This window comes from Halichoeres trimaculatus, unplaced genomic scaffold (genome assembly GCF_033239565.1).
Source record: "Halichoeres trimaculatus isolate MK-OKI-2021-1 unplaced genomic scaffold, fHalTri1.1 fHalTri1_scaffold_6, whole genome shotgun sequence".
Taxonomy (NCBI): domain Eukaryota; kingdom Metazoa; phylum Chordata; class Actinopteri; order Labriformes; family Labridae; genus Halichoeres; species Halichoeres trimaculatus.
The window spans coordinates 29,148,286-29,220,374 of record NW_027437184.1 but is presented as its reverse complement, the minus strand read 5'-3'; positions in this window follow the sequence as shown (position 1 = coordinate 29,220,374).

The following is a 72,089-nucleotide window of genomic DNA, read 5'->3' as shown; positions in this document are numbered from 1 at the left end:
GTTACGGCCCCTTTAATGAGAGGCTAAATACAGGCCTTATAACCCTGGTGAAATAGCCCTCACAAAAATGCAATTTTTACAAAAATCGGATCCCAAACCCGGTTCTGAGAAAACCCACTGGGGACGACCCTAGGGACCTGACGGACGCACCCTAGAAGTTTTGGAGCCCTCTGACTACGTTTCTTGGAGTTACAGCCACTTTAATGAGAGGCTAAATACAGGCCATATAACCCTGGTGAAATAGCCCTCACGAAAATGCAATTTTTACAAAAATCGGATCCCAAACCCGGTTCTGAGAAAACCCACTGGGGACGACCCTAGGGACCTGACGGACGCACCCTAGAAGTTTTGGAGCCCTCTGACTACGTTTCTTGGAGTTACAGCCACTTTAATGAGAGACTAAATACAGGCCTTATAACCCTGGTGAAATAGCCCTCACAAAAATGCAATTTTTACAGAAATCGGATCCCAAACACGGTTCTGAGAAAACCCACTGGGAAAACCCCAGGGACCTGACTGACGCACCCTAGAAGTTTTGGAGCCCTCCGACTACGTTTCTTGGAGTTACAGCCACTTTAATGAGAGGCTAAATACAGGCCTTATAACCCTGGTGAAATAGCCCTCACAAAAATGCAATTTTTACAAAAATCGGATCCCAAACCCGGTTCTGAGAAAACCCACTGGGGACGACCCTAGGGACCTGACGGACGCACCCTAGAAGTTTTGAAGCCCTCCGACTACGTTTCTTGGAGTTACAGCCGCTTTAATGAGAGGCTAAATACAGGCCATATAACCCTGGTGAAATAGCCCTCACGAAAATCCAATTTTTACAAAAATCGGATCCCAAACCCGGTTCTGAGAAAACCTACTGGGGATGACCCTAGGGACCTGACGGACGCACCCTAGAAGTTTTGGAGCCCTCCGACTACGTTTCTTGGAGTTACAGCCGCTTTAATGAGAGGCTAAATACAGGCCTTATAACCCTGGTGAAATAGCCCTCACAAAAATGCAATTTTTACAAAAATCGGATCCCAAACCCGGTTCTGAGAAAACCCACTGGGGACGACCCTAGGGACCTGACGGACGCACCCTAGAAGTTTTGGAGCCCTCCGACTAAGTTTCTTGGAGTTACAGCTGCTTTAATGAGAGGCTAAATACAGGCCTTATAACCCTGGTGAAATAGCCCTCACAAAAATGCAATTTTTACAAAAATCGGATCCCAAACCCGGTTCTGAGAAAACCCACTGGGGACGACCCTAGGGACCTGACGGACGCACCCTAGAAGTTTTGGGGCCCTCCGACTACGTTTCTTGGAGTTACAGCCACTTTAATGAGAGGCTAAATACAGGCCTTATAACCCAGGTGAAATAGCCCTCACGAAAATGCAATTTTTACAAAAATCGGATCCCAAACCCGGTTCTGAGAAAACCCACTGGGGACGACCCTAGGGACCTGACGGACGCACCCTAGAAGTTTTGGGGCCCTCCGACTACGTTTCTTGGAGTTACAGCCACTTTAATGAGAGGCTAAATACAGGCCTTATAACCCAGGTGAAATAGCCCTCACGAAAATGCAATTTTTACAAAAATCGGATCCCAAACCCGGTTGTGAGAAAACCCACTGGGGACAACCCCAGGGACCTGACGGACGCACCCTAGAAGTTTTGGAGCCCTCCGACTACGTTTCTTGGAGTTACAGCCACTTTAATGAGAGGCTAAATACAGGCCTTATAACCCTGGTGAAATAGCCCTCACAAAAATGCAATTTTTACAAAAATCGGATCCCAAACCCGGTTCTGAGAAAACCCACTGGGGACGACCCGAGGGACCTGACGGACGCACCCTAGAAGTTTTGGAGCCCTCTGACTACGTTTCTTGGAGTTACAGCCACTTTAATGAGAGGCTTAATACAGGCCATATAACCCTGGTGAAATAGCCCTCACGAAAATGCAATTTTTACAAAAATCGGATCCCTAACCCGGTTCTGAGAAAACCTACTGGGGACGACCCTAGGGACCTGACGGATGCACCCTAGAAGTTTTGGAGCCCTCCGACTACGTTTCTTGGAGTTACAGCCACTTTAATGAGAGGCTAAATACAGGCCTTATAACCCTGGTGAAATAGCCCTCACGAAAATGCAATTTTTACAAAAATCGGATCCCAAACCCGGTTCTGAGAAAACCCACTGGGGACGACCCTAGGGACCTGACGGACGCACCCTAGAAGTTTTGGAGCCCTCCGACTACGTTTCTTGGAGTTACAGCCGCTTTAATGAGAGGCTAAATACAGGCCTTATAACCCTGGTGAAATAGCCCTCACGAAAATGCAATTTTTACAAAAATCGGATCCCAAACCCGGTTGTGAGAAAACCCACTGGGGACAACCCCAGGGACCTGACGGACGCACCCTAGAAGTTTTGGAGCCCTCCGACTACGTTTCTTGGAGTTACAGCCGCTTTAATGAGAGGCTAAATACAGGCCTTATAACCCTGGTGAAATAGCCCTCACAAAAATGCAATTTTTACAAAAATCGGATCCCAAACCCGGTTCTGAGAAAACCCACTGGGGACGACCCTAGGGACCTGACGGACGCACCCTAGAAGTTTTGGAGCCCTCCGACTACGTTTCTTGGAGTTACAGCCACTTTAATGAGAGACTAAATACAGGCCATATAACCCTGGTGAAATAGCCCTCACGAAAATGCAATTTTTACAAAAATCGGATCCCAAACACGGTTCTGAGAAAACCCACTGGGGACAACCCCAGGGACCCGACGGACGCACCCTAGAAGTTTTGGAGCCCTCCGACTACGTTTCTTGGAGTTACAGCCACTTTAATGAGAGGCTAAATACAGGCCTTATAACCCTGGTGAAATAGCCCTCACGAAAATGCAATTTTTACAAAAATCGGATCCCAAACCCGGTTCTGAGAAAACCCACTGGGGACGACCCTAGGGACCTGACGGACGCACCCTAGAAGTTTTGGAGCCCTCCGACTACGTTTCTTGGAGTTACAGCCACTTTAATGAGAGGCTAAATACAGGCCTTATAACCCTGGTGAAATAGCCCTCACAAAAATGCAATTTTTACAAAAATCGGATCCCAAACCCGGTTCTGAGAAAACCCACTGGGGACAACCCTAGGGACCTGACGGACGCACCCTAGAAGTTTTGGAGCCCTCTGACTACGTTTCTTGGAGTTACAGCCACTTTAATGAGAGGCTAAATACAGGCCATATAACCCTGGTGAAATAGCCCTCACGAAAATGCAATTTTTACAAAAATCGGATCCCAAACCCGGTTCTGAGAAAACCCACTGGGGACGGCCCTAGGGACCTGACGGACGCACCCTAGAAGTTTTGGAGCCCTCCGACTACGTTTCTTGGAGTTACAGCCACTTTAATGAGAGGCTAAATACAGGCCTTATAACCCTGGTGAAATAGCCCTCACGAAAATGCAATTTTTACAAAAATCGGATCCCAAACCCGGTTCTGAGAAAACCCACTGGGGACGACCCTAGGGACCTGACGGACGCACCCTAGAAGTTTTGGAGCCCTCCGACTACGTTTCTTGGAGTTACAGCCGCTTTAATGAGAGGCTAAATACAGGCCTTATAACCCTGGTGAAATAGCCCTCACGAAAATGCAATTTTTACAAAAATCGGATCCCAAACCCGGTTGTGAGAAAACCCACTGGGGACAACCCCAGGGACCTGACGGACGCACCCTAGAAGTTTTGGAGCCCTCTGACTACGTTTCTTGGAGTTACAGCCGCTTTAATGAGAGGCTAAATACAGGCCTTATAACCCTGGTGAAATAGCCCTCACGAAAATGCAATTTTTACAAAAATCGGATCCCAAACCCGGTTGTGAGAAAACCCACTGGGGACAACCCCAGGGACCTGACGGACGCACCCTAGAAGTTTTGGAGCCCTCCGACTACGTTTCTTGGAGTTACGGCCGCTTTAATGAGAGGCTAAATACAGGCCTTATAACCCTGGTGAAATAGCCCTCACAAAAATGCAATTTTTACAAAAATCGGATCCCAAACCCGGTTCTGAGAAAACCCACTGGGGACGACCCTAGGGACCTGACGGACGCACCCTAGAAGTTTTGGAGCCCTCTGACTACGTTTCTTGGAGTTACAGCCACTTTAATGAGAGGCTAAATACAGGCCATAAAACCCTGGTGAAATAGCCCTCACGAAAATGCAATTTTTACAAAAATCGGATCCCAAACCCAATTCTGAGAAAACCTACTGGGGACGACCCTAGGGACCTGACGGACGCACCCTAGAAGTTTTGGAGCCCTCCGACTACGTTTCTTGGAGTTACAGCCGCTTTAATGAGAGGCTAAATACAGGCCTTATAACCCTGGTGAAATAGCCCTCACAAAAATGCAATTTTTACAAAAATCGGATCCCAAACCCGGTTCTGAGAAAACCCACTGGGGACGACCCGAGGGACCTGACGGACGCACCCTAGAAGTTTTGGAGCCCTCCGACTACGTTTCTTGGAGTTACAGCTGCTTTAATGAGAGGCTAAATACAGGCCTTATAACCCTGGTGAAATAGCCCTCACAAAAATGCAATTTTTACAAAAATCGGATCCCAAACCCGGTTCTGAGAAAACCCACTGGGGACGACCCTAGGGACCTGACGGACGCACCCTAGAAGTTTTGGAGCCCTCCGACTACGTTTCTTGGAGTTACAGCCGCTTTAATGAGAGGCTAAATACAGGCCTTATAACCCTGGTGAAATAGCCCTCACAAAAATGCAATTTTTACAAAAATCGGATCCCAAACCCGGTTCTGAGAAAACCCACTGGGGACGACCCTAGGGACCTGACGGACGCACCCTAGAAGTTTTGGAGCCCTCTGACTACGTTTCTTGGAGTTACAGCCACTTTAATGAGAGGCTAAATACAGGCCATATAACCCTGGTGAAATAGCCCTCACGAAAATGCAATTTTTACAAAAATCGGATCCCAAACCCGGTTCTGAGAAAACCCACTGGGGACGACCCTAGGGACCTGACGGACGCACCCTAGAAGTTTTGGAGCCCTCCGACTACGTTTCTTGGAGTTACAGCCGCTTTAATGAGAGGCTAAATACAGGCCTTATAACCCTGGTGAAATAGCCCTCACGAAAATACAATTTTTACAAAAATCGGATCCCAAACCCGGTTCTGAGAAAACCCACTGGGGACGACCCTAGGGACCTGACGGACGCACCCTAGAAGTTTTGGAGCCCTCCGACTACGTTTCTTGGAGTTACAGCCACTTTAATGAGAGGCTAAATACAGGCCTTATAACCCTTGTGAAATAGCCCTCACGAAAATGCAATTTTTACAAAAATCGGATCCCAAACCCGGTTCTGAGAAAACCCACTGGGGACGACCCCAGGGACCTGACAGACGCACCCTAGAAGTTTTGGAGCCCTCCGACTACGTTTCTTGGAGTTACGGCCGCTTTAATGAGAGGCTAAATACAGGCCTTATAACCCTGGTGAAATAGCCCTCACGAAAATGCAATTTTTACAAAAATCGGACCCCAAACCCGGTTCTGAGAAAACCCACTGGGGACGACCCTAGGGACCTGACGGACGCACCCTAGAAGTTTTGGAGCCCTCCGACTACGTTTCTTGGAGTTACAGCCACTTTAATGAGAGGCTAAATACAGGCCTTATAACCCTGGTGAAATAGCCCTCACAAAAATGCAATTTTTACAAAAATCGGATCCCAAACCCGGTTGTGAGAAAACCCACTGGGGACAACCCCAGGGACCTGACGGACGCACCCTAGAAGTTTTGGAGCCCTCCGACTACGTTTCTTGGAGTTACGGCCCCTTTAATGAGAGGCTAAATACAGGCCTTATAACCCTGGTGAAATAGCCCTCACAAAAATGCAATTTTTACAAAAATTGGATCCCAAACCCGGTTCTGAGAAAACCCACTGGGGACGACCCTAGGGACCTGACGGACGCACCCTAGAAGTTTTGGTGCCCTCTGACTACGTTTCTTGGAGTTACAGCCACTTTAATGAGAGGCTAAATACAGGCCTTATAACCCTGGTGAAATAGCCCTCACAAAAATGCAATTTTTACAAAAATCGGATCCCAAACCCGGTTCTGAGAAAACCCACTGGGGACGACCCTAGGGACCTGACGGACGCACCCTAGAAGTTTTGGAGCCCTCCGACTACGTTTCTTGGAGTTACAGCCACTTTAATGAGAGGCTAAATACAGGCCATATAACCCTGGTGAAATAGCCCTCACGAAAATGCAATTTTTACAAAAATCGGATCCCAAACCCGGTTCTGAGAAAACCCACTGGGGACAACCCCAGGGACCTGACGGACGCACCCTAGAAGTTTTGGAGCCCTCCGACTACGTTTCTTGGAGTTACAGCCACTTTAATGAGAGGCTAAATACAGGCCTTATAACCCTGGTGAAATAGCCCTCACAAAAATGCAATTTTTACAAAAATCGGATCCCAAACCCGGTTCTGAGAAAACCCACTGGGGACAACCCCAGGGACCTGACGGACGCACCCTAGAAGTTTTGGAGCCCTCCGACTACGTTTCTTGGAGTTACAGCCGCTTTAATGAGAGGCTAAATACAGGCCTTATAACCCTGGTGAAATAGCCCTCACGAAAATGCAATTTTTACAAAAATCGGATCCCAAACCCGGTTCTGAGAAAACCCACTGGGGACGACCCTAGGGACCTGACGGACGCACCCTAGAAGTTTTGGAGCCCTCCGACTATGTTTCTTGGAGTTACAGCCACTTTAATGAGAGGCTAAATACAGGCCTTATAACCCTGGTGAAATAGCCCTCACGAAAATGCAATTTTTACAAAAATCGGATCCCAAACCCGGTTCTGAGAAAACCCACTGGGGACGACCCTAGGGACCTGGCGGACGCACCCTAGAAGTTTTGGAGCCCTCCGACTACGTTTCTTGGAGTTACAGCCACTTTAATGAGAGGCTAAATACAGGCCTTATAACCCTGGTGAAATAGCCCTCACGAAAATGCAATTTTTACAAAAATCGGACCCCAAACCCGGTTCTGAGAAAACCCACTGGGGACGACCCTAGGGACCTGACGGACGCACCCTAGAAGTTTTGGAGCCCTCCGACTACGTTTCTTTGAGTTACAGCCACTTTAATGAGAGGCTAAATACAGGCCTTATAACCCTGGTGAAATAGCCCTCACGAAAATGCAATTTTTACAAAAATCGGATCCCAAACCCGGTTGTGAGAAAACCCACTGGGGACAACCCCAGGGACCTGACGGACGCACCCTAGAAGTTTTGGAGCCCTCCGACTACGTTTCTTGGAGTTACGGCCCCTTTAATGAGAGGCTAAATACAGGCCTTATAACCCTGGTGAAATAGCCCTCACAAAAATGCAATTTTTACAAAAATCGGATCCCAAACCCGGTTCTGAGAAAACCCACTGGGGACGACCCTAGGGACCTGACGGACGCACCCTAGAAGTTTTGGAGCCCTCTGACTACGTTTCTTGGAGTTACAGCCACTTTAATGAGAGGCTAAATACAGGCCATATAACCCTGGTGAAATAGCCCTCACGAAAATGCAATTTTTACAAAAATCGGATCCCAAACCCGGTTCTGAGAAAACCCACTGGGGACAACCCCAGGGACCTGACGGACGCACCCTAGAAGTTTTGGAGCCCTCCGACTACGTTTCTTGGAGTTACAGCCGCTTTAATGAGAGGCTAAATACAGGCCTTATAACCCTGGTGAAATAGCCCTCACGAAAATGCAATTTTTACAAAAATCGGATCCCAAACCCGGTTCTGAGCAAACCCACTGGGGACGACCCTAGGGACCTGACGGACGCACCCTAGAAGTTTTGGAGCCCTCCGACTACGTTTCTTGGAGTTACAGCCACTTTAATGAGAGGCTAAATACAGGCCATATAACCCTGGTGAAATAGCCCTCACGAAAATGCAATTTTTACAAAAATCGGATCCCAAACCCGGTTCTGAGAAAACCTACTGGGGACGACCCTAGGGACCTGACGGACGCACCCTAGAAGTTTTGGAGCCCTCCGACTACGTTTCTTGGAGTTACAGCCGCTTTAATGAGAGGCTAAATACAGGCCTTATAACCCTGGTGAAATAGCCCTCACAAAAATGCAATTTTTACAAAAATCGGATCCCAAACCCGGTTCTGAGAAAACCCACTGGGGACGACCCTAGGGACCTGACGGACGCACCCTAGAAGTTTTGGAGCCCTCTGACTACGTTTCTTGGAGTTACAGCCACTTTAATGAGAGGCTAAATACAGGCCATAAAACCCTGGTGAAATAGCCCTCACGAAAATGCAATTTTTACAAAAATCGGATCCCAAACCCAATTCTGAGAAAACCTACTGGGGACGACCCTAGGGACCTGACGGACGCACCCTAGAAGTTTTGGAGCCCTCCGACTACGTTTCTTGGAGTTACAGCCGCTTTAATGAGAGGCTAAATACAGGCCTTATAACCCTGGTGAAATAGCCCTCACAAAAATGCAATTTTTACAAAAATCGGATCCCAAACCCGGTTCTGAGAAAACCCACTGGGGACGGCCCGAGGGACCTGACGGACGCACCCTAGAAGTTTTGGAGCCCTCCGACTACGTTTCTTGGAGTTACAGCTGCTTTAATGAGAGGCTAAATACAGGCCTTATAACCCTGGTGAAATAGCCCTCACAAAAATGCAATTTTTACAAAAATCGGATCCCAAACCCGGTTCTGAGAAAACCCACTGGGGACGACCCTAGGGACCTGACGGACGCACCCTAGAAGTTTTGGAGCCCTCCGACTACGTTTCTTGGAGTTACAGCCGCTTTAATGAGAGGCTAAATACAGGCCTTATAACCCTGGTGAAATAGCCCTCACAAAAATGCAATTTTTACAAAAATCGGATCCCAAACCCGGTTCTGAGAAAACCCACTGGGGACGACCCTAGGGACCTGACGGACGCACCCTAGAAGTTTTGGAGCCCTCTGACTACGTTTCTTGGAGTTACAGCCACTTTAATGAGAGGCTAAATACAGGCCATATAACCCTGGTGAAATAGCCCTCACGAAAATGCAATTTTTACAAAAATCGGATCCCAAACCCGGTTCTGAGAAAACCCACTGGGGACGACCCTAGGGACCTGACGGACGCACCCTAGAAGTTTTGGAGCCCTCCGACTACGTTTCTTGGAGTTACAGCCGCTTTAATGAGAGGCTAAATACAGGCCTTATAACCCTGGTGAAATAGCCCTCACGAAAATGCAATTTTTACAAAAATCGGATCCCAAACCCGGTTCTGAGAAAACCCACTGGGGACGACCCTAGGGACCTGACGGACGCACCCTAGAAGTTTTGGAGCCCTCCGACTACGTTTCTTGGAGTTACAGCCACTTTAATGAGAGGCTAAATACAGGCCTTATAACCCTTGTGAAATAGCCCTCACGAAAATGCAATTTTTACAAAAATCGGATCCCAAACCCGGTTCTGAGAAAACCCACTGGGGACGACCCCAGGGACCTGACAGACGCACCCTAGAAGTTTTGGAGCCCTCCGACTACGTTTCTTGGAGTTACGGCCGCTTTAATGAGAGGCTAAATACAGGCCTTATAACCCTGGTGAAATAGCCCTCACGAAAATGCAATTTTTACAAAAATCGGACCCCAAACCCGGTTCTGAGAAAACCCACTGGGGACGACCCTAGGGACCTGACGGACGCACCCTAGAAGTTTTGGAGCCCTCCGACTACGTTTCTTGGAGTTACAGCCACTTTAATGAGAGGCTAAATACAGGCCTTATAACCCTGGTGAAATAGCCCTCACATAAATGCAATTTTTACAAAAATCGGATCCCAAACCCGGTTGTGAGAAAACCCACTGGGGACAACCCCAGGGACCTGACGGACGCACCCTAGAAGTTTTGGAGCCCTCCGACTACGTTTCTTGGAGTTACGGCCCCTTTAATGAGAGGCTAAATACAGGCCTTATAACCCTGGTGAAATAGCCCTCACAAAAATGCAATTTTTACAAAAATTGGATCCCAAACCCGGTTCTGAGAAAACCCACTGGGGACGACCCTAGGGACCTGACGGACGCACCCTAGAAGTTTTGGTGCCCTCTGACTACGTTTCTTGGAGTTACAGCCACTTTAATGAGAGGCTAAATACAGGCCATATAACCCTGGTGAAATAGCCCTCACGAAAATGCAATTTTTACAAAAATCGGATCCCAAACCCGGTTCTGAGAAAACCCACTGGGGACGACCCTAGGGACCTGACGGACGCACCCTAGAAGTTTTGGAGCCCTCCGACTACGTTTCTTGGAGTTACAGCCACTTTAATGAGAGGCTAAATACAGGCCATATAACCCTGGTGAAATAGCCCTCACGAAAATGCAATTTTTACAAAAATCGGATCCCAAACCCGGTTCTGAGAAAACCCACTGGGGACAACCCCAGGGACCTGACGGACGCACCCTAGAAGTTTTGGAGCCCTCCGACTACGTTTCTTGGAGTTACAGCCACTTTAATGAGAGGCTAAATACAGGCCTTATAACCCTGGTGAAATAGCCCTCACAAAAATGCAATTTTTACAAAAATCGGATCCCAAACCCGGTTCTGAGAAAACCCACTGGGGACAACCCCAGGGACCTGACGGACGCACCCTAGAAGTTTTGGAGCCCTCCGACTACGTTTCTTGGAGTTACAGCCGCTTTAATGAGAGGCTAAATACAGGCCTTATAACCCTGGTGAAATAGCCCTCACGAAAATGCAATTTTTACAAAAATCGGATCCCAAACCCGGTTCTGAGAAAACCCACTGGGGACGACCCTAGGGACCTGACGGACGCACCCTAGAAGTTTTGGAGCCCTCCGACTATGTTTCTTGGAGTTACAGCCACTTTAATGAGAGGCTAAATACAGGCCTTATAACCCTGGTGAAATAGCCCTCACGAAAATGCAATTTTTACAAAAATCGGATCCCAAACCCGGTTCTGAGAAAACCCACTGGGGACGACCCTAGGGACCTGACGGACGCACCCTAGAAGTTTTGGAGCCCTCCGACTACGTTTCTTGGAGTTACAGCTGCTTTAATGAGAGGCTAAATACAGGCCTTATAACCCTGGTGAAATAGCCCTCACGAAAATGCAATTTTTACAAAAATCGGACCCCAAACCCGGTTCTGAGAAAACCCACTGGGGACGACCCTAGGGACCTGACGGACGCACCCTAGAAGTTTTGGAGCCCTCCGACTACGTTTCTTTGAGTTACAGCCACTTTAATGAGAGGCTAAATACAGGCCTTATAACCCTGGTGAAATAGCCCTCACGAAAATGCAATTTTTACAAAAATCGGATCCCAAACCCGGTTGTGAGAAAACCCACTGGGGACAACCCCAGGGACCTGACGGACGCACCCTAGAAGTTTTGGAGCCCTCCGACTACGTTTCTTGGAGTTACGGCCCCTTTAATGAGAGGCTAAATACAGGCCTTATAACCCTGGTGAAATAGCCCTCACAAAAATGCAATTTTTACAAAAATCGGATCCCAAACCCGGTTCTGAGAAAACCCACTGGGGACGACCCTAGGGACCTGACGGACGCACCCTAGAAGTTTTGGAGCCCTCTGACTACGTTTCTTGGAGTTACAGCCACTTTAATGAGAGGCTAAATACAGGCCATATAACCCTGGTGAAATAGCCCTCACGAAAATGCAATTTTTACAAAAATCGGATCCCAAACCCGGTTCTGAGAAAACCCACTGGGGACAACCCCAGGGACCTGACGGACGCACCCTAGAAGTTTTGGAGCCCTCCGACTACGTTTCTTGGAGTTACAGCCGCTTTAATGAGAGGCTAAATACAGGCCTTATAACCCTGGTGAAATAGCCCTCACGAAAATGCAATTTTTACAAAAATCGGATCCCAAACCCGGTTCTGAGCAAACCCACTGGGGACGACCCTAGGGACCTGACGGACGCACCCTAGAAGTTTTGGAGCCCTCCGACTACGTTTCTTGGAGTTACAGCCACTTTAATGAGAGGCTAAATACAGGCCTTATAACCCTGGTGAAATAGCCCTCACGAAAATGCAATTTTTACAAAAATCGGATCCCAAACCCGGTTCTGAGAAAACCCACTGGGGACGACCCTAGGGACCTGACGGACGCACCCTAGAAGTTTTGGAGCCCTCCGACTACGTTTCTTGGAGTTACAGCCACTTTAATGAGAGGCTAAATACAGGCCTTATAACCCAGGTGAAATAGCCCTCACGAAAATGCAATTTTTACAAAAATCGGATCCCAAACCCGGTTGTGAGAAAACCCACTGGGGACAACCCCAGGGACCTGACGGACGCACCCTAGAAGTTTTGGAGCCCTCCGACTATGTTTCTTGGAGTTACAGCCACTTTAATGAGAGGCTAAATACAGGCCTTATAACCCTGCTGAAATAGCCCTCACAAAAATGCAATTTTTACAAAAATCGGATCCCAAACCCGGTTCTGAGAAAACCCACTGGGGACGACCCTAGGGACCTGACAGACGCACCCTAGAAGTTTTGGAGCCCTCTGACTATGTTTCTTGGAGTTACAGCCACTTTAATGAGAGGCTAAATACAGGCCATATAACCCTGGTGAAATAGCCCTCACGAAAATGCAATTTTTACAAAAATCGGATCCCAAACCCGGTTCTGAGAAAACCTACTGGGGACGACCCTAGGGACCTGACGGACGCACCCTAGAAGTTTTGGAGCCCTCCGACTACGTTTCTTGGAGTTACAGCCGCTTTAATGAGAGGCTAAATACAGGCCTTATAACCCTGGTGAAATAGCACTCACAAAAATGCAATTTTTACAAAAATCGGATCCCAAACCCGGTTCTGAGAAAACCCACTGGGGACGACCCTAGGGACCTGACGGACGCACCCTAGAAGTTTTGAAGCCCTCCGACTACGTTTCTTGGAGTTACAGCCACTTTAATGAGAGGCTAAATACAGGCCTTATAACCCTGGTGAAATAGCCCTCACGAAAATGCAATTTTTACAAAAATCGGATCCCAAACCCGGTTCTGAGAAAACCCACTGGGGACGACCCTAGGGACCTGACGGACGCACCCTAGAAGTTTTGGAGCCCTCCGACTACGTTTCTTGGAGTTACAGCCACTTTAATGAGAGGCTAAATACAGGCCTTATAACCCTGGTGAAATAGCCCTCACGAAAATGCAATTTTTACAAAAATCGGATCCCAAACCCGGTTGTGAGAAAACCCACTGGGGACAACCCCAGGGACCTGACGGACGCACCCTAGAAGTTTTGGAGCCCTCCGACTACGTTTCTTGGAGTTACGGCCCCTTTAATGAGAGGCTAAATACAGGCCTTATAACCCTGGTGAAATAGCCCTCACAAAAATGCAATTTTTACAAAAATCGGATCCCAAACCCGGTTCTGAGAAAACCCACTGGGGACGACCCTAGGGACCTGACGGACGCACCCTAGAAGTTTTGGAGCCCTCTGACTACGTTTCTTGGAGTTACAGCCACTTTAATGAGAGGCTAAATACAGGCCATATAACCTTGGTGAAATAGCCCTCACGAAAATGCAATTTTTACAAAAATCGGATCCCAAACCCGGTTCTGAGAAAACCCACTGGGGACGACCCTAGGGACCTGACGGACGCACCCTAGAAGTTTTGGAGCCCTCCGACTACGTTTCTTGGAGTTACAGCCACTTTAATGAGAGGCTAAATACAGGCCATATAACCCTGGTGAAATAGCCCTCACGAAAATACAATTTTTACAAAAATCGGATCCCAAACCCGGTTCTGAGAAAACCCACTGGGGACGACCCTAGGGACCTGACGGACGCACCCTAGAAGTTTTGGAGCCCTCTGACTATGTTTCTTGGAGTTACAGCCACTTTAATGAGAGGCTAAATACAGGCCATATAACCCTGGTGAAATAGCCCTCACAAAAATGCAATTTTTACAAAAATCGGATCCCAAACCCGGTTCTGAGAAAACCCACTGGGGACGACCCTAGGGACCTGACGGACGCACCCTAGAAGTTTTGGAGCCCTCCGACTACGTTTCTTGGAGTTACAGCCACTTTAATGAGAGGCTAAATACAGGCCTTATAACCCTGGTGAAATAGCCCTCACAAAAATGCAATTTTTACAAAAATCGGATCCCAAACCCGGTTCTGAGAAAACCCACTGGGGACGACCCTAGGGACCTGACGGACGCACCCTAGAAGTTTTGGAGCCCTCTGACTACGTTTCTTGGAGTTACAGCCACTTTAATGAGAGGCTAAATACAGGCCATATAACCCTGGTGAAATAGCCCTCACGAAAATGCAATTTTTACAAAAATCGGATCCCAAACCCGGTTCTGAGAAAACCTACTGGGGACGACCCTAGGGACCTGACGGACGCACCCTAGAAGTTTTGGAGCCCTCCGACTACGTTTCTTGGAGTTACAGCCGCTTTAATGAGAGGCTAAATACAGGCCTTATAACCCTGGTGAAATAGCCCTCACGAAAATGCAATTTTTACAAAAATCGGATCCCAAACCCGGTTCTGAGAAAACCCACTGGGGACGACCCTAGGGACCTGACGGACGCACCCTAGAAGTTTTGGAGCCCTCCGACTACGTTTCTTGGAGTTACAGCCACTTTAATGAGAGGCTAAATACAGGCCATATAACCCTGGTGAAATAGCCCTCACGAAAATGCAATTTTTACAAAAATCGGATCCCAAACCCGGTTCTGAGAAAACCCACTGGGGACGACCCTAGGGACCTGACGGACGCACCCTAGAAGTTTTGGAGCCCTCCGACTACGTTTCTTGGAGTTACAGCCACTTTAATGAGAGGCTAAATACAGGCCTTATAACCCTGCTGAAATAGCCCTCACAAAAATGCAATTTTTACAAAAATCGGATCCCAAACCCGGTTCTGAGAAAACCCACTGGGGACGACCCTAGGGACCTGACGGACGCACCCTAGAAGTTTTGGAGCCCTCTGACTACGTTTCTTGGAGTTACAGCCACTTTAATGAGAGGCTAAATACAGGCCATATAACCCTGGTGAAATAGCCCTCACGAAAATGCAATTTTTACAAAAATCGGATCCCAAACCCGGTTCTGAGAAAACCTACTGGGGACGACCCTAGGGACCTGACGGACGCACCCTAGAAGTTTTGGAGCCCTCCGACTAAGTTTCTTGGAGTTACAGCTGCTTTAATGAGAGGCTAAATACAGGCCTTATAACCCTGGTGAAATAGCCCTCACGAAAATGCAATTTTTACAAAAATCGGATCCCAAACCCGGTTCTGAGAAAACCCACTGGGGACGACCCTAGGGACCTGACGGACGCACCCTAGAAGTTTTGGGGCCCTCCGACTACGTTTCTTGGAGTTACAGCCACTTTAATGAGAGGCTAAATACAGGCCTTATAACCCAGGTGAAATAGCCCTCACGAAAATGCAATTTTTACAAAAATCGGATCCCAAACCCGGTTCTGAGAAAACCCACTGGGGACGACCCTAGGGACCTGACGGACGCACCCTAGAAGTTTTGGGGCCCTCCGACTACGTTTCTTGGAGTTACAGCCACTTTAATGAGAGGCTAAATACAGGCCTTATAACCCAGGTGAAATAGCCCTCACGAAAATGCAATTTTTACAAAAATCGGATCCAAAACCCGGTTGTGAGAAAACCCACTGGGGACAACCCCAGGGACCTGACGGACGCACCCTAGAAGTTTTGGAGCCCTCCGACTACGTTTCTTGGAGTTACAGCCACTTTAATGAGAGGCTAAATACAGGCCTTATAACCCTGGTGAAATAGCCCTCACGAAAATGCAATTTTTACAAAAATCGGATCCCAAACCCGGTTCTGAGAAAACCCACTGGGGACGACCCTAGGGACCTGACGGACGCACCCTAGAAGTTTTGGAGCCCTCTGACTACGTTTCTTGGAGTTACAGCCACTTTAATGAGAGGCTAAATACAGGCCATATAACCCTGGTGAAATAGCCCTCACGAAAATGCAATTTTTACAAAAATCGGATCCCAAACCCGGTTCTGAGAAAACCTACTGGGGACGACCCTAGGGACCTGACGGACGCACCCTAGAAGTTTTGGAGCCCTCCGACTACGTTTCTTGGAGTTACAGCCGCTTTAATGAGAGGCTAAATACAGGCCTTATAACCCTGGTGAAATAGCCCTCACAAAAATGCAATTTTTACAAAAATCGGATCCCAAACCCGGTTCTGAGAAAACCCACTGGGGACGACCCTAGGGACCTGACGGACGCACCCTAGAAGTTTTGGAGCCCTCTGACTACGTTTCTTGGAGTTACAGCCACTTTAATGAGAGGCTAAATACAGGCCATATAACCCTGGTGAAATAGCCCTCACGAAAATGCAATTTTTACAAAAATCGGATCCCAAACCCGGTTCTGAGAAAACCCACTGGGGACGACCCTAGGGACCTGACGGACGCACCCTAGAAGTTTTGGAGCCCTCCGACTACGTTTCTTGGAGTTACAGCCACTTTAATGAGAGGCTAAATACAGGCCTTATAACCCTGGTGAAATAGCCCTCACGAAAATGCAATTTTTACAAAAATCGGATCCCAAACCAGGTTCTGAGAAAACCCACTGGGGACGACCCTAGGGACCTGACGGACGCACCCTAGAAGTTTTGGAGCCCTCCGACTACGTTTCTTGGAGTTACAGCCACTTTAATGAGAGGCTAAATACAGGCCTTATAACCCTGGTGAAATAGCCCTCACGAAAATGCAATTTTTACAAAAATCGGATCCCAAACCCGGTTGTGAGAAAACCCACTGGGGACAACCCCAGGGACCTGACGGACGCACCCTAGAAGTTTTGGAGCCCTCCGACTACGTTTCTTGGAGTAACGGCCCCTTTAATGAGAGGCTAAATACAGGCCTTATAACCCTGGTGAAATAGCCCTCACAAAAATGCAATTTTTACAAAAATCGGATCCCAAACCCGGTTCTGAGAAAACCCACTGGGGACGACCCTAGGGACCTGACGGACGCACCCTAGAAGTTTTGGAGCCCTCTGACTACGTTTCTTGGAGTTACAGCCACTTTAATGAGAGGCTAAATACAGGCCATATAACCCTGGTGAAATAGCCCTCACGAAAATGCAATTTTTACAAAAATCGGATCCCAAACCCGGTTCTGAGAAAACCCACTGGGGACGACCCTAGGGACCTGACGGACGCACCCTAGAAGTTTTGGAGCCCTCCGACTACGTTTCTTGGAGTTACAGCCACTTTAATGAGAGGCTAAATACAGGCCTTATAACCCTGGTGAAATAGCCCTCACGAAAATGCAATTTTTACAAAAATCAGATCCCAAACCCGGTTCTGAGAAAACCCACTGGGGACAACCCCAGGGACCTGACGGACGCACCCTAGAAGTTTTGGAGCCCTCCGACTACGTTTCTTGGAGTTACAGCCACTTTAATGAGAGGCTAAATACAGGCCTTATAACCCTGGTGAAATAGCCCTCACGAAAATGCAATTTTTACAAAAATCGGATCCCAAACCCGGTTCTGAGAAAACCCACTGGGGACGACCCTAGGGACCTGACGGACGCACCCTAGAAGTTTTGGAGCCCTCCGACTACGTTTCTTGGAGTTACAGCCACTTTAATGAGAGGCTAAATACAGGCCTTATAACCCTGGTGAAATAGCCCTCACAAAAATGCAATTTTTACAAAAATCGGATCCCAAACCCGGTTCTGAGAAAACCCACTGGGGACGACCCTAGGGACCTGACGGACGCACCCTAGAAGTTTTGGAGCCCTCCGACTACGTTTCTTGGAGTTACAGCCACTTTAATGAGAGGCTAAATACAGGCCTTATAACCCTGGTGAAATAGCCCTCACAAAAATGCAATTTTTACAAAAATCGGATCCCAAACCCGGTTCTGAGAAAACCTACTGGGGACGACCCTAGGGACCTGACGGACGCACCCTAGAAGTTTTGGAGCCCTCCGACTACGTTTCTTGGAGTTACAGCCACTTTAATGAGAGGCTAAATACAGGCCTTATAACCCTGGTGAAATAGCCCTCACGAAAATGCAATTTTTACAAAAATCGGATCCCAAACCCGGTTCTGAGAAAACCCACTGGGGACGACCCTAGGGACCTGACGGACGCACCCTAGAAGTTTTGGAGCCCTCCGACTACGTTTCTTGGAGTTACAGCCACTTTAATGAGAGGCTAAATACAGGCCATATAACCCTGGTGAAATAGCCCTCACGAAAATGCAATTTTTACAAAAATCAGATCCCAAACCCGGTTCTGAGAAAACCCACTGGGGACAACCCCAGGGACCTGACGGACGCACCCTAGAAGTTTTGGAGCCCTCCGACTACGTTTCTTGGAGTTACAGCCACTTTAATGAGAGGCTAAATACAGGCCTTATAACCCTGGTGAAATAGCCCTCACGAAAATGCAATTTTTACAAAAATCGGATCCCAAACCCGGTTCTGAGAAAACCCACTGGGGACGACCCTAGGGACCTGACGGACGCACCCTAGAAGTTTTGGAGCCCTCCGACTACGTTTCTTGGAGTTACAGCCACTTTAATGAGAGGCTAAATACAGGCCTTATAACCCTGGTGAAATAGCCCTCACAAAAATGCAATTTTTACAAAAATCGGATCCCAAACCCGGTTCTGAGAAAACCCACTGGGGACGACCCTAGGGACCTGACGGACGCACCCTAGAAGTTTTGGAGCCCTCCGACTACGTTTCTTGGAGTTACAGCCACTTTAATGAGAGGCTAAATACAGGCCTTATAACCCTGGTGAAATAGCCCTCACAAAAATGCAATTTTTACAAAAATCGGATCCCAAACCCGGTTCTGAGAAAACCTACTGGGGACGACCCTAGGGACCTGACGGACGCACCCTAGAAGTTTTGGAGCCCTCCGACTACGTTTCTTGGAGTTACAGCCACTTTAATGAGAGGCTAAATACAGGCCTTATAACCCTGGTGAAATAGCCCTCACGAAAATGCAATTTTTACAAAAATCGGATCCCAAACCCGGTTCTGAGAAAACCCACTGGGGACGACCCTAGGGACCTGACGGACGCACCCTAGAAGTTTTGGAGCCCTCCGACTACGTTTCTTGGAGTTACGGCCCCTTTAATGAGAGGCTAAATACAGGCCTTATAACCCTGGTGAAATAGCCCTCACAAAAATGCAATTTTTACAAAAATCGGATCCCAAACCCGGTTCTGAGAAAACCCACTGGGGACGACCCTAGGGACCTGACGGACGCACCCTAGAAGTTTTGGAGCCCTCTGACTACGTTTCTTGGAGTTACAGCCACTTTAATGAGAGGCTAAATACAGGCCATATAACCCTGGTGAAATAGCCCTCACGAAAATGCAATTTTTACAAAAATCGGATCCCAAACCCGGTTGTGAGAAAACCCACTGGGGACGACCCTAGGGACCTGACGGACGCACCCTAGAAGTTTTGGAGCCCTCTGACTACGTTTCTTGGAGTTACAGCCACTTTAATGAGAGACTAAATACAGGCCTTATAACCCTGGTGAAATAGCCCTCACAAAAATGCAATTTTTACAAAAATCGGATCCCAAACACGGTTCTGAGAAAACCCACTGGGAAAACCCCAGGGACCTGACTGACGCACCCTAGAAGTTTTGGAGCCCTCCGACTACGTTTCTTGGAGTTACAGCCACTTTAATGAGAGGCTAAATACAGGCCTTATAACCCTGGTGAAATAGCCCTCACAAAAATGCAATTTTTACAAAAATCGGATCCCAAACACGGTTCTGAGAAAACCCACTGGGGACGACCCTAGGGACCTGACGGACGCACCCTAGAAGTTTTGGAGCCCTCCGACTACGTTTCTTGGAGTTACAGCCACTTTAATGAGAGGCTAAATACAGGCCTTATAACCCTGGTGAAATAGCCCTCACAAAAATGCAATTTTTACAAAAATCGGATCCCAAACCCGGTTCTGAGAAAACCCACTGGGGACGACCCTAGGGACCTGACGGACGCACCCTAGAAGTTTTGGAGCCCTCCGACTACGTTTCTTGGAGTTACAGCCACTTTAATGAGAGGCTAAATACAGGCCTTATAACCCTGGTGAAATAGCCCTCACAAAAATGCAATTTTTACAAAAATCGGATCCCAAACCCGGTTCTGAGAAAACCCACTGGGGACGACCCTAGGGACCTGACGGACGCACCCTAGAAGTTTTGGAGCCCTCCGACTACGTTTCTTGGAGTTACAGCCGCTTTAATGAGAGGCTAAATACAGGCCATATAACCCTGGTGAAATAGCCCTCACGAAAATCCAATTTTTACAAAAATCGGATCCCAAACCCGGTTCTGAGAAAACCTACTGGGGATGACCCTAGGGACCTGACGGACGCACCCTAGAAGTTTTGGAGCCCTCCGACTACGTTTCTTGGAGTTACAGCCGCTTTAATGAGAGGCTAAATACAGGCCTTATAACCCTGGTGAAATAGCCCTCACAAAAATGCAATTTTTACAAAAATCGGATCCCAAACCCGGTTCTGAGAAAACCCACTGGGGACGACCCTAGGGACCTGACGGACGCACCCTAGAAGTTTTGGAGCCCTCCGACTACGTTTCTTGGAGTTACAGCCACTTTAATGAGAGACTAAATACAGGCCATATAACCCTGCTGAAATAGCCCTCACGAAAATGCAATTTTTACAAAAATCGGATCCCAAACACGGTTCTGAGAAAACCCACTGGGGACAACCCCAGGGACCCGACGGACGCACCCTAGAAGTTTTGGAGCCCTCCGACTACGTTTCTTGGAGTTACAGCCACTTTAATGAGAGGCTAAATACAGGCCTTATAACCCTGGTGAAATAGCCCTCACGAAAATGCAATTTTTACAAAAATCGGATCCCAAACCCGGTTCTGAGAAAACCCACTGGGGACGACCCTAGGGACCTGACGGACGCACCCTAGAAGTTTTGGAGCCCTCTGACTACGTTTCTTGGAGTTACAGCCACTTTAATGAGAGGCTAAATACAGGCCTTATAACCCTGGTGAAATAGCCCTCACAAAAATGCAATTTTTACAAAAATCGGATCCCAAACCCGGTTCTGAGAAAACCCACTGGGGACGACCCTAGGGACCTGACGGACGCACCCTAGAAGTTTTGGAGCCCTCCGACTACGTTTCTTGGAGTTACAGCCGCTTTAATGAGAGGCTAAATACAGGCCTTATAACCCTGGTGAAATAGCCCTCACGAAAATGCAATTTTTACAAAAATCGGATCCCAAACCCGGTTGTGAGAAAACCCACTGGGGACGACCCCAGGGACCTGACGGACGCACCCTAGAAGTTTTGGAGCCCTCCGACTACGTTTCTTGGAGTTACAGCCGCTTTAATGAGAGGCTAAATACAGGCCTTATAACCCTGGTGAAATAGCCCTCACAAAAATGCAATTTTTACAAAAATCGGATCCCAAACACGGTTCTGAGAAAACCCACTGGGGACGACCCTAGGGACCTGACGGACGCACCCTAGAAGTTTTGGAGCCCTCCGACTACGTTTCTTGGAGTTACAGCCACTTTAATGAGAGACTAAATACAGGCCATATAACCCTGCTGAAATAGCCCTCACGAAAATGCAATTTTTACAAAAATCGGATCCCAAACACGGTTCTGAGAAAACCCACTGGGGACAACCCCAGGGACCCGACGGACGCACCCTAGAAGTTTTGGAGCCCTCCGACTACGTTTCTTGGAGTTACAGCCACTTTAATGAGAGGCTAAATACAGGCCTTATAACCCTGGTGAAATAGCCCTCACGAAAATGCAATTTTTACAAAAATCGGATCCCAAACCTGGTTCTGAGAAAACCCACTGGGGACGACCCTAGGGACCTGACGGACGCACCCTAGAAGTTTTGGAGCCCTCTGACTACGTTTCTTGGAGTTACAGCCACTTTAATGAGAGGCTAAATACAGGCCTTATAACCCTGGTGAAATAGCCCTCACAAAAATGCAATTTTTACAAAAATCGGATCCCAAACCCGGTTCTGAGAAAACCCACTGGGGACGACCCTAGGGACCTGACGGACGCACCCTAGAAGTTTTGGAGCCCTCTGACTACGTTTCTCGGAGTTACAGCCACTTTAATGAGAGGCTAAATACAGGCCATATAACCCTGGTGAAATAGCCCTCACGAAAATGCAATTTTTACAAAAATCGGATCCCAAACCCGGTTCTGAGAAAACCCACTGGGGACGACCCTAGGGACCTGACGGACGCACCCTAGAAGTTTTGGAGCCCTCCGACTACGTTTCTTGGAGTTACAGCCACTTTAATGAGAGGCTAAATACAGGCCTTATAACCCTGGTGAAATAGCCCTCACGAAAATGCAATTTTTACAAAAATCGGATCCCAAACCCGGTTCTGAGAAAACCCACTGGGGACGACCCTAGGGACCTGACGGACGCACCCTAGAAGTTTTGGAGCCCTCCGACTACGTTTCTTGGAGTTACAGCCGCTTTAATGAGAGGCTAAATACAGGCCTTATAACCCTGGTGAAATAGCCCTCACGAAAATGCAATTTTTACAAAAATCGGATCCCAAACCCGGTTGTGAGAAAACCCACTGGGGACAACCCCAGGGACCTGACGGACGCACCCTAGAAGTTTTGGAGCCCTCTGACTACGTTTCTTGGAGTTACAGCCGCTTTAATGAGAGGCTAAATACAGGCCTTATAACCCTGGTGAAATAGCCCTCACAAAAATGCAATTTTTACAAAAATCGGATCCCAAACCCGGTTCTGAGAAAACCCACTGGGGACGACCCTAGGGACCTGACGGACGCACCCTAGAAGTTTTGGAGCCCTCTGACTACGTTTCTTGGAGTTACAGCCACTTTAATGAGAGGCTAAATACAGGCCATATAACCCTGGTGAAATAGACCTCACGAAAATGCAATTTTTACAAAAATCGGATCCCAAACCCGGTTCTGAGAAAACCCACTGGGGACGACCCTAGGGACCTGACGGACGCACCCTAGAAGTTTTGGAGCCCTCCGACTACGTTTCTTGGAGTTACAGCCACTTTAATGAGAGGCTAAATACAGGCCATATAACCCTGGTGAAATAGCCCTCACGAAAATGCAATTTTTACAAAAATCAGATCCCAAACCCGGTTCTGAGAAAACCCACTGGGGACAACCCCAGGGACCTGACGGACGCACCCTAGAAGTTTTGGAGCCCTCCGACTACGTTTCTTGGAGTTACAGCCACTTTAATGAGAGGCTAAATACAGGCCTTATAACCCTGGTGAAATAGCCCTCACAAAAATGCAATTTTTACAAAAATCGGATCCCAAACCCGGTTCTGAGAAAACCCACTGGGGACAACCCCAGGGACCTGACTGACGCACCCTAGAAGTTTTGGAGCCCTCCGACTACGTTTCTTGGAGTTACAGCCACTTTAATGAGAGGCTAAATACAGGCCTTATAACCCTGGTGAAATAGCCCTCACAAAAATGCAATTTTTACAAAAATCGGATCCCAAACCCGGTTCTGAGAAAACTCACTGGGGACGACCCTAGGGACCTGACGGACGCACCCTAGAAGTTTTGGAGCCCTCCGACTACGTTTCTTGGAGTTACAGCCACTTTAATGAGAGGCTAAATACAGGCCTTATAACCCTGGTGAAATAGCCCTCACGAAAATGCAATTTTTACAAAAATCGGATCCCAAACCCGGTTCTGAGAAAACCTACTGGGGACGACCCTAGGGACCTGACGGACGCACCCTAGAAGTTTTGGAGCCCTCCGACTACGTTTCTTGGAGTTACAGCCGCTTTAATGAGAGGCTAAATACAGGCCTTATAACCCTGGTGAAATAGCCCTCACGAAAATACAATTTTTACAAAAATCGGATCCCAAACCCGGTTCTGAGAAAACCCACTGGGGACGACCCTAGGGACCTGACGGACGCACCCTAGAAGTTTTGGAGCCCTCTGACTACGTTTCTTGGAGTTACAGCCACTTTAATGAGAGGCTAAATACAGGCCATATAACCCTGGTGAAATAGCCCTCACAAAAATGCAATTTTTACAAAAATCGGATCCCAAACCCGGTTCTGAGAAAACCCACTGGGGACGACCCTAGGGACCTGACGGACGCACCCTAGAAGTTTTGGAGCCCTCCGACTACGTTTCTTGGAGTTACAGCCACTTTAATGAGAGGCTAAATACAGGCCTTATAACCCTGCTGAAATAGCCCTCACAAAAATGCAATTTTTACAAAAATCGGATCCCAAACCCGGTTCTGAAAAAACCCACTGGGGACGACCCTAGGGACCTGACGGACGCACCCTAGAAGTTTTGGAGCCCTCCGACTACGTTTCTTGGAGTTACAGCCGCTTTAATGAGAGGCTAAATACAGGCCTTATAACCCTGGTGAAATAGCCCTCACAAAAATGCAATTTTTACAAAAATCGGATCCCAAACCCGGTTCTGAGAAAACCCACTGGGGACGACCCTAGGGACCTGACGGACGCACCCTAGAAGTTTTGGAGCCCTTCGACTACGTTTCTTGGAGTTACAGCCACTTTAATGAGAGGCTAAATACAGGCCTTATAACCCTGGTGAAATAGCCCTCACAAAAATGCAATTTTTACAAAAATCGGATCCCAAACCCGGTTCTGAGAAAACCCACTGGGGACGACCCTAGGGACCTGACGGACGCACCCTAGAAGTTTTGGAGCCCTCTGACTACGTTTCTTGGAGTTACAGCCACTTTAATGAGAGGCTAAATACAGGCCATATAACCCTGGTGAAATAGCCCTCACGAAAATGCAATTTTTACAAAAATCGGATCCAAACCCGGTTCTGAGAAAACCTACTGGGGACGACCCTAGGGACCTGACGGACGCACCCTAGAAGTTTTGGAGCCCTCCGACTAAGTTTCTTGGAGTTACAGCCGCTTTAATGAGAGGCTAAATACAGGCCTTATAACCCTGGTGAAATAGCCCTCACAAAAATGCAATTTTTACAAAAATCGGATCCCAAACCCGGTTCTGAGAAAACCCACTGGGGACGACCCTAGGGACCTGACGGACGCACCCTAGAAGTTTTGGAGCCCTCTGACTACGTTTCTTGGAGTTACAGCCACTTTAATGAGAGGCTAAATACAGGCCATATAACCCTGGTGAAATAGCCCTCACGAAAATGCAATTTTTACAAAAATCGGATCCCAAACCCGGTTCTGAGAAAACCCACTGGGGACGACCCTAGGGACCTGACGGACGCACCCTAGAAGTTTTGGAGCCCTCCGACTACGTTTCTTGGAGTTACAGCCACTTTAATGAGAGGCTAAATACAGGCCTTATAACCCTGGTGAAATAGCCCTCACGAAAATGCAATTTTTACAAAAATCGGATCCCAAACCCAGTTCTGAGAAAACCCACTGGGGATGACCCTAGGGACCTGACGGACGCACCCTAGAAGTTTTGGAGCCCTCCGACTACGTTTCTTGGAGTTACAGCCACTTTAATGAGAGGCTAAATACAGGCCTTATAACCCTGGTGAAATAGCCCTCACAAAAATGCAATTTTTACAAAAATCGGATCCCAAACCCGGTTGTGAGAAAACCCACTGGGGACAACCCCTAGGGACCTGACGGACGCACCCTAGAAGTTTTGGAGCCCTCCGACTACGTTTCTTGGAGTTACGGCCCCTTTAATGAGAGGCTAAATACAGGCCTTATAACCCTGGTGAAATAGCCCTCACAAAAATGCAATTTTTACAAAAATCGGATCCCAAACCCGGTTCTGAGAAAACCCACTGGGGACGACCCTAGGGACCTGACGGACGCACCCTAGAAGTTTTGGAGCCCTCCGACTACGTTTCTTGGAGTTACAGCCGCTTTAATGAGAGGCTAAATACAGGCCTTATAACCCTGGTGAAATAGCCCTCACAAAAATGCAATTTTTACAAAAATCGGATCCCAAACCCGGTTCTGAGAAAACCCACTGGGGACGACCCTAGGGACCTGACGGACGCACCCTAGAAGTTTTGGAGCCCTCTGACTACGTTTCTTGGAGTTACAGCCACTTTAATGAGAGGCTAAATACAGGCCATATAACCCTGGTGAAATAGCCCTCACGAAAATGCAATTTTTACAAAAATCGGATCCCAAACCCGGTTCTGAGAAAACCCACTGGGGACGACCCTAGGGACCTGACGGACGCACCCTAGAAGTTTTGGAGCCCTCCGACTACGTTTCTTGGAGTTACAGCCGCTTTAATGAGAGGCTAAATACAGGCCTTATAACCCTGGTGAAATAGCCCTCACGAAAATGCAATTTTTACAAAAATCGGATCCCAAACCCGGTTCTGAGAAAACCCACTGGGGACGACCCTAGGGACCTGACGGACGCACCCTAGAAGTTTTGGAGCCCTCCGACTACGTTTCTTGGAGTTACAGCCACTTTAATGAGAGGCTAAATACAGGCCTTATAACCCTTGTGAAATAGCCCTCACGAAAATGCAATTTTTACAAAAATCGGATCCCAAACCCGGTTCTGAGAAAACCCACTGGGGACGACCCCAGGGACCTGACAGACGCACCCTAGAAGTTTTGGAGCCCTCCGACTACGTTTCTTGGAGTTACGGCCGCTTTAATGAGAGGCTAAATACAGGCCTTATAACCCTGGTGAAATAGCCCTCACGAAAATGCAATTTTTACAAAAATCGGACCCCAAACCCGGTTCTGAGAAAACCCACTGGGGACGACCCTAGGGACCTGACGGACGCACCCTAGAAGTTTTGGAGCCCTCCGACTACGTTTCTTGGAGTTACAGCCACTTTAATGAGAGGCTAAATACAGGCCTTATAACCCTGGTGAAATAGCCCTCACAAAAATGCAATTTTTACAAAAATCGGATCCCAAACCCGGTTGTGAGAAAACCCACTGGGGACAACCCCAGGGACCTGACGGACGCACCCTAGAAGTTTTGGAGCCCTCCGACTACGTTTCTTGGAGTTACGGCCCCTTTAATGAGAGGCTAAATACAGGCCTTATAACCCTGGTGAAATAGCCCTCACAAAAATGCAATTTTTACAAAAATTGGATCCCAAACCCGGTTCTGAGAAAACCCACTGGGGACGACCCTAGGGACCTGACGGACGCACCCTAGAAGTTTTGGTGCCCTCTGACTACGTTTCTTGGAGTTACAGCCACTTTAATGAGAGGCTAAATACAGGCCATATAACCCTGGTGAAATAGCCCTCACGAAAATGCAATTTTTACAAAAATCGGATCCCAAACCCGGTTCTGAGAAAACCCACTGGGGACGACCCTAGGGACCTGACGGACGCACCCTAGAAGTTTTGGAGCCCTCCGACTACGTTTCTTGGAGTTACAGCCACTTTAATGAGAGGCTAAATACAGGCCATATAACCCTGGTGAAATAGCCCTCACGAAAATGCAATTTTTACAAAAATCGGATCCCAAACCCGGTTCTGAGAAAACCCACTGGGGACAACCCCAGGGACCTGACGGACGCACCCTAGAAGTTTTGGAGCCCTCCGACTACGTTTCTTGGAGTTACAGCCACTTTAATGAGAGGCTAAATACAGGCCTTATAACCCTGGTGAAATAGCCCTCACAAAAATGCAATTTTTACAAAAATCGGATCCCAAACCCGGTTCTGAGAAAACCCACTGGGGACAACCCCAGGGACCTGACGGACGCACCCTAGAAGTTTTGGAGCCCTCCGACTACGTTTCTTGGAGTTACAGCCGCTTTAATGAGAGGCTAAATACAGGCCTTATAACCCTGGTGAAATAGCCCTCACGAAAATGCAATTTTTACAAAAATCGGATCCCAAACCCGGTTCTGAGAAAACCCACTGGGGACGACCCTAGGGACCTGACGGACGCACCCTAGAAGTTTTGGAGCCCTCCGACTATGTTTCTTGGAGTTACAGCCACTTTAATGAGAGGCTAAATACAGGCCTTATAACCCTGGTGAAATAGCCCTCACGAAAATGCAATTTTTACAAAAATCGGATCCCAAACCCGGTTCTGAGAAAACCCACTGGGGACGACCCTAGGGACCTGACGGACGCACCCTAGAAGTTTTGGAGCCCTCCGACTACGTTTCTTGGAGTTACAGCCACTTTAATGAGAGGCTAAATACAGGCCTTATAACCCTGGTGAAATAGCCCTCACGAAAATGCAATTTTTACAAAAATCGGACCCCAAACCCGGTTCTGAGAAAACCCACTGGGGACGACCCTAGGGACCTGACGGACGCACCCTAGAAGTTTTGGAGCCCTCCGACTACGTTTCTTTGAGTTACAGCCACTTTAATGAGAGGCTAAATACAGGCCTTATAACCCTGGTGAAATAGCCCTCACGAAAATGCAATTTTTACAAAAATCGGATCCCAAACCCGGTTGTGAGAAAACCCACTGGGGACAACCCCAGGGACCTGACGGACGCACCCTAGAAGTTTTGGAGCCCTCCGACTACGTTTCTTGGAGTTACGGCCCCTTTAATGAGAGGCTAAATACAGGCCTTATAACCCTGGTGAAATAGCCCTCACAAAAATGCAATTTTTACAAAAATCGGATCCCAAACCCGGTTCTGAGAAAACCCACTGGGGACGACCCTAGGGACCTGACGGACGCACCCTAGAAGTTTTGGAGCCCTCTGACTACGTTTCTTGGAGTTACAGCCACTTTAATGAGAGGCTAAATACAGGCCATATAACCCTGGTGAAATAGCCCTCACGAAAATGCAATTTTTACAAAAATCGGATCCCAAACCCGGTTCTGAGAAAACCCACTGGGGACAACCCCAGGGACCTGACGGACGCACCCTAGAAGTTTTGGAGCCCTCCGACTACGTTTCTTGGAGTTACAGCCGCTTTAATGAGAGGCTAAATACAGGCCTTATAACCCTGGTGAAATAGCCCTCACGAAAATGCAATTTTTACAAAAATCGGATCCCAAACCCGGTTCTGAGCAAACCCACTGGGGACGACCCTAGGGACCTGACGGACGCACCCTAGAAGTTTTGGAGCCCTCCGACTACGTTTCTTGGAGTTACAGCCACTTTAATGAGAGGCTAAATACAGGCCTTATAACCCTGGTGAAATAGCCCTCACGAAAATGCAATTTTTACAAAAATCGGATCCCAAACCCGGTTCTGAGAAAACCCACTGGGGACGACCCTAGGGACCTGACGGACGCACCCTAGAAGTTTTGGAGCCCTCCGACTACGTTTCTTGGAGTTACAGCCACTTTAATGAGAGGCTAAATACAGGCCTTATAACCCAGGTGAAATAGCCCTCACGAAAATGCAATTTTTACAAAAATCGGATCCCAAACCCGGTTGTGAGAAAACCCACTGGGGACAACCCCAGGGACCTGACGGACGCACCCTAGAAGTTTTGGAGCCCTCCGACTATGTTTCTTGGAGTTACAGCCACTTTAATGAGAGGCTAAATACAGGCCTTATAACCCTGCTGAAATAGCCCTCACAAAAATGCAATTTTTACAAAAATCGGATCCCAAACCCGGTTCTGAGAAAACCCACTGGGGACGACCCTAGGGACCTGACAGACGCACCCTAGAAGTTTTGGAGCCCTCTGACTATGTTTCTTGGAGTTACAGCCACTTTAATGAGAGGCTAAATACAGGCCATATAACCCTGGTGAAATAGCCCTCACGAAAATGCAATTTTTACAAAAATCGGATCCCAAACCCGGTTCTGAGAAAACCTACTGGGGACGACCCTAGGGACCTGACGGACGCACCCTAGAAGTTTTGGAGCCCTCCGACTACGTTTCTTGGAGTTACAGCCGCTTTAATGAGAGGCTAAATACAGGCCTTATAACCCTGGTGAAATAGCCCTCACAAAAATGCAATTTTTACAAAAATCGGATCCCAAACCCGGTTCTGAGAAAACCCACTGGGGACGACCCTAGGGACCTGACGGACGCACCCTAGAAGTTTTGAAGCCCTCCGACTACGTTTCTTGGAGTTACAGCCACTTTAATGAGAGGCTAAATACAGGCCTTATAACCCTGGTGAAATAGCCCTCACGAAAATGCAATTTTTACAAAAATCGGATCCCAAACCCGGTTCTGAGAAAACCCACTGGGGACGACCCTAGGGACCTGACGGACGCACCCTAGAAGTTTTGGAGCCCTCCGACTACGTTTCTTGGAGTTACAGCCACTTTAATGAGAGGCTAAATACAGGCCTTATAACCCTGGTGAAATAGCCCTCACGAAAATGCAATTTTTACAAAAATCGGATCCCAAACCCGGTTGTGAGAAAACCCACTGGGGACAACCCCAGGGACCTGACGGACGCACCCTAGAAGTTTTGGAGCCCTCCGACTACGTTTCTTGGAGTTACGGCCCCTTTAATGAGAGGCTAAATACAGGCCTTATAACCCTGGTGAAATAGCCCTCACAAAAATGCAATTTTTACAAAAATCGGATCCCAAACCCGGTTCTGAGAAAACCCACTGGGGACGACCCTAGGGACCTGACGGACGCACCCTAGAAGTTTTGGAGCCCTCTGACTACGTTTCTTGGAGTTACAGCCACTTTAATGAGAGGCTAAATACAGGCCATATAACCCTGGTGAAATAGCCCTCACGAAAATGCAATTTTTACAAAAATCGGATCCCAAACCCGGTTCTGAGAAAACCCACTGGGGACGACCCTAGGGACCTGACGGACGCACCCTAGAAGTTTTGGAGCCCTCCGACTACGTTTCTTGGAGTTACAGCCACTTTAATGAGAGGCTAAATACAGGCCATATAACCCTGGTGAAATAGCCCTCACGAAAATACAATTTTTACAAAAATCGGATCCCAAACCCGGTTCTGAGAAAACCCACTGGGGACGACCCTAGGGACCTGACGGACGCACCCTAGAAGTTTTGGAGCCCTCTGACTATGTTTCTTGGAGTTACAGCCACTTTAATGAGAGGCTAAATACAGGCCATATAACCCTGGTGAAATAGCCCTCACGAAAATGCAATTTTTACAAAAATCGGATCCCAAACCCGGTTCTGAGAAAACCCACTGGGGACGACCCTAGGGACCTGACGGACGCACCCTAGAAGTTTTGGAGCCCTCCGACTACGTTTCTTGGAGTTACAGCCACTTTAATGAGAGGCTAAATACAGGCCTTATAACCCTGGTGAAATAGCCCTCACAAAAATGCAATTTTTACAAAAATCGGATCCCAAACCCGGTTCTGAGAAAACCCACTGGGGACGACCCTAGGGACCTGACGGACGCACCCTAGAAGTTTTGGAGCCCTCTGACTACGTTTCTTGGAGTTACAGCCACTTTAATGAGAGGCTAAATACAGGCCATATAACCCTGGTGAAATAGCCCTCACGAAAATGCAATTTTTACAAAAATCGGATCCCAAACCCGGTTCTGAGAAAACCTACTGGGGACGACCCTAGGGACCTGACGGACGCACCCTAGAAGTTTTGGAGCCCTCCGACTACGTTTCTTGGAGTTACAGCCGCTTTAATGAGAGGCTAAATACAGGCCTTATAACCCTGGTGAAATAGCCCTCACGAAAATGCAATTTTTACAAAAATCGGATCCCAAACCCGGTTCTGAGAAAACCCACTGGGGACGACCCTAGGGACCTGACGGACGCACCCTAGAAGTTTTGGAGCCCTCCGACTACGTTTCTTGGAGTTACAGCCACTTTAATGAGAGGCTAAATACAGGCCATATAACCCTGGTGAAATAGCCCTCACGAAAATGCAATTTTTACAAAAATCGGATCCCAAACCCGGTTCTGAGAAAACCCACTGGGGACGACCCTAGGGACCTGACGGACGCACCCTAGAAGTTTTGGAGCCCTCCGACTACGTTTCTTGGAGTTACAGCCACTTTAATGAGAGGCTAAATACAGGCCTTATAACCCTGCTGAAATAGCCCTCACAAAAATGCAATTTTTACAAAAATCGGATCCCAAACCCGGTTCTGAGAAAACCCACTGGGGACGACCCTAGGGACCTGACGGACGCACCCTAGAAGTTTTGGAGCCCTCTGACTACGTTTCTTGGAGTTACAGCCACTTTAATGAGAGGCTAAATACAGGCCATATAACCCTGGTGAAATAGCCCTCACGAAAATGCAATTTTTACAAAAATCGGATCCCAAACCCGGTTCTGAGAAAACCTACTGGGGACGACCCTAGGGACCTGACGGACGCACCCTAGAAGTTTTGGAGCCCTCCGACTAAGTTTCTTGGAGTTACAGCTGCTTTAATGAGAGGCTAAATACAGGCCTTATAACCCTGGTGAAATAGCCCTCACGAAAATGCAATTTTTACAAAAATCGGATCCCAAACCCGGTTCTGAGAAAACCCACTGGGGACGACCCTAGGGACCTGACGGACGCACCCTAGAAGTTTTGGGGCCCTCCGACTACGTTTCTTGGAGTTACAGCCACTTTAATGAGAGGCTAAATACAGGCCTTATAACCCAGGTGAAATAGCCCTCACGAAAATGCAATTTTTACAAAAATCGGATCCCAAACCCGGTTCTGAGAAAACCCACTGGGGACGACCCTAGGGACCTGACGGACGCACCCTAGAAGTTTTGGGGCCCTCCGACTACGTTTCTTGGAGTTACAGCCACTTTAATGAGAGGCTAAATACAGGCCTTATAACCCTGGTGAAATAGCCCTCACGAAAATGCAATTTTTACAAAAATCGGATCCAAAACCCGGTTGTGAGAAAACCCACTGGGGACAACCCCAGGGACCTGACGGACGCACCCTAGAAGTTTTGGAGCCCTCCGACTACGTTTCTTGGAGTTACAGCCACTTTAATGAGAGGGTAAATACAGGCCTTATAACCCTGGTGAAATAGCCCTCACGAAAATGCAATTTTTACAAAAATCGGATCCCAAACCCGGTTCTGAGAAAACCCACTGGGGACGACCCTAGGGACCTGACGGACGCACCCTAGAAGTTTTGGAGCCCTCTGACTACGTTTCTTGGAGTTACAGCCACTTTAATGAGAGGCTAAATACAGGCCATATAACCCTGGTGAAATAGCCCTCACGAAAATGCAATTTTTACAAAAATCGGATCCCAAACCCGGTTCTGAGAAAACCTACTGGGGACGACCCTAGGGACCTGACGGACGCACCCTAGAAGTTTTGGAGCCCTCCGACTACGTTTCTTGGAGTTACAGCCGCTTTAATGAGAGGCTAAATACAGGCCTTATAACCCTGGTGAAATAGCCCTCACAAAAATGCAATTTTTACAAAAATCGGATCCCAAACCCGGTTCTGAGAAAACCCACTGGGGACGACCCTAGGGACCTGACGGACGCACCCTAGAAGTTTTGGAGCCCTCTGACTACGTTTCTTGGAGTTACAGCCACTTTAATGAGAGGCTAAATACAGGCCATATAACCCTGGTGAAATAGCCCTCACGAAAATGCAATTTTTACAAAAATCGGATCCCAAACCCGGTTCTGAGAAAACCCACTGGGGACGACCCTAGGGACCTGACGGACGCACCCTAGAAGTTTTGGAGCCCTCCGACTACGTTTCTTGGAGTTACAGCCACTTTAATGAGAGGCTAAATACAGGCCTTATAACCCTGGTGAAATAGCCCTCACGAAAATGCAATTTTTACAAAAATCGGATCCCAAACCAGGTTCTGAGAAAACCCACTGGGGACGACCCTAGGGACCTGACGGACGCACCCTAGAAGTTTTGGAGCCCTCCGACTACGTTTCTTGGAGTTACAGCCACTTTAATGAGAGGCTAAATACAGGCCTTATAACCCTGGTGAAATAGCCCTCACGAAAATGCAATTTTTACAAAAATCGGATCCCAAACCCGGTTGTGAGAAAACCCACTGGGGACAACCCCAGGGACCTGACGGACGCACCCTAGAAGTTTTGGAGCCCTCCGACTACGTTTCTTGGAGTAACGGCCCCTTTAATGAGAGGCTAAATACAGGCCTTATAACCCTGGTGAAATAGCCCTCACAAAAATGCAATTTTTACAAAAATCGGATCCCAAACCCGGTTCTGAGAAAACCCACTGGGGACGACCCTAGGGACCTGACGGACGCACCCTAGAAGTTTTGGAGCCCTCTGACTACGTTTCTTGGAGTTACAGCCACTTTAATGAGAGGCTAAATACAGGCCATATAACCCTGGTGAAATAGCCCTCACGAAAATGCAATTTTTACAAAAATCGGATCCCAAACCCGGTTCTGAGAAAACCCACTGGGGACGACCCTAGGGACCTGACGGACGCACCCTAGAAGTTTTGGAGCCCTCCGACTACGTTTCTTGGAGTTACAGCCACTTTAATGAGAGGCTAAATACAGGCCATATAACCCTGGTGAAATAGCCCTCACGAAAATGCAATTTTTACAAAAATCAGATCCCAAACCCGGTTCTGAGAAAACCCACTGGGGACAACCCCAGGGACCTGACGGACGCACCCTAGAAGTTTTGGAGCCCTCCGACTACGTTTCTTGGAGTTACAGCCACTTTAATGAGAGGCTAAATACAGGCCTTATAACCCTGGTGAAATAGCCCTCACGAAAATGCAATTTTTACAAAAATCGGATCCCAAACCCGGTTCTGAGAAAACCCACTGGGGACGACCCTAGGGACCTGACGGACGCACCCTAGAAGTTTTGGAGCCCTCCGACTACGTTTCTTGGAGTTACAGCCACTTTAATGAGAGGCTAAATACAGGCCTTATAACCCTGGTGAAATAGCCCTCACAAAAATGCAATTTTTACAAAAATCGGATCCCAAACCCGGTTCTGAGAAAACCCACTGGGGACGACCCTAGGGACCTGACGGACGCACCCTAGAAGTTTTGGAGCCCTCCGACTACGTTTCTTGGAGTTACAGCCACTTTAATGAGAGGCTAAATACAGGCCTTATAACCCTGGTGAAATAGCCCTCACAAAAATGCAATTTTTACAAAAATCGGATCCCAAACCCGGTTCTGAGAAAACCTACTGGGGACGACCCTAGGGACCTGACGGACGCACCCTAGAAGTTTTGGAGCCCTCCGACTACGTTTCTTGGAGTTACAGCCACTTTAATGAGAGGCTAAATACAGGCCTTATAACCCTGGTGAAATAGCCCTCACGAAAATGCAATTTTTACAAAAATCGGATCCCAAACCCGGTTCTGAGAAAACCCACTGGGGACGACCCTAGGGACCTGACGGACGCACCCTAGAAGTTTTGGAGCCCTCCGACTACGTTTCTTGGAGTTACGGCCCCTTTAATGAGAGGCTAAATACAGGCCTTATAACCCTGGTGAAATAGCCCTCACAAAAATGCAATTTTTACAAAAATCGGATCCCAAACCCGGTTCTGAGAAAACCCACTGGGGACGACCCTAGGGACCTGACGGACGCACCCTAGAAGTTTTGGAGCCCTCTGACTACGTTTCTTGGAGTTACAGCCACTTTAATGAGAGGCTAAATACAGGCCATATAACCCTGGTGAAATAGCCCTCACGAAAATGCAATTTTTACAAAAATCGGATCCCAAACCCGGTTGTGAGAAAACCCACTGGGGACGACCCTAGGGACCTGACGGACGCACCCTAGAAGTTTTGGAGCCCTCTGACTACGTTTCTTGGAGTTACAGCCACTTTAATGAGAGACTAAATACAGGCCTTATAACCCTGGTGAAATAGCCCTCACAAAAATGCAATTTTTACAAAAATCGGATCCCAAACACGGTTCTGAGAAAACCCACTGGGAAAACCCCAGGGACCTGACTGACGCACCCTAGAAGTTTTGGAGCCCTCCGACTACGTTTCTTGGAGTTACAGCCACTTTAATGAGAGGCTAAATACAGGCCTTATAACCCTGGTGAAATAGCCCTCACAAAAATGCAATTTTTACAAAAATCGGATCCCAAACACGGTTCTGAGAAAACCCACTGGGGACGACCCTAGGGACCTGACGGACGCACCCTAGAAGTTTTGGAGCCCTCCGACTACGTTTCTTGGAGTTACAGCCACTTTAATGAGAGGCTAAATACAGGCCTTATAACCCTGGTGAAATAGCCCTCACAAAAATGCAATTTTTACAAAAATCGGATCCCAAACCCGGTTCTGAGAAAACCCACTGGGGACGACCCTAGGGACCTGACGGACGCACCCTAGAAGTTTTGGAGCCCTCCGACTACGTTTCTTGGAGTTACAGCCACTTTAATGAGAGGCTAAATACAGGCCTTATAACCCTGGTGAAATAGCCCTCACAAAAATGCAATTTTTACAAAAATCGGATCCCAAACCCGGTTCTGAGAAAACCCACTGGGGACGACCCTAGGGACCTGACGGACGCACCCTAGAAGTTTTGGAGCCCTCCGACTACGTTTCTTGGAGTTACAGCCGCTTTAATGAGAGGCTAAATACAGGCCATATAACCCTGGTGAAATAGCCCTCACGAAAATCCAATTTTTACAAAAATCGGATCCCAAACCCGGTTCTGAGAAAACCTACTGGGGATGACCCTAGGGACCTGACGGACGCACCCTAGAAGTTTTGGAGCCCTCCGACTACGTTTCTTGGAGTTACAGCCGCTTTAATGAGAGGCTAAATACAGGCCTTATAACCCTGGTGAAATAGCCCTCACAAAAATGCAATTTTTACAAAAATCGGATCCCAAACCCGGTTCTGAGAAAACCCACTGGGGACGACCCTAGGGACCTGACGGACGCACCCTAGAAGTTTTGGAGCCCTCCGACTACGTTTCTTGGAGTTACAGCCACTTTAATGAGAGACTAAATACAGGCCATATAACCCTGCTGAAATAGCCCTCACGAAAATGCAATTTTTACAAAAATCGGATCCCAAACACGGTTCTGAGAAAACCCACTGGGGACAACCCCAGGGACCCGACGGACGCACCCTAGAAGTTTTGGAGCCCTCCGACTACGTTTCTTGGAGTTACAGCCACTTTAATGAGAGGCTAAATACAGGCCTTATAACCCTGGTGAAATAGCCCTCACGAAAATGCAATTTTTACAAAAATCGGATCCCAAACCCGGTTCTGAGAAAACCCACTGGGGACGACCCTAGGGACCTGACGGACGCACCCTAGAAGTTTTGGAGCCCTCCGACTACGTTTCTTGGAGTTACAGCCACTTTAATGAGAGGCTAAATACAGGCCTTATAACCCTGGTGAAATAGCCCTCACAAAAATGCAATTTTTACAAAAATCGGATCCCAAACCCGGTTCTGAGAAAACCCACTGGGGACGACCCTAGGGACCTGACGGACGCACCCTAGAAGTTTTGGAGCCCTCTGACTACGTTTCTTGGAGTTACAGCCACTTTAATGAGAGGCTAAATACAGGCCATATAACCCTGGTGAAATAGCCCTCACGAAAATGCAATTTTTACAAAAATCGGATCCCAAACCCGGTTCTGAGAAAACCCACTGGGGACGACCCTAGGGACCTGACGGACGCACCCTAGAAGTTTTGGAGCCCTCCGACTACGTTTCTTGGAGTTACAGCCACTTTAATGAGAGGCTAAATACAGGCCTTATAACCCTGGTGAAATAGCCCTCACAAAAATGCAATTTTTACAAAAATCGGATCCCAAACCCGGTTCTGAGAAAACCCACTGGGGACGACCCTAGGGACCTGACGGACGCACCCTAGAAGTTTTGGAGCCCTCCGACTACGTTTCTTGGAGTTACAGCCGCTTTAATGAGAGGCTAAATACAGGCCTTATAACCCTGGTGAAATAGCCCTCACGAAAATGCAATTTTTACAAAAATCGGATCCCAAACCCGGTTGTGAGAAAACCCACTGGGGACGACCCCAGGGACCTGACGGACGCACCCTAGAAGTTTTGGAGCCCTCCGACTACGTTTCTTGGAGTTACAGCCGCTTTAATGAGAGGCTAAATACAGGCCTTATAACCCTGGTGAAATAGCCCTCACAAAAATGCAATTTTTACAAAAATCGGATCCCAAACCCGGTTCTGAGAAAACCCACTGGGGACGACCCTAGGGACCTGACGGACGCACCCTAGAAGTTTTGGAGCCCTCCGACTACGTTTCTTGGAGTTACAGCCACTTTAATGAGAGACTAAATACAGGCCATATAACCCTGCTGAAATAGCCCTCACGAAAATGCAATTTTTACAAAAATCGGATCCCAAACACGGTTCTGAGAAAACCCACTGGGGACAACCCCAGGGACCCGACGGACGCACCCTAGAAGTTTTGGAGCCCTCCGACTACGTTTCTTGGAGTTACAGCCACTTTAATGAGAGGCTAAATACAGGCCTTATAACCCTGGTGAAATAGCCCTCACGAAAATGCAATTTTTACAAAAATCGGATCCCAAACCCGGTTCTGAGAAAACCCACTGGGGACGACCCTAGGGACCTGACGGACGCACCCTAGAAGTTTTGGAGCCCTCTGACTACGTTTCTTGGAGTTACAGCCACTTTAATGAGAGGCTAAATACAGGCCTTATAACCCTGGTGAAATAGCCCTCACAAAACTGCAATTTTTACAAAAATCGGATCCCAAACCCGGTTCTGAGAAAACCCACTGGGGACGACCCTAGGGACCTGACGGACGCACCCTAGAAGTTTTGGAGCCCTCTGACTACGTTTCTTGGAGTTACAGCCACTTTAATGAGAGGCTAAATACAGGCCATATAACCCTGGTGAAATAGCCCTCACGAAAATGCAATTTTTACAAAAATCGGATCCCAAACCCGGTTCTGAGAAAACCCACTGGGGACGACCCTAGGGACCTGACGGACGCACCCTAGAAGTTTTGGAGCCCTCCGACTACGTTTCTTGGAGTTACAGCCACTTTAATGAGAGGCTAAATACAGGCCTTATAACCCTGGTGAAACAGCCCTCACGAAAATGCAATTTTTACAAAAATCGGATCCCAAACCCGGTTCTGAGAAAACCCACTGGGGACGACCCTAGGGACCTGACGGACGCACCCTAGAAGTTTTGGAGCCCTCCGACTACGTTTCTTGGAGTTACAGCCGCTTTAATGAGAGGCTAAATACAGGCCTTATAACCCTGGTGAAATAGCCCTCACGAAAATGCAATTTTTACAAAAATCGGATCCCAAACCCGGTTGTGAGAAAACCCACTGGGGACAACCCCAGGGACCTGACGGACGCACCCTAGAAGTTTTGGAGCCCTCTGACTACGTTTCTTGGAGTTACAGCCGCTTTAATGAGAGGCTAAATACAGGCCTTATAACCCTGGTGAAATAGCCCTCACAAAAATGCAATTTTTACAAAAATCGGATCCCAAACCCGGTTCTGAGAAAACCCACTGGGGACGACCCTAGGGACCTGACGGACGCACCCTAGAAGTTTTGGAGCCCTCTGACTACGTTTCTTGGAGTTACAGCCACTTTAATGAGAGGCTAAATACAGGCCATATAACCCTGGTGAAATAGCCCTCACGAAAATGCAATTTTTACAAAAATCGGATCCCAAACCCGGTTCTGAGAAAACCTACTGGGGATGACCCTAGGGACCTGACGGACGCACCCTAGAAGTTTTGGAGCCCTCCGACTACGTTTCTTGGAGTTACAGCCGCTTTAATGAGAGGCTAAATACAGGCCTTATAACCCTGGTGAAATAGCCCTCACAAAAATGCAATTTTTACAAAAATCGGATCCCAAACCCGGTTCTGAGAAAACCCACTGGGGACGACCCTAGGGACCTGACGGACGCACCCTAGAAGTTTTGGAGCCCTCCGACTACGTTTCTTGGAGTTACAGCCACTTTAATGAGAGACTAAATACAGGCCATATAACCCTGCTGAAATAGCCCTCACGAAAATGCAATTTTTACAAAAATCGGATCCCAAACACGGTTCTGAGAAAACCCACTGGGGACAACCCCAGGGACCCGACGGACGCACCCTAGAAGTTTTGGAGCCCTCCGACTACGTTTCTTGGAGTTACAGCCACTTTAATGAGAGGCTAAATACAGGCCTTATAACCCTGGTGAAATAGCCCTCACGAAAATGCAATTTTTACAAAAATCGGATCCCAAACCCGGTTCTGAGAAAACCCACTGGGGACGACCCTAGGGACCTGACGGACGCACCCTAGAAGTTTTGGAGCCCTCTGACTACGTTTCTTGGAGTTACAGCCACTTTAATGAGAGGCTAAATACAGGCCTTATAACCCTGGTGAAATAGCCCTCACAAAAATGCAATTTTTACAAAAATCGGATCCCAAACCCGGTTCTGAGAAAACCCACTGGGGACGACCCTAGGGACCTGACGGACGCACCCTAGAAGTTTTGGAGCCCTCTGACTACGTTTCTTGGAGTTACAGCCACTTTAATGAGAGGCTAAATACAGGCCATATAACCCTGGTGAAATAGCCCTCACGAAAATGCAATTTTTACAAAAATCGGATCCCAAACCCGGTTCTGAGAAAACCCACTGGGGACGACCCTAGGGACCTGACGGACGCACCCTAGAAGTTTTGGAGCCCTCCGACTACGTTTCTTGGAGTTACAGCCACTTTAATGAGAGGCTAAATACAGGCCTTATAACCCTGGTGAAATAGCCCTCACAAAAATGCAATTTTTACAAAAATCGGATCCCAAACCCGGTTCTGAGAAAACCCACTGGGGACGACCCTAGGGACCTGACGGACGCACCCTAGAAGTTTTGGAGCCCTCCGACTACGTTTCTTGGAGTTACAGCCGCTTTAATGAGAGGCTAAATACAGGCCTTATAACCCTGGTGAAATAGCCCTCACGAAAATGCAATTTTTACAAAAATCGGATCCCAAACCCGGTTGTGAGAAAACCCACTGGGGACGACCCCAGGGACCTGACGGACGCACCCTAGAAGTTTTGGAGCCCTCCGACTACGTTTCTTGGAGTTACAGCCGCTTTAATGAGAGGCTAAATACAGGCCTTATAACCCTGGTGAAATAGCCCTCACAAAAATGCAATTTTTACAAAAATCGGATCCCAAACCCGGTTCTGAGAAAACCCACTGGGGACGACCCTAGGGACCTGACGGACGCACCCTAGAAGTTTTGGAGCCCTCCGACTACGTTTCTTGGAGTTACAGCCACTTTAATGAGAGACTAAATACAGGCCATATAACCCTGCTGAAATAGCCCTCACGAAAATGCAATTTTTACAAAAATCGGATCCCAAACACGGTTCTGAGAAAACCCACTGGGGACAACCCCAGGGACCCGACGGACGCACCCTAGAAGTTTTGGAGCCCTCCGACTACGTTTCTTGGAGTTACAGCCACTTTAATGAGAGGCTAAATACAGGCCTTATAACCCTGGTGAAATAGCCCTCACGAAAATGCAATTTTTACAAAAATCGGATCCCAAACCCGGTTCTGAGAAAACCCACTGGGGACGACCCTAGGGACCTGACGGACGCACCCTAGAAGTTTTGGAGCCCTCTGACTACGTTTCTTGGAGTTACAGCCACTTTAATGAGAGGCTAAATACAGGCCTTATAACCCTGGTGAAATAGCCCTCACAAAAATGCAATTTTTACAAAAATCGGATCCCAAACCCGGTTCTGAGAAAACCCACTGGGGACGACCCTAGGGACCTGACGGACGCACCCTAGAAGTTTTGGAGCCCTCTGACTACGTTTCTTGGAGTTACAGCCACTTTAATGAGAGGCTAAATACAGGCCATATAACCCTGGTGAAATAGCCCTCACGAAAATGCAATTTTTACAAAAATCGGATCCCAAACCCGGTTCTGAGAAAACCCACTGGGGACGACCCTAGGGACCTGACGGACGCACCCTAGAAGTTTTGGAGCCCTCCGACTACGTTTCTTGGAGTTACAGCCACTTTAATGAGAGGCTAAATACAGGCCTTATAACCCTGGTGAAACAGCCCTCACGAAAATGCAATTTTTACAAAAATCGGATCCCAAACCCGGTTCTGAGAAAACCCACTGGGGACGACCCTAGGGACCTGACGGACGCACCCTAGAAGTTTTGGAGCCCTCCGACTACGTTTCTTGGAGTTACAGCCGCTTTAATGAGAGGCTAAATACAGGCCTTATAACCCTGGTGAAATAGCCCTCACGAAAATGCAATTTTTACAAAAATCGGATCCCAAACCCGGTTGTGAGAAAACCCACTGGGGACAACCCCAGGGACCTGACGGACGCACCCTAGAAGTTTTGGAGCCCTCTGACTACGTTTCTTGGAGTTACAGCCGCTTTAATGAGAGGCTAAATACAGGCCTTATAACCCTGGTGAAATAGCCCTCACAAAAATGCAATTTTTACAAAAATCGGATCCCAAACCCGGTTCTGAGAAAACCCACTGGGGACGACCCTAGGGACCTGACGGACGCACCCTAGAAGTTTTGGAGCCCTCTGACTACGTTTCTTGGAGTTACAGCCACTTTAATGAGAGGCTAAATACAGGCCATATAACCCTGGTGAAATAGCCCTCACGAAAATGCAATTTTTACAAAAATCGGATCCCAAACCCGGTTCTGAGAAAACCCACTGGGGACGACCCTAGGGACCTGACGGACGCACCCTAGAAGTTTTGGAGCCCTCCGACTACGTTTCTTGGAGTTACAGCCACTTTAATGAGAGGCTAAATACAGGCCATATAACCCTGGTGAAATAGCCCTCACGAAAATGCAATTTTTACAAAAATCAGATCCCAAACCCGGTTCTGAGAAAACCCACTGGGGACAACCCCAGGGACCTGACGGACGCACCCTAGAAGTTTTGGAGCCCTCCGACTACGTTTCTTGGAGTTACAGCCACTTTAATGAGAGGCTAAATACAGGCCTTATAACCCTGGTGAAATAGCCCTCACAAAAATGCAATTTTTACAAAAATCGGATCCCAAACCCGGTTCTGAGAAAACCCACTGGGGACAACCCCAGGGACCTGACTGACGCACCCTAGAAGTTTTGGAGCCCTCCGACTACGTTTCTTGGAGTTACAGCCACTTTAATGAGAGGCTAAATACAGGCCTTATAACCCTGGTGAAATAGCCCTCACAAAAATGCAATTTTTACAAAAATCGGATCCCAAACCCGGTTCTGAGAAAACTCACTGGGGACGACCCTAGGGACCTGACGGACGCACCCTAGAAGTTTTGGAGCCCTCCGACTACGTTTCTTGGAGTTACAGCCACTTTAATGAGAGGCTAAATACAGGCCTTATAACCCAGGTGAAATAGCCCTCACGAAAATGCAATTTTTACAAAAATCGGATCCCAAACCCGGTTGTGAGAAAACCCACTGGGGACAACCCCAGGGACCTGACGGACGCACCCTAGAAGTTTTGGAGCCCTCCGACTACGTTTCTTGGAGTTACAGCCACTTTAATGAGAGGCTAAATACAGGCCTTATAACCATGGTGAAATAGCCCTCACAAAAATGCAATTTTTACAAAAATCGGATCCCAAACCCGGTTCTGAGAAAACCCACTGGGGACGACCCTAGGGACCTGACGGACGCACCCTAGAAGTTTTGGAGCCCTCTGACTACGTTTCTTGGAGTTACAGCCACTTTAATGAGAGGCTAAATACAGGCCATATAACCCTGGTGAAATAGCCCTCACGAAAATGCAATTTTTACAAAAATCGGATCCCAAACCCGGTTCTGAGAAAACCTACTGGGGACGACCCTAGGGACCTGACGGACGCACCCTAGAAGTTTTGGAGCCCTCCGACTACGTTTCTTGGAGTTACAGCCACTTTAATGAGAGGCTAAATACAGGCCTTATAACCCTGGTGAAATAGCCCTCACGAAAATGCAATTTTTACAAAAATCGGATCCCAAACCCGGTTCTGAGAAAACCCACTGGGGACGACCCTAGGGACCTGACGGACGCACCCTAGAAGTTTTGGAGCCCTCCGACTACGTTTCTTGGAGTTACAGCCACTTTAATGAGAGGCTTAATACAGGCCTTATAACCCTGGTGAAATAGCCCTCACGAAAATGCAATTTTTACAAAAATCGGATCCCAAACCCGGTTGTGAGAAAACCCACTGGGGACAACCCCAGGGACCTGACGGACGCACCCTAGAAGTTTTGGAGCCCTCCGACTACGTTTCTTGGAGTTACGGCCCCTTTAATGAGAGGCTAAATACAGGCCTTATAACCCTGGTGAAATAGCCCTCACAAAAATGCAATTTTTACAAAAATTGGATCCCAAACCCGGTTCTGAGAAAACCCACTGGGAACGACCCTAGGGACCTGACGGAGGCACCCTAGAAGTTTTGGAGCCCTCTGACTACGTTTCTTGGAGTTACAGCCACTTTAATGAGAGGCTAAATACAGGCCATATAACCCTGGTGAAATAGCCCTCACGAAAATGCAATTTTTACAAAAATCGGATCCCAAACCCGGTTCTGAGAAAACCCACTGGGGACGACCCTAGGGACCTGACGGACGCACCCTAGAAGTTTTGGAGCCCTCCGACTACGTTTCTTGGAGTTACAGCCACTTTAATGAGAGGCTAAATACAGGCCATACAACCCTGGTGAAATAGCCCTCACGAAAATGCAATTTTTACAAAAATCAGATCCCAAACCCGGTTCTGAGAAAACCCACTGGGGACGACCCCAGGGACCTGACGGACGCACCCTAGAAGTTTTGGAGCCCTCCGACTACGTTTCTTGGAGTTACAGCCACTTTAATGAGAGGCTAAATACAGGCCTTATAACCCTGGTGAAATAGCCCTCACAAAAATGCAATTTTTACAAAAATCGGATCCCAAACCCGGTTCTGAGAAAACCCACTGGGGACGACCCTAGGGACCTGACGGACGCACCCTAGAAGTTTTGGAGCCCTCTGACTACGTTTCTTGGAGTTACAGCCACTTTAATGAGAGGCTAAATACAGGCCATATAACCCTGGTGAAATAGCCCTCACGAAAATGCAATTTTTACAAAAATCGGATCCCAAACCCGGTTCTGAGAAAACCCACTGGGGAAGACCCTAGGGACCTGACGGACGCACCCTAGAAGTTTTGGAGCCCTCCGACTACGTTTCTTGGAGTTACAGCCACTTTAATGAGAGGCTAAATACAGGCCATATAACCCTGGTGAAATAGCCCTCACGAAAATGCAATTTTTACAAAAATCGGATCCCAAACCCGGTTGTGAGAAAACCCACTGGGGACAACCCCAGGGACCTGACGGACGCACCCTAGAAGTTTTGGAGCCCTCCGACTACGTTTCTTGGAGTTACAGCCACTTTAATGAGAGGCTAAATACAGGCCTTATAATCCTGGTGAAATAGCCCTCACAAAAATGCAATTTTTACAAAAATCGGATCCCAAACCCGGTTCTGAGAAAACCCACTGGGGACAACCCCAGGGACCTGACGGACGCACCCTAGAAGTTTTGGAGCCCTCCGACTACGTTTCTTGGAGTTACAGCCACTTTAATGAGAGGCTAAATACAGGCCTTATAACCCTGGTGAAATAGCCCTCACAAAAATGCAATTTTTACAAAAATCGGATCCCAAACCCGGTTCTGAGAAAACTCACTGGGGACGACCCTAGGGACCTGACGGACGCACCCTAGAAGTTTTGGAGCCCTCCGACTACGTTTCTTGGAGTTACAGCCACTTTAATGAGAGGCTAAATACAGGCCTTATAACCCTGGTGAAATAGCCCTCACAAAAATGCAATTTTTACAAAAATCGGATCCCAAACCCGGTTCTGAGAAAACCCACTGGGGACGACCCTAGGGACCTGACGGACGCACCCTAGAAGTTTTGGAGCCCTCTGACTACGTTTCTTGGAGTTACAGCCACTTTAATGAGAGGCTAAATACAGGCCATATAACCCTGGTGAAATAGCCCTCACGAAAATGCAATTTTTACAAAAATCGGATCCCAAACCCGGTTCTGAGAAAACCTACTGGGGACGACCCTAGGGACCTGACGGACGCACCCTAGAAGTTTTGGAGCCCTCCGACTACGTTTCTTGGAGTTACAGCCGCTTTAATGAGAGGCTAAATACAGGCCTTATAACCCTGGTGAAATAGCCCTCACGAAAATGCAATTTTTACAAAAATCGGATCCCAAACCCGGTTCTGAGAAAACCCACTGGGGACGACCCTAGGGACCTGACGGACGCACCCTAGAAGTTTTGGAGCCCTCCGACTACGTTTCTTGGAGTTACAGCCACTTTAATGAGAGGCTAAATACAGGCCTTATAACCCTGGTGAAATAGCCCTCACGAAAATGCAATTTTTACAAAAATCGGATCCCAAACCCGGTTCTGAGAAAACCCACTGGGGACGACCCTAGGGACCTGACGGACGCACCCTAGAAGTTTTGGAGCCCTCCGACTACGTTTCTTGGAGTTACAGCCACTTTAATGAGAGGCTAAATACAGGCCTTATAACCCTGGTGAAATAGCCCTCACGAAAATGCAATTTTTACAAAAATCGGATCCCAAACCCGGTTGTGAGAAAACCCACTGGGGACAACCCCAGGGACCTGACGGACGCACCCTAGAAGTTTTGGAGCCCTCCGACTACGTTTCTTGGAGTTACGGCCCCTTTAATGAGAGGCTAAATACAGGCCTTATAACCCTGGTGAAATAGCCCTCACAAAAATGCAATTTTTACAAAAATCGGATCCCAAACCCGGTTCTGAGAAAACCCACTGGGGACGACCCTAGGGACCTGACGGACGCACCCTAGAAGTTTTGGAGCCCTCTGACTACGTTTCTTGGAGTTACAGCCACTTTAATGAGAGGCTAAATACAGGCCATATAACCCTGGTGAAATAGCCCTCACGAAAATGCAATTTTTACAAAAATCGGATCCCAAACCCGGTTCTGAGAAAACCCACTGGGGACGACCCTAGGGACCTGACGGACGCACCCTAGAAGTTTTGGAGCCCTCCGACTACGTTTCTTGGAGTTACAGCCACTTTAATGAGAGGCTAAATACAGGCCATACAACCCTGGTGAAATAGCCCTCACGAAAATGCAATTTTTACAAAAATCAGATCCCAAACCAGGTTCTGAGAAAACCCACTGGGGACAACCCTAGGGACCTGACGGACGCACCCTAGAAGTTTTGGAGCCCTCCGACTACGTTTCTTGGAGTTACAGCCACTTTAATGAGAGGCTAAATACAGGCCATATAACCCTGGTGAAATAGCCCTCACAAAAATGCAATTTTTACAAAAATCGGATCCCAAACCCGGTTCTGAGAAAACCCACTGGGGACGACCCTAGGGACGTGACGGACGCACCCTAGAAGTTTTGGAGCCCTCTGACTACGTTTCTTGGAGTTACAGCCACTTTAATGAGAGGCTAAATACAGGCCATATAACCCTGGTGAAATAGCCCTCACGAAAATGCAATTTTTACAAAAATCGGATCCCAAACCCGGTTCTGAGAAAACCCACTGGGGACGACCCTAGGGACCTGACGGACGCACCCTAGAAGTTTTGGAGCCCTCCGACTACGTTTCTTGGAGTTACAGCCACTTTAATGAGAGGCTAAATACAGGCCATATAACCCTGGTGAAATAGCCCTCACGAAAATGCAATTTTTACAAAAATCAGATCCCAAACCCGGTTCTGAGAAAACCCACTGGGGACAACCCCAGGGACTTGACGGACGCACCCTAGAAGTTTTGGAGCCCTCTGACTACGTTTCTTGGAGTTACAGCCACTTTAATGAGAGGCTAAATACAGGCCATATAACCCTGGTGAAATAGCCCTCACGAAAATGCAATTTTTACAAAAATCGGATCCCAAACCCGGTTCTGAGAAAACCCACTGGGGACGACCCTAGGGACCTGACGGACGCACCCTAGAAGTTTTGGAGCCCTCCGACTACGTTTCTTGGAGTTACAGCCACTTTAATGAGAGGCTAAATACAGGCCATATAACCCTGGTGAAATAGCCCTCACGAAAATGCAATTTTTACAAAAATCAGATCCCAAACCCGGTTCTGAGAAAACCCACTGGGGACAACCCCAGGGACTTGACGGACGCACCCTAGAAGTTTTGGAGCCCTCTGACTACGTTTCTTGGAGTTACAGCCACTTTAATGAGAGGCTAAATACAGGCCTTATAATCCTGGTGAAATAGCCCTCACAAAAATGCAATTTTTACAAAAATCGGATCCCAAACCCGGTTCTGAGAAAACCCACTGGGGACAACCCCAGGGACCTGACGGACGCACCCTAGAAGTTTTGGAGCCCTCCGACTACGTTTCTTGGAGTTACAGCCACTTTAATGAGAGGCTAAATACAGGCCTTATAACCCTGGTGAAATAGCCCTCACAAAAATGCAATTTTTACAAAAATCGGATCCCAAACCCGGTTCTGAGAAAACCCACTGGGGACGACCCTAGGGACCTGACGGACGCACCCTAGAAGTTTTGGAGCCCTCTGACTACGTTTCTTGGAGTTACAGCCACTTTAATGAGAGGCTAAATACAGGCCATATAACCCTGGTGAAATAGCCCTCACGAAAATGCAATTTTTACAAAAATCGGATCCCAAACCCGGTTCTGAGAAAACCTACTGGGGACGACCCTAGGGACCTGACGGACGCACCCTAGAAGTTTTGGAGCCCTCCGACTACGTTTCTTGGAGTTACAGCCACTTTAATGAGAGGCTAAATACAGGCCTTATAACCCTGGTGAAATAGCCCTCACAAAAATGCAATTTTTACAAAAATCGGATCCCAAACCCGGTTGTGAGAAAACCCACTGGGGACGACCCTAGGGACCTGACGGACGCACCCTAGAAGTTTTGGAGCCCTCCGACTACGTTTCTTGGAGTTACGGCCCCTTTAATGAGAGGCTAAATACAGGCCTTATAACCCTGGTGAAATAGCCCTCACAAAAATGCAATTTTTACAAAAATCGGATCCCAAACCCGGTTCTGAGAAAACCCACTGGGGACGACCCTAGGGACCTGACGGACGCACCCTAGAAGTTTTGGAGCCCTCTGACTACGTTTCTTGGAGTTACAGCCACTTTAATGAGAGGCTAAATACAGGCCATATAACCCTGGTGAAATAGCCCTCACGAAAATGCAATTTTTACAAAAATCGGATCCCAAACCCGGTTCTGAGAAAACCTACTGGGGACGACCCTAGGGACCTGACGGACGCACCCTAGAAGTTTTGGAGCCCTCCGACTACGTTTCTTGGAGTTACAGCCGCTTTAATGAGAGGCTTAATACAGGCCTTATAACCCTGGTGAAATAGCCCTCACAAAAATGCAATTTTTACAAAAATCGGATCCCAAACCTGGTTCTGAGAAAACCCACTGGGGACGACCCTAGGGACCTGACGGACGCACCCTAGAAGTTTTGGAGCCCTCCGACTACGTTTCTTGGAGTTACAGCTGCTTTAATGAGAGGCTAAATACAGGCCTTATAACCCTGGTGAAATAGCCCTCACGAAAATGCAATTTTTACAAAAATCGGATCCCAAACCCGGTTCTGAGAAAACCCACTGGGGACGACCCTAGGGACCTGACGGACGCACCCTAGAAGTTTTGGAGCCCTCTGACTACGTTTCTTGGAGTTACAGCCACTTTAATGAGAGGCTAAATACAGGCCATATAACCCTGGTGAAATAGCCCTCACGAAAATGCAATTTTTACAAAAATCGGATCCCAAACCCGGTTCTGAGAAAACCTACTGGGGACGACCCTAGGGACCTGACGGACGCATCCTAGAAGTTTTGGAGCCCTCCGACTACGTTTCTTGGAGTTACAGCCGCTTTAATGAGAGGCTAAATACAGGCCATATAACCCTGGTGAAATAGCCCTCACGAAAATGCAATTTTTACAAAAATCGGATCCCAAACCCGGTTGTGAGAAAACCCACTGGGGACGACCCTAGGGACCTGACGGACGCACCCTAGAAGTTTTGGAGCCCTCCGACTACGTTTCTTGGAGTTACAGCCACTTTAATGAGAGGCTAAATACAGGCCATATAACCCTGGTGAAATAGCCCTCACGAAAATGCAATTTTTACAAAAATCGGATCCCAAACCCGGTTCTGAGAAAACCCACTGGGGACGACCCTAGGGACCTGACGGACGCACCCTAGAAGTTTTGGAGCCCTCCGACTACGTTTCTTGGAGTTACAGCCACTTTAATGAGAGGCTAAATACAGGCCTTATAACCCTGGTGAAATAGCCCTCACGAAAATGCAATTTTTACAAAAATCGGATCCCAAACCCGGTTGTGAGAAAACCCACTGGGGACAACCCCAGGGACCTGACGGACGCACCCTAGAAGTTTTGGAGCCCTCCGACTACGTTTCTTGGAGTTACGGCCCCTTTAATGAGAGGCTAAATACAGGCCTTATAACCCTGGTGAAATAGCCCTCACAAAAATGCAATTTTTACAAAAATCGGATCCCAAACCCGGTTCTGAGAAAACCCACTGGGGACGACCCTAGGGACCTGACGGACGCACCCTAGAAGTTTTGGAGCCCTCTGACTACGTTTCTTGGAGTTACAGCCACTTTAATGAGAGGCTAAATACAGGCCATATAACCCTGGTGAAATAGCCCTCACGAAAATGCAATTTTTACAAAAATCGGATCCCAAACCCGGTTCTGAGAAAACCCACTGGGGACGACCCTAGGGACCTGACGGACGCACCCTAGAAGTTTTGGAGCCCTCCGACTACGTTTCTTGGAGTTACAGCCACTTTAATGAGAGGCTAAATACAGGCCATACAACCCTGGTGAAATAGCCCTCACGAAAATGCAATTTTTACAAAAATCAGATCCCAAACCCGGTTCTGAGAAAACCCACTGGGGACGACCCTAGGGACCTGACGGACGCACCCTAGAAGTTTTGGAGCCCTCCGACTACGTTTCTTGGAGTTACAGCCACTTTAATGAGAGGCTAAATACAGGCCATACAACCCTGGTGAAATAGCCCTCACGAAAATGCAATTTTTACAAAAATCAGATCCCAAACCCGGTTCTGAGAAAACCCACTGGGGACGACCCTAGGGACCTGACGGACGCACCCTAGAAGTTTTGGAGCCCTCCGACTACGTTTCTTGGAGTTACAGCCACTTTAATGAGAGGCTAAATACAGGCCATATAACCCTGGTGAAATAGCCCTCACAAAAATGCAATTTTTACAAAAATCGGATCCCAAACCCGGTTCTGAGAAAACCCACTGGGGACGACCCTAGGGACCTGACGGACGCACCCTAGAAGTTTTGGAGCCCTCTGACTACGTTTCTTGGAGTTACAGCCACTTTAATGAGAGGCTAAATACAGGCCATATAACCCTGGTGAAATAGCCCTCACGAAAATGCAATTTTTACAAAAATCGGATCCCAAACCCGGTTCTGAGAAAACCCACTGGGGACGACCCTAGGGACCTGACGGACGCACCCTAGAAGTTTTGGAGCCCTCCGACTACGTTTCTTGGAGTTACAGCCACTTTAATGAGAGGCTAAATACAGGCCATACAACCCTGGTGAAATAGCCCTCACGAAAATGCAATTTTTACAAAAATCAGATCCCAAACCCGGTTCTGAGAAAACCCACTGGGGACGACCCTAGGGACCTGACGGACGCACCCTAGAAGTTTTGGAGCCCTCCGACTACGTTTCTTGGAGTTACAGCCACTTTAATGAGAGGCTAAATACAGGCCATATAACCCTGGTGAAATAGCCCTCACAAAAATGCAATTTTTACAAAAATCGGATCCCAAACCCGGTTCTGAGAAAACCCACTGGGGACGACCCTAGGGACCTGACGGACGCACCCTAGAAGTTTTGGAGCCCTCTGACTACGTTTCTTGGAGTTACAGCCACTTTAATGAGAGGCTAAATACAGGCCATATAACCCTGGTGAAATAGCCCTCACGAAAATGCAATTTTTACAAAAATCGGATCCCAAACCCGGTTCTGAGAAAACCCACTGGGGACGACCCTAGGGACCTGACGGACGCACCCTAGAAGTTTTGGAGCCCTCTGACTACGTTTCTTGGAGTTACAGCCACTTTAATGAGAGGCTAAATACAGGCCATATAACCCTGGTGAAATAGCCCTCACGAAAATGCAATTTTTACAAAAATCGGATCCCAAACCCGGTTCTGAGAAAACCCACTGGGGACGACCCTAGGGACCTGACGGACGCACCCTAGAAGTTTTGGAGCCCTCCGACTACGTTTCTTGGAGTTACAGCCACTTTAATGAGAGGCTAAATACAGGCCATACAACCCTGGTGAAATAGCCCTCACGAAAATGCAATTTTTACAAAAATCAGATCCCAAACCCGGTTCTGAGAAAACCCACTGGGGACAACCCCAGGGACTTGACGGACGCACCCTAGAAGTTTTGGAGCCCTCTGACTACGTTTCTTGGAGTTACAGCCACTTTAATGAGAGGCTAAATACAGGCCTTATAATCCTGGTGAAATAGCCCTCACAAAAATGCAATTTTTACAAAAATCGGATCCCAAACCCGGTTCTGAGAAAACCCACTGGGGACAACCCCAGGGACCTGACGGACGCACCCTAGAAGTTTTGGAGCCCTCCGACTACGTTTCTTGGAGTTACAGCCACTTTAATGAGAGGCTAAATACAGGCCTTATAACCCTGGTGAAATAGCCCTCACAAAAATGCAATTTTTACAAAAATCGGATCCCAAACCCGGTTCTGAGAAAACTCACTGGGGACGACCCTAGGGACCTGACGGACGCACCCTAGAAGTTTTGGAGCCCTCCGACTACGTTTCTTGGAGTTACAGCCACTTTAATGAGAGGCTAAATACAGGCCTTATAACCCTGGTGAAATAGCCCTCACGAAAATGCAATTTTTACAAAAATCGGATCCCAAACCCGGTTCTGAGAAAACCCACTGGGGACAACCCAAGGGACCTGACGGACGCACCCTAGAAGTTTTGGAGCCCTCCGACTACGTTTCTTGGAGTTACGGCCCCTTTAATGAGAGGCTAAATACAGGCCTTATAACCCTGGTGAAATAGCCCTCACAAAAATGCAATTTTTACAAAAATCGGATCCCAAACCCGGTTCTGAGAAAACCCACTGGGGACGACCCTAGGGACCTGACGGACGCACCCTAGAAGTTTTGGAGCCCTCTGACTACGTTTCTTGGAGTTACAGCCACTTTAATGAGAGGCTAAATACAGGCCATATAACCCTGGTGAAATAGCCCTCACGAAAATGCAATTTTTACAAAAATCGGATCCCAAACCCGGTTCTGAGAAAACCCACTGGGGACGACCCTAGGGACCTGACGGACGCACCCTAGAAGTTTTGGAGCCCTCCGACTACGTTTCTTGGAGTTACAGCCACTTTAATGAGAGGCTAAATACAGGCCATATAACCCTGGTGAAATAGCCCTCACGAAAATACAATTTTTACAAAAATCGGATCCCAAACCCGGTTCTGAGAAAACCCACTGGGGACGACCCTAGGGACCTGACGGACGCACCCTAGAAGTTTTGGAGCCCTCTGACTATGTTTCTTGGAGTTACAGCCACTTTAATGAGAGGCTAAATACAGGCCATATAACCCTGGTGAAATAGCCCTCACGAAAATGCAATTTTTACAAAAATCGGATCCCAAACCCGGTTCTGAGAAAACCCACTGGGGACGACCCTAGGGACCTGACGGACGCACCCTAGAAGTTTTGGAGCCCTCCGACTACGTTTCTTGGAGTTACAGCCACTTTAATGAGAGGCTAAATACAGGCCATATAACCCTGGTGAAATAGCCCTCACGAAAATGCAATTTTTACAAAAATCGGATCCCAAACCCGGTTCTGAGAAAACCTACTGGGGACAACCCCAGGGACCTGACGGACGCACCCTAGAAGTTTTGGAGCCCTCCGACTACGTTTCTTGGAGTTACAGCCATTTTAATGAGAGGCTAAATACAGGCCTTATAACCCTGGTGAAATAGCCCTCACAAAAATGCAATTTTTACAAAAATCGGATCCCAAACCCGGTTCTGAGAAAACCCACTGGGGACAACCCCAGGGACCTGACGGACGCACCCTAGAAGTTTTGGAGCCCTCCGACTACGTTTCTTGGAGTTACAGCCACTTTAATGAGAGGCTAAATACAGGCCTTATAACCCTGGTGAAATAGCCCTCACAAAAATGCAATTTTAACAAAAATCGGATCCCAAACCCGGTTCTGAGAAAACTCACTGGGGACGACCCTAGGGACCTGACGGACGCACCCTAGAAGTTTTGGAGCCCTCCGACTACGTTTCTTGGAGTTACAGCCACTTTAATGAGAGGCTAAATACAGGCCTTATAACCCTGGTGAAATAGCCCTCACAAAAATGCAATTTTTACAAAAATCGGATCCCAAACCCGGTTCTGAGAAAACCCACTGGGGACGACCCTAGGGACCTGACGGACGCACCCTAGAAGTTTTGGAGCCCTCTGACTACGTTTCTTGGAGTTACAGCCACTTTAATGAGAGGCTAAATACAGGCCATATAACCCTGGTGAAATAGCCCTCACGAAAATGCAATTTTTACAAAAATCGGATCCCAAACCCGGTTCTGAGAAAACCTACTGGGGACGACCCTAGGGACCTGACGGACGCACCCTAGAAGTTTTGGAGCCCTCCGACTACGTTTCTTGGAGTTACAGCCGCTTTAATGAGAGGCTAAATACAGGCCTTATAACCCTGGTGAAATAGCCCTCACGAAAATGCAATTTTTACAAAAATCGGATCCCAAACCCGGTTCTGAGAAAACCCACTGGGGACGACCCTAGGGACCTGACGGACGCACCCTAGAAGTTTTGGAGCCCTCCGACTACGTTTCTTGGAGTTACAGCCACTTTAATGAGAGGCTAAATACAGGCCATATAACCCTGGTGAAATAGCCCTCACGAAAATGCAATTTTTACAAAAATCGGATCCCAAACCCGGTTCTGAGAAAACCCACTGGGGACGACCCTAGGGACCTGACGGACGCACCCTAGAAGTTTTGGAGCCCTCCGACTACGTTTCTTGGAGTTACAGCCACTTTAATGAGAGGCTAAATACAGGCCTTATAACCCTGCTGAAATAGCCCTCACAAAAATGCAATTTTTACAAAAATCGGATCCCAAACCCGGTTCTGAGAAAACCCACTGGGGACGACCCTAGGGACCTGACGGACGCACCCTAGAAGTTTTGGAGCCCTCTGACTACGTTTCTTGGAGTTACAGCCACTTTAATGAGAGGCTAAATACAGGCCATATAACCCTGGTGAAATAGCCCTCACGAAAATGCAATTTTTACAAAAATCGGATCCCAAACCCGGTTCTGAGAAAACCTACTGGGGACGACCCTAGGGACCTGACGGACGCACCCTAGAAGTTTTGGAGCCCTCCGACTAAGTTTCTTGGAGTTACAGCTGCTTTAATGAGAGGCTAAATACAGGCCTTATAACCCTGGTGAAATAGCCCTCACAAAAATGCAATTTTTACAAAAATCGGATCCCAAACCCAGTTCTGAGAAAACCCACTGGGGACGACCCTAGGGACCTGACGGACGCACCCTAGAAGTTTTGGGGCCCTCCGACTACGTTTCTTGGAGTTACAGCCACTTTAATGAGAGGCTAAATACAGGCCTTATAACCCTGGTGAAATAGCCCTCACAAAAATGCAATTTTTACAAAAATCGGATCCCAAACCCGGTTCTGAGAAAACCCACTGGGGACAACCCCAGGGACCTGACGGACGCACCCTAGAAGTTTTGGAGCCCTCCGACTAAGTTTCTTGGAGTTACAGCTGCTTTAATGAGAGGCTAAATACAGGCCTTATAACCCTGGTGAAATAGCCCTCACAAAAATGCAATTTTTACAAAAATCGGATCCCAAACCCAGTTCTGAGAAAACCCACTGGGGACGACCCTAGGGACCTGACGGACGCACCCTAGAAGTTTTGGGGCCCTCCGACTACGTTTCTTGGAGTTACAGCCACTTTAATGAGAGGCTAAATACAGGCCTTATAACCCAGGTGAAATAGCCCTCACGAAAATGCAATTTTTACAAAAATCGGATCCCAAACCCGGTTCTGAGAAAACCCACTGGGGACGACCCTAGGGACCTGACGGACGCACCCTAGAAGTTTTGGGGCCCTCCGACTACGTTTCTTGGAGTTACAGCCGCTTTAATGAGAGGCTAAATACAGGCCTTATAACCCTGGTGAAATAGCCCTCACGAAAATGCAATTTTTACAAAAATCGGATCCCAAACCCGGTTGTGAGAAAACCCACTGGGGACGACCCTAGGGACCTGACGGACGCACCCTAGAAGTTTTGGAGCCCTCCGACTACGTTTCTTGGAGTTACAGCCACTTTAATGAGAGGCTAAATACAGGCCTTATAACCCTGGTGAAATAGCCCTCACGAAAATGCAATTTTTACAAAAATCGGATCCCAAACCCGGTTCTGAGAAAACCCACTGGGGACGACCCTAGGGACCTGACGGACGCACCCTAGAAGTTTTGGAGCCCTCCGACTACGTTTCTTGGAGTTACAGCCACTTTAATGAGAGGCTAAATACAGGCCTTATAACCCTGGTGAAATAGCCCTCACGAAAATGCAATTTTTACAAAAATCGGATCCCAAACCCGGTTGTGAGAAAACCCACTGGGGACAACCCCAGGGACCTGACGGACGCACCCTAGAAGTTTTGGAGCCCTCCGACTACGTTTCTTGGAGTTACAGCCACTTTAATGAGAGGCTAAATACAGGCCATATAACCCTGGTGAAATAGCCCTCACGAAAATGCAATTTTTACAAAAATCAGATCCCAAACCCGGTTCTGAGAAAACCCACTGGGGACAACCCCAGGGACTTGACGGACGCACCCTAGAAGTTTTGGAGCCCTCTGACTACGTTTCTTGGAGTTACAGCCACTTTAATGAGAGGCTAAATACAGGCCTTATAATCCTGGTGAAATAGCCCTCACAAAAATGCAATTTTTACAAAAATCGGATCCCAAACCCGGTTCTGAGAAAACCCACTGGGGACAACCCCAGGGACCTGACGGACGCACCCTAGAAGTTTTGGAGCCCTCCGACTACGTTTCTTGGAGTTACAGCCACTTTAATGAGAGGCTAAATACAGGCCTTATAACCCTGGTGAAATAGCCCTCACAAAAATGCAATTTTTACAAAAATCGGATCCCAAACCCGGTTCTGAGAAAACTCACTGGGGACGACCCTAGGGACCTGACGGACGCACCCTAGAAGTTTTGGAGCCCTCCGACTACGTTTCTTGGAGTTACAGCCACTTTAATGAGAGGCTAAATACAGGCCTTATAACCCTGGTGAAATAGCCCTCACAAAAATGCAATTTTTACAAAAATCGGATCCCAAACCCGGTTCTGAGAAAACCCACTGGGGACGACCCTAGGGACCTGACGGACGCACCCTAGAAGTTTTGGAGCCCTCCGACTACGTTTCTTGGAGTTACAGCCGCTTTAATGAGAGGCTAAATACAGGCCTTATAACCCTGGTGAAATAGCCCTCACGAAAATGCAATTTTTACAAAAATCGGATCCCAAACCCGGTTCTGAGAAAACCCACTGGGGACGACCCTAGGGACCTGACGGACGCACCCTAGAAGTTTTGGAGCCCTCTGACTACGTTTCTTGGAGTTACAGCCACTTTAATGAGAGGCTAAATACAGGCCATATAACCCTGGTGAAATAGCCCTCACGAAAATGCAATTTTTACAAAAATCGGATCCCAAACCCGGTTCTGAGAAAACCCACTGGGGACGACCCTAGGGACCTGACGGACGCACCCTAGAAGTTTTGGAGCCCTCCGACTACGTTTCTTGGAGTTACAGCCACTTTAATGAGAGGCTAAATACAGGCCTTATAACCCTGCTGAAATAGCCCTCACAAAAATGCAATTTTTACAAAAATCGGATCCCAAACCCGGTTCTGAAAAAACCCACTGGGGACGACCCTAGGGACCTGACGGACGCACCCTAGAAGTTTTGGAGCCCTCCGACTACGTTTCTTGGAGTTACAGCCACTTTAATGAGAGGCTAAATACAGGCCTTATAACCCTGGTGAAATAGCCCTCACAAAAATGCAATTTTTACAAAAATCGGATCCCAAACCCGGTTCTGAGAAAACCCACTGGGGACAACCCCAGGGACCTGACGGACGCACCCTAGAAGTTTTGGAGCCCTCCGACTACGTTTCTTGGAGTTACAGCCACTTTAATGAGAGGCTAAATACAGGCCTTATAACCCTGGTGAAATAGCCCTCACGAAAATGCAATTTTTACAAAAATCGGATCCCAAACCCGGTTGTGAGAAAACCCACTGGGGACAACCCCAGGGACCTGACGGACGCACCCTAGAAGTTTTGGAGCCCTCCGACTACGTTTCTTGGAGTTACAGCCACTTTAATGAGAGGCTAAATACAGGCCTTATAACCCTGGTGAAATAGCCCTCACAAAAATGCAATTTTTACAAAAATCGGATCCCAAACCCGGTTCTGAGAAAACCCACTGGGGACGACCCTAGGGACCTGACGGACGCACCCTAGAAGTTTTGGAGCCCTCTGACTACGTTTCTTGGAGTTACAGCCACTTTAATGAGAGGCTAAATACAGGCCATATAACCCTGGTGAAATAGCCCTCACAAAAATGCAATTTTTACAAAAATCGGATCCCAAACCCGGTTCTGAGAAAACCTACTGGGGACGACCCTAGGGACCTGACGGACGCACCCTAGAAGTTTTGGAGCCCTCCGACTACGTTTCTTGGAGTTACAGCCGCTTTAATGAGAGGCTAAATACAGGCCTTATAACCCTGGTGAAATAGCCCTCACGAAAATGCAATTTTTACAAAAATCGGATCCCAAACCCGGTTCTGAGAAAACCCACTGGGGACGACCCTAGGGACCTGACGGACGCACCCTAGAAGTTTTGGAGCCCTCTGACTACGTTTCTTGGAGTTACAGCCACTTTAATGAGAGGCTAAATACAGGCCATATAACCCTGGTGAAATAGCCCTCACGAAAATGCAATTTTTACAAAAATCGGATCCCAAACCCGGTTCTGAGAAAACCCACTGGGGACGACCCTAGGGACCTGACGGACGCACCCTAGAAGTTTTGGAGCCCTCCGACTACGTTTCTTGGAGTTACAGCCACTTTAATGAGAGGCTAAATACAGGCCTTATAACCCTGCTGAAATAGCCCTCACAAAAATGCAATTTTTACAAAAATCGGATCCCAAACCCGGTTCTGAAAAAACCCACTGGGGACGACCCTAGGGACCTGACGGACGCACCCTAGAAGTTTTGGAGCCCTCCGACTACGTTTCTTGGAGTTACAGCCGCTTTAATGAGAGGCTAAATACAGGCCTTATAACCCTGGTGAAATAGCCCTCACAAAAATGCAATTTTTACAAAAATCGGATCCCAAACCCGGTTCTGAGAAAACCCACTGGGGACGACCCTAGGGACCTGACGGACGCACCCTAGAAGTTTTGGAGCCCTCCGACTACGTTTCTTGGAGTTACAGCCACTTTAATGAGAGGCTAAATACAGGCCTTATAACCCTGGTGAAATAGCCCTCACAAAAATGCAATTTTTACAAAAATCGGATCCCAAACCCGGTTCTGAGAAAACCCACTGGGGACGACCCTAGGGACCTGACGGACGCACCCTAGAAGTTTTGGAGCCCTCTGACTACGTTTCTTGGAGTTACAGCCACTTTAATGAGAGGCTAAATACAGGCCATATAACCCTGGTGAAATAGCCCTCACGAAAATGCAATTTTTACAAAAATCGGATCCCAAACCCGGTTCTGAAAAAACCCACTGGGGACGACCCTAGGGACCTGACGGACGCACCCTAGAAGTTTTGGAGCCCTCCGACTAAGTTTCTTGGAGTTACAGCCGCTTTAATGAGAGGCTAAATACAGGCCTTATAACCCTGGTGAAATAGCCCTCACAAAAATGCAATTTTTACAAAAATCGGATCCCAAACCCGGTTCTGAGAAAACCCACTGGGGACGACCCTAGGGACCTGACGGACGCACCCTAGAAGTTTTGGAGCCCTCTGACTACGTTTCTTGGAGTTACAGCCACTTTAATGAGAGGCTAAATACAGGCCATATAACCCTGGTGAAATAGCCCTCACGAAAATGCAATTTTTACAAAAATCGGATCCCAAACCCGGTTCTGAGAAAACCCACTGGGGACGACCCTAGGGACCTGACGGACGCACCCTAGAAGTTTTGGAGCCCTCCGACTACGTTTCTTGGAGTTACAGCCACTTTAATGAGAGGCTAAATACAGGCCTTATAACCCTGGTGAAATAGCCCTCACAAAAATGCAATTTTTACAAAAATCGGATCCCAAACCCGGTTCTGAGAAAACCCACTGGGGACGACCCTAGGGACCTGACGGACGCACCCTAGAAGTTTTGGAGCCCTCCGACTACGTTTCTTGGAGTTACAGCCACTTTAATGAGAGGCTAAATACAGGCCTTATAACCCTGGTGAAATAGCCCTCACAAAAATGCAATTTTTACAAAAATCGGATCCCAAACCCGGTTGTGAGAAAACCCACTGGGGACAACCCCAGGGACCTGACGGACGCACCCTAGAAGTTTTGGAGCCCTCCGACTACGTTTCTTGGAGTTACGGCCCCTTTAATGAGAGGCTAAATACAGGCCTTACAACCCTGGTGAAATAGCCCTCACAAAAATGCAATTTTTACAAAAATCGGATCCCAAACCCGGTTCTGAGAAAACCCACTGGGGACGACCCTAGGGACCTGACGGACGCACCCTAGAAGTTTTGGAGCCCTCTGACTACGTTTCTTGGAGTTACAGCCACTTTAATGAGAGGCTAAATACAGGCCATATAACCCTGGTGAAATAGCCCTCACGAAAATGCAATTTTTACAAAAATCGGATCCCAAACCCGGTTCTGAGAAAACCCACTGGGGACGACCCTAGGGACCTGACGGACGCACCCTAGAAGTTTTGGAGCCCTCTGACTACGTTTCTTGGAGTTACAGCCACTTTAATGAGAGGCTAAATACAGGCCATATAACCCTGGTGAAATAGCCCTCACGAAAATGCAATTTTTACAAAAATCGGATCCCAAACCCGGTTCTGAGAAAACCCACTGGGGACGACCCTAGGGACCTGACGGACGCACCCTAGAAGTTTTGGAGCCCTCCGACTACGTTTCTTGGAGTTACAGCCACTTTAATGAGAGGCTAAATACAGGCCTTATAACCCTGGTGAAATAGCCCTCACGAAAATGCAATTTTTACAAAAATCGGATCCCAAACCCGGTTCTGAGAAAACCCACTGGGGATGACCCTAGGGACCTGACGGACGCACCCTAGAAGTTTTGGAGCCCTCCGACTACGTTTCTTGGAGTTACAGCCACTTTAATGAGAGGCTAAATACAGGCCTTATAACCCTGGTGAAATAGCCCTCACAAAAATGCAATTTTTACAAAAATCGGATCCCAAACCCGGTTGTGAGAAAACCCACTGGGGACAACCCCTAGGGACCTGACGGACGCACCCTAGAAGTTTTGGAGCCCTCCGACTACGTTTCTTGGAGTTACGGCCCCTTTAATGAGAGGCTAAATACAGGCCTTATAACCCTGGTGAAATAGCCCTCACAAAAATGCAATTTTTACAAAAATCGGATCCCAAACCCGGTTCTGAGAAAACCCACTGGGGACGACCCTAGGGACCTGACGGACGCACCCTAGAAGTTTTGGAGCCCTCCGACTAAGTTTCTTGGAGTTACAGCCACTTTAATGAGAGGCTAAATACAGGCCATATAACCCTGGTGAAATAGCCCTCACGAAAATGCAATTTTTACAAAAATCGGATCCCAAACCCGGTTCTGAGAAAACCCACTGGGGACGACCCTAGGGACCTGACGGACGCACCCTAGAAGTTTTGGAGCCCTCTGACTACGTTTCTTGGAGTTACAGCCACTTTAATGAGAGGCTAAATACAGGCCATATAACCCTGGTGAAATAGCCCTCACGAAAATGCAATTTTTACAAAAATCGGATCCCAAACACGGTTCTGAGAAAACCCACTGGGGACAACCCCAGGGACCCGACGGACGCACCCTAGAAGTTTTGGAGCCCTCCGACTACGTTTCTTGGAGTTACAGCCACTTTAATGAGAGGCTAAATACAGGCCTTATAACCCTGGTGAAATAGCCCTCACAAAAATGCAATTTTTACAAAAATCGGATCCCAAACCCGGTTCTGAGAAAACCCACTGGGGACGACCCTAGGGACCTGACGGACGCACCCTAGAAGTTTTGGAGCCCTCCGACTACGTTTCTTGGAGTTACAGCCACTTTAATGAGAGGCTAAATACAGGCCTTATAACCCTGGTGAAATAGCCCTCACAAAAATGCAATTTTTACAAAAATCGGATCCCAAACCCGGTTCTGAGAAAACCCACTGGGGACGACCCTAGGGACCTGACGGACGCACCCTAGAAGTTTTGGAGCCCTCCGACTACGTTTCTTGGAGTTACAGCCACTTTAATGAGAGGCTAAATACAGGCCTTATAACCCTGGTGAAATAGCCCTCACAAAAATGCAATTTTTACAAAAATCGGATCCCAAACCCGGTTCTGAGAAAACCCACTGGGGACGACCCTAGGGACCTGACGGACGCACCCTAGAAGTTTTGGAGCCCTCTGACTACGTTTCTTGGAGTTACAGCCACTTTAATGAGAGGCTAAATACAGGCCATATAACCCTGGTGAAATAGCCCTCACGAAAATGCAATTTTTACAAAAATCGGATCCCAAACCCGGTTCTGAGAAAACCTACTGGGGATGACCCTAGGGACCTGACGGACGCACCCTAGAAGTTTTGGAGCCCTCCGACTACGTTTCTTGGAGTTACAGCCACTTTAATGAGAGGCTAAATACAGGCCTTATAACCCTGGTGAAATAGCCCTCACAAAAATGCAATTTTTACAAAAATCGGATCCCAAACCCGGTTCTGAGAAAACCCACTGGGGACGACCCTAGGGACCTGACGGACGCACCCTAGAAGTTTTGGAGCCCTCTGACTACGTTTCTTGGAGTTACAGCCACTTTAATGAGAGGCTAAATACAGGCCATATAACCCTGGTGAAATAGCCCTCACGAAAATGCAATTTTAACAAAAATCGGATCCCAAACCCGGTTCTGAGAAAACCCACTGGGGACGACCCTAGGGACCTGACGGACGCACCCTAGAAGTTTTGGAGCCCTCCGACTACGTTTCTTGGAGTTACAGCCACTTTAATGAGAGGCTAAATACAGGCCTTATAACCCTGGTGAAATAGCCCTCACGAAAATGCAATTTTTACAAAAATCGGATCCCAAACCCGGTTCTGAGAAAACCCACTGGGGACGACCCTAGGGACCTGACGGACGCACCCTAGAAGTTTTGGAGCCCTCCGACTACGTTTCTTGGAGTTACAGCCACTTTAATGAGAGGCTAAATACAGGCCTTATAACCCTGGTGAAATAGCCCTCACGAAAATGCAATTTTTACAAAAATCGGATCCCAAACCCGGTTCTGAGAAAACCCACTGGGGACGACCCCAGGGACCTGATGGACGCACCCTAGAAGTTTTGGAGCCCTCTGACTACGTTTCTTGGAGTTACAGCCACTTTAATGAGAGGCTAAATACAGGCCATATAACCCTGGTGAAATAGCCCTCACGAAAATGCAATTTTTACAAAAATCGGATCCCAAACCCGGTTGTGAGAAAACCCACTGGGGACAACCCCAGGGACCTGACGGACGCACCCTAGAAGTTTTGGAGCCCTCCGACTACGTTTCTTGGAGTTACAGCTGCTTTAATGAGAGGCTAAATACAGGCCTTATAACCCTGGTGAAATAGCCCTCACAAAAATGCAATTTTTACAAAAATCGGATCCCAAACCCGGTTCTGAGAAAACCCACTGGGGACGACCCTAGGGACCTGACGGACGCACCCTAGAAGTTTTGGGGCCCTCCGACTACGTTTCTTGGAGTTACAGCCACTTTAATGAGAGGCTAAATACAGGCCATATAACCCTGGTGAAATAGCCCTCACGAAAATGCAATTTTTACAAAAATCGGATCCCAAACCCGGTTCTGAGAAAACCCACTGGGGACGACCCTAGGGACCTGACGGACGCACCCTAGAAGTTTTGGAGCCCTCCGACTACGTTTCTTGGAGTTACAGCCGCTTTAATGAGAGGCTAAATACAGGCCTTATAACCCTGGTGAAATAGCCCTCACGAAAATGCAATTTTTACAAAAATCGGATCCCAAACCCGGTTCTGAGAAAACCCACTGGGGACGACCCTAGGGACCTGACGGACGCACCCTAGAAGTTTTGGAGCCCTCTGACTACGTTTCTTGGAGTTACAGCCACTTTAATGAGAGGCTAAATACAGGCCATATAACCCTGGTGAAATAGCCCTCACGAAAATGCAATTTTTACAAAAATCGGATCCCAAACCCGGTTCTGAGAAAACCCACTGGGGACGACCCTAGGGACCTGACGGACGCACCCTAGAAGTTTTGGAGCCCTCCGACTACGTTTCTTGGAGTTACAGCCACTTTAATGAGAGGCTAAATACAGGCCTTATAACCCTGCTGAAATAGCCCTCACAAAAATGCAATTTTTACAAAAATCGGATCCCAAACCCGGTTCTGAAAAAACCCACTGGGGACGACCCTAGGGACCTGACGGACGCACCCTAGAAGTTTTGGAGCCCTCCGACTACGTTTCTTGGAGTTACAGCCGCTTTAATGAGAGGCTAAATACAGGCCTTATAACCCTGGTGAAATAGCCCTCACAAAAATGCAATTTTTACAAAAATCGGATCCCAAACCCGGTTCTGAGAAAACCCACTGGGGACGACCCTAGGGACCTGACGGACGCACCCTAGAAGTTTTGGAGCCCTCCGACTACGTTTCTTGGAGTTACAGCCACTTTAATGAGAGGCTAAATACAGGCCTTATAACCCTGGTGAAATAGCCCTCACAAAAATGCAATTTTTACAAAAATCGGATCCCAAACCCGGTTCTGAGAAAACCCACTGGGGACGACCCTAGGGACCTGACGGACGCACCCTAGAACTTTTGGAGCCCTCTGACTACGTTTCTTGGAGTTACAGCCACTTTAATGAGAGGCTAAATACAGGCCATATAACCCTGGTGAAATAGCCCTCACGAAAATGCAATTTTTACAAAAATCGGATCCCAAACCCGGTTCTGAGAAAACCTACTGGGGATGACCCTAGGGACCTGACGGACGCACCCTAGAAGTTTTGGAGCCCTCCGACTACGTTTCTTGGAGTTACAGCCGCTTTAATGAGAGGCTAAATACAGGCCTTATAACCCTGGTGAAATAGCCCTCACAAAAATGCAATTTTTACAAAAATCGGATCCCAAACCCGGTTCTGAGAAAACCCACTGGGGACGACCCTAGGGACCTGACGGACGCACCCTAGAAGTTTTGGAGCCCTCCGACTACGTTTCTTGGAGTTACAGCCACTTTAATGAGAGGCTAAATACAGGCCATATAACCCTGGTGAAATAGCCCTCACGAAAATGCAATTTTTACAAAAATCGGATCCCAAACCCGGTTCTGAGAAAACCCACTGGGGATGAGCCCAGGGACCTGACGGACGCACCCTAGAAGTTTTGGAGCCCTCCGACTACGTTTCTTGGAGTTACAGCCACTTTAATGAGAGGCTAAATACAGGCCTTATAACCCTGGTGAAATAGCCCTCACAAAAATGCAATTTTTACCAAAATCGGATCCCAAACCCGGTTCTGAGAAAACCCACTGGGGATGACCCTAGGGACCTGACGGACGCACCCTAGAAGTTTTGGAGCCCTCCGACTACGTTTCTTGGAGTTACAGCCGCTTTAATGAGAGGCTAAATACAGGCCTTATAACCCTGGTGAAATAGCCCTCACAAAAATGCAATTTTTACAAAAATCGGATCCCAAACCCGGTTGTGAGAAAACCCACTGGGGACGACCCTAGGGACCTGACGGACGCACCCTAGAAGTTTTGGAGCCCTCCGACTACGTTTCTTGGAGTTACAGCCACTTTAATGAGAGGCTAAATACAGGCCTTATAACCCTGGTGAAATAGCCCTCACAAAAATGCAATTTTTACAAAAATCGGATCCCAAACCCGGTTCTGAGAAAACCCACTGGGGACGACCCTAGGGACCTGACGGACGCACCCTAGAAGTTTTGGAGCCCTCTGACTACGTTTCTTGGAGTTACAGCCACTTTAATGAGAGGCTAAATACAGGCCATATAACCCTGGTGAAATAGCCCTCACGAAAATGCAATTTTTACAAAAATCGGATCCCAAACCCGGTTCTGAGAAAACCCACTGGGGACGACCCTAGGGACCTGACGGACGCACCCTAGAAGTTTTGGAGCCCTCTGACTACGTTTCTTGGAGTTACAGCCGCTTTAATGAGAGGCTAAATACAGGCCTTATAACCCTGGTGAAATAGCCCTCACAAAAATGCAATTTTTACAAAAATCGGATCCCAAACCCGGTTGTGAGAAAACCCACTGGGGACGACCCTAGGGACCTGACAGACGCACCCTAGAAGTTTTGGAGCCCTCTGACTACGTTTCTTGGAGTTACAGCCACTTTAATGAGAGGCTAAATACAGGCCAAATAACCCTGGTGAAATAGCCCTCACGAAAATGCAATTTTTACAAAAAACGGATCCCAAACCCGGTTCTGAGAAAACCCACTGGGGATGACCCTAGGGACCTGACGGACGCACCCTAGAAGTTTTGGAGCCCTCTGACTACGTTTCTTGGAGTTACAGCCACTTTAATGAGAGGCAAAATACAGGCCTTATAACCCTGGTGAAATAGCCCTCACGAAAATGCAATTTTTACAAAAATTGGATCCCAAACCCGGTTCTGAGAAAACCCACTGGGGACGACCCCAGGGACCTGATGGACGCACCCTAGAAGTTTTGGAGCCCTCCGACTACGTTTCTTGGAGTTACAGCCGCTTTAATGAGAGGCTAAATACAGGCCTTATAACCCTGGTGAAATAGCCCTCACAAAAATGCAATTTTTACAAAAATCGGATCCCAAACCCGGTTCTGAGAAAACCCACTGGGGACGACCCTAGGGACCTGACGGACGCACCCTAGAAGTTTTGGAGCCCTCCGACTACGTTTCTTGGAGTTACAGCTGCTTTAATGAGAGGCTAAATACAGGCCTTATAACCCTGGTGAAATAGCCCTCACAAAAATGCAATTTTTACAAAAATCGGATCCCAAACCCGGTTCTGAGAAAACCCACTGGGGACGACCCTAGGGACCTGACGGACGCACCCTAGAAGTTTTGGAGCCCTCCGACTACGTTTCTTGGAGTTACAGCCACTTTAATGAGAGGCTAAATACAGGCCTTATAACCCTGGTGAAATAGCCCTCACGAAAATGCAATTTTTACAAAAATCGGATCCCAAACCCGGTTGTGAGAAAACCCACTGGGGACAACCCCAGGGACCTGACGGACGCACCCTAGAAGTTTTGGAGCCCTCCGATTACGTTTCTTGGAGTTACGGCCCCTTTAATGAGAGGCTAAATACAGGCCTTATAACCCTGGTGAAATAGCCCTCACAAAAATGCAATTTTTACAAAAATCGGATCCCAAACCCGGTTCTGAGAAAACCCACTGGGAACGACCCTAGGGACCTGACGGACGCACCCTAGAAGTTTTGGAGCCCTCTGACTACGTTTCTTGGAGTTACAGCCACTTTAATGAGAGGCTAAATACAGGCCATATAACCCTGGTGAAATAGCCCTCACGAAAATGCAATTTTTACAAAAATCGGATCCCAAACCCGGTTCTGAGAAAACCCACTGGGGACGACCCTAGGGACCTGACGGACGCACCCTAGAAGTTTTGGAGCCCTCCGACTACGTTTCTTGGAGTTACAGCCACTTTAATGAGAGGCTAAATACAGGCCATACAACCCTGGTGAAATAGCCCTCACGAAAATGCAATTTTTACAAAAATCAGATCCCAAACCCGGTTCTGAGAAAACCCACTGGGGACGACCCTAGGGACCTGACGGACGCACCCTAGAAGTTTTGGAGCCCTCCGACTACGTTTCTTGGAGTTACAGCCACTTTAATGAGAGGCTAAATACAGGCCTTATAACCCTGGTGAAATAGCCCTCACAAAAATGCAATTTTTACAAAAATCGGATCCCAAACCCGGTTCTGAGAAAACCCACTGGGGACGACCCTAGGGACCTGACGGACGCACCCTAGAAGTTTTGGAGCCCTCTGACTACGTTTCTTGGAGTTACAGCCACTTTAATGAGAGGCTAAATACAGGCCATATAACCCTGGTGAAATAGCCCTCACGAAAATGCAATTTTTACAAAAATCGGATCCCAAACCCGGTTCTGAGAAAACCCACTGGGGAAGACCCTAGGGACCTGACGGACGCACCCTAGAAGTTTTGGAGCCCTCCGACTACGTTTCTTGGAGTTACAGCCACTTTAATGAGAGGCTAAATACAGGCCATATAACCCTGGTGAAATAGCCCTCACGAAAATGCAATTTTTACAAAAATCAGATCCCAAACCCGGTTCTGAGAAAACCCACTGGGGACAACCCCAGGGACTTGACGGACGCACCCTAGAAGTTTTGGAGCCCTCTGACTACGTTTCTTGGAGTTACAGCCACTTTAATGAGAGGCTAAATACAGGCCTTATAATCCTGGTGAAATAGCCCTCACAAAAATGCAATTTTTACAAAAATCGGATCCCAAACCCGGTTCTGAGAAAACCCACTGGGGACAACCCCAGGGACCTGACGGACGCACCCTAGAAGTTTTGGAGCCCTCCGACTACGTTTCTTGGAGTTACAGCCACTTTAATGAGAGGCTAAATACAGGCCTTATAACCCTGGTGAAATAGCCCTCACAAAAATGCAATTTTTACAAAAATCGGATCCCAAACCCGGTTCTGAGAAAACCCACTGGGGACGACCCTAGGGACCTGACGGACGCACCCTAGAAGTTTTGGAGCCCTCTGACTACGTTTCTTGGAGTTACAGCCACTTTAATGAGAGGCTAAATACAGGCCATATAACCCTGGTGAAATAGCCCTCACGAAAATGCAATTTTTACAAAAATCGGATCCCAAACCCGGTTCTGAGAAAACCTACTGGGGACGACCCTAGGGACCTGACGGACGCACCCTAGAAGTTTTGGAGCCCTCCGACTACGTTTCTTGGAGTTACAGCCGCTTTAATGAGAGGCTAAATACAGGCCTTATAACCCTGGTGAAATAGCCCTCACGAAAATGCAATTTTTACAAAAATCGGATCCCAAACCCGGTTCTGAGAAAACCCACTGGGGACGACCCTAGGGACCTGACGGACGCACCCTAGAAGTTTTGGAGCCCTCTGACTACGTTTCTTGGAGTTACAGCCACTTTAATGAGAGGCTAAATACAGGCCATATAACCCTGGTGAAATAGCCCTCACGAAAATGCAATTTTTACAAAAATCGGATCCCAAACCCGGTTCTGAGAAAACCCACTGGGGACGACCCTAGGGACCTGACGGACGCACCCTAGAAGTTTTGGAGCCCTCCGACTACGTTTCTTGGAGTTACAGCCACTTTAATGAGAGGCTAAATACAGGCCTTATAACCCTGCTGAAATAGCCCTCACAAAAATGCAATTTTTACAAAAATCGGATCCCAAACCCGGTTCTGAAAAAACCCACTGGGGACGACCCTAGGGACCTGACGGACGCACCCTAGAAGTTTTGGAGCCCTCCGACTACGTTTCTTGGAGTTACAGCCGCTTTAATGAGAGGCTAAATACAGGCCTTATAACCCTGGTGAAATAGCCCTCACAAAAATGCAATTTTTACAAAAATCGGATCCCAAACCCGGTTCTGAGAAAACCCACTGGGGACGACCCTAGGGACCTGACGGACGCACCCTAGAAGTTTTGGAGCCCTCCGACTACGTTTCTTGGAGTTACAGCCACTTTAATGAGAGGCTAAATACAGGCCTTATAACCCTGGTGAAATAGCCCTCACGAAAATGCAATTTTTACAAAAATCGGATCCCAAACCCGGTTCTGAGAAAACCCACTGGGGACGACCCTAGGGACCTGACGGACGCACCCTAGAAGTTTTGGAGCCCTCTGACTACGTTTCTTGGAGTTACAGCCACTTTAATGAGAGGCTAAATACAGGCCTTATAACCCTGGTGAAATAGCCCTCACAAAAATGCAATTTTTAAAAAAATCGGATCCCAAACCCGATTCTGAGAAAACCCACTGGGGACGACCCTAGGGACCTGACGGACGCACCCTAGAAGTTTTGGAGCCCTCCGACTACGTTTCTTGGAGTTACAGCTGCTTTAATGAGAGGCTAAATACAGGCCTTATAACCCTGGTGAAATAGCCCTCACGAAAATGCAATTTTTACAAAAATCGGATCCCAAACCCGGTTCTGAGAAAACCCACTGGGGACGACCCTAGGGACCTGACGGACGCACCCTAGAAGTTTTGGAGCCCTCTGACTACGTTTCTTGGAGTTACAGCCACTTTAATGAGAGGCTAAATACAGGCCATATAACCCTGGTGAAATAGCCCTCACGAAAATGCAATTTTTACAAAAATCGGATCCCAAACCCGGTTCTGAGAAAACCTACTGGGGACGACCCTAGGGACCTGACGGACGCACCCTAGAAGTTTTGGAGCCCTCCGACTACGTTTCTTGGAGTTACAGCCGCTTTAATGAGAGGCTAAATACAGGCCTTATAACCCTGGTGAAATAGCCCTCACGAAAATGCAATTTTTACAAAAATCGGATCCCAAACCCGGTTCTGAGAAAACCCACTGGGGACGACCCTAGGGACCTGACGGACGCACCCTAGAAGTTTTGGAGCCCTCCGACTACGTTTCTTGGAGTTACAGCCACTTTAATGAGAGGCTAAATACAGGCCTTATAACCCTGGTGAAATAGCCCTCACGAAAATGCAATTTTTACAAAAATCGGATCCCAAACCCGGTTCTGAGAAAACCCACTGGGGACGACCCTAGGGACCTGACGGACGCACCCTAGAAGTTTTGGAGCCCTCCGACTACGTTTCTTGGAGTTACAGCCACTTTAATGAGAGGCTAAATACAGGCCTTATAACCCTGGTGAAATAGCCCTCACGAAAATGCAATTTTTACAAAAATCGGATCCCAAACCCGGTTGTGAGAAAACCCACTGGGGACAACCCCAGGGACCTGACGGACGCACCCTAGAAGTTTTGGAGCCCTCCGACTACGTTTCTTGGAGTTACGGCCCCTTTAATGAGAGGCTAAATACAGGCCTTATAACCCTGGTGAAATAGCCCTCACAAAAATGCAATTTTTACAAAAATCGGATCCCAAACCCGGTTCTGAGAAAACCCACTGGGGACGACCCTAGGGACCTGACGGACGCACCCTAGAAGTTTTGGAGCCCTCTGACTACGTTTCTTGGAGTTACAGCCACTTTAATGAGAGGCTAAATACAGGCCATATAACCCTGGTGAAATAGCCCTCACGAAAATGCAATTTTTACAAAAATCGGATCCCAAACCCGGTTCTGAGAAAACCCACTGGGGACGACCCTAGGGACCTGACGGACGCACCCTAGAAGTTTTGGAGCCCTCCGACTACGTTTCTTGGAGTTACAGCCACTTTAATGAGAGGCTAAATACAGGCCATACAACCCTGGTGAAATAGCCCTCACGAAAATGCAATTTTTACAAAAATCAGATCCCAAACCCGGTTCTGAGAAAACCCACTGGGGACGACCCTAGGGACCTGACGGACGCACCCTAGAAGTTTTGGAGCCCTCCGACTACGTTTCTTGGAGTTACAGCCACTTTAATGAGAGGCTAAATACAGGCCATATAACCCTGGTGAAATAGCCCTCACAAAAATGCAATTTTTACAAAAATC